The sequence below is a fragment of the Kryptolebias marmoratus genome, linkage group LG6, assembly GCF_001649575.2.
Source record: "Kryptolebias marmoratus isolate JLee-2015 linkage group LG6, ASM164957v2, whole genome shotgun sequence".
NCBI classification, from domain to species: domain Eukaryota; kingdom Metazoa; phylum Chordata; class Actinopteri; order Cyprinodontiformes; family Rivulidae; genus Kryptolebias; species Kryptolebias marmoratus.
Window position 1 is genome coordinate 10,970,727 of NC_051435.1, and position 72,089 is coordinate 11,042,815.

Below are 72,089 nucleotides of genomic sequence, written 5' to 3' on the forward strand. Positions count from 1 at the left end.
TCCAAGACTGTTTCAGAGGAGCCTGGCAGCTTTTATCATCACTATGGTTAAGAGTTGTCAACATGTGTCACGACTAAAATCAAACAATAAGTAATTAATGAAAGATGTCATAAACCTGTGACAATGTTGCATTTCAAAAATGTTGTATGGTAGATCTTTTATTTAGGATGCTTTAATATTTATGGTAAAAGCAGGTTATAGGCAAATCAGGAAGAAGAAAAATTTACAAATTATAGTGTTTATTAATAAAATGACATTTGTGATTTTTTTACAGCCCAAACTACATTTACTACACAAAGGTAATGAGAAATTAAAATTTTACACTAATTCTTTTATCAAAACATGAAAAGAATTAGCTGTATACTGCTTATACAACAGATGCTGGACATATTTTTTATTTAGATCTAACATCTTATTATTTAGTCTTTTTTCTCACATTTATTTATTTTTTGTCTGAAATGAATTGATCTTAGATATGGCAAAAAACACGTTATTTACTTATATTTTAAAGCTGTGATAGCATCTGTTGAGTAACATGAAATAACATTGAGTTCCAGGCTGTTTTCTGTCGCAGAAAATGCAAGAATTCACCCCCTGCCTTTTCAGTGTTTTCAGACAGAAGACTTTCTGTGCCATTGTACAGGACCGGCTGGCCTCGATAGGATGACCCAACATTTTGACAGGACAAAATATAAAGCTGCTCTTTATTCCGTGGATAACTCACCAGATGCAGGCATGGGAACTGCTTTAATCAATAGAAAATGTGGGTGTGCTGTATGATTTATTCCAGGCTTTGCTTTGTATACAAAGAAGCCTCGGTTATTGCCACAAGAGCGAGCTGTAACAAGACCCACTCAATTTTCCCTGAAAGCTTCTGTTGCGATGGTTGTTGCCGTGGAGTGTTTACAAGTGCTATCTGATCAGCCTCAGAGGCTTGCCAACGAGACAGATGATTAGGTACCTCAAACAAGCCTCATCACCAGCTAGAATTGATGACTCAATGCTGGATGACAGACAGCTCTCTGTGCATCAAGATAAGGCCCTGACAGTCCTACACCAATCAAAACTGGGCCATCGCCGAGCAGAAAGAAAGACATTTGTAATATCATTAAATCCAGATATGCCTCTCTTCACATCTGGCAGGCAGCCATGCGTGTGAAGGGGGATAGGGGGATGGNGGATGGTGGGGTGGGGGGGTGGTGGGTTAAGGGACAGAAAGAGAAGCAAAGCAAGAAAAAAAAAATAGAAAAAAACACTCGGGGCAATCATTCCTGGCAGTGTGCTGGCAGCTGCAGTGTTTTTTGTAATTTCAATATGTTTCTCTGCACCTCGAGCTTGGGCACAATAACAGCTTACAGATTGCTTATGTCATCAAATTTTTTTGACAAACTTCACAATTGCTTTTGACCTTCATCTTTAGCCATCTGGTTTCTCCTCGTCTTCCTTATCTCCCCCCCTAAGTCTCCCCACGGTATTTTCACCTGACAGTAATTGTGCGTGTCAAAAGGGGACACGTTCAAATAGATTTTAATTTCAAAAACAGCAATTAGCGATTGTTTATTCAAGAACGTTGAATGACTGATTTGTTTTTCTGTCCAGAGGAGCAGAAACAAACTGAACACTAACATATCTTCATTCTTCATATTAGCATACAGTCGCTCAATCCATACTGCGGTAAATAAAGAGTAACATTAGTATTGATGTAAAGTTGGTTAATTTAAGTTCCAAATCCAGTTTTTCCTTGTTTGATTTTGATCATTATTTAGAAATGAGTTAAAGTTAAAGTTAAATTGCTCTTTTTAAGTTCACTCATTATGAATCAGATCAACACATTAAAGGGAAAATAAACAACATGAAGTGTTTCAGCTGGTTAACATTTTCTGGCATTTAATGCATTTTGGCTCTGAGCCTGTAAATCTACAGAAGTGAAGTGAAAGAAGCAGCAGTCATTCAGAAGATTCTGCTTTATGTGCTGCCGAACATATAGGTCCAAAACGATGAAGTCAGGTGGAGTAAAGTCTGGTGACTGAAGGCAATTTTAGGATCCCGAGAAAGCATTGTTGTGCAGAAGGATTTGCGTTTTATTGGTTGCTCTAATGTCCAAGAAGAAAAAAACATTTTCAAGAGGCTCAACACATACAGCTGATCTTTAACGTTACCTTATCAAACAGGTATGTGATTAAGAAAGTAAATGGATAAATACATTAATAAAAAATGAAAGTGTGACAAGAATGGTTCTATTTAAAATGTAAACTATACTCCTTGAAGTAATAGTACACTACCCCTCTAGCTTCATAACAGTCTTGCCTGTTTTTGTTTTACATTTGGAGCAAATGCTTACTGTATTTTGTTAACTTATTGGTTGAAAAGGTGAAGATAAAAACAGCTCACCAACCCTGAGAAAGAGTCATTTTGAAGATTTAGAAATGACAATATGTTCTTTTGAATTTGATGGAAAAGATTCTTCGTGTCTGGAAAACCAAATGGCAATCGTTCAAAACAAATTATAGTTTAATTTGTTAATTTTGATAGAAAAGTTTCTCCCACAGCTTGAACTGGCCACTAGAACCCCAACTTCAGTGTTCAGACACGCCGTTTCTTTTGTTTGATTTTTCTTTGGTCTACAGGTTGGTGGTAGGGAACACTCAGTTTGAGAAACGTTTCTCAATGCAGCTGAAAGTAAAAGCACAGAAGTAACGAAAATCTGCCAGAAATTCAAAATAATGACCATAAAAGGCCCTGTAGAACAAAATTTAATTTGAAACTCAAATGGATAACTCACCAAACATCATTTCATATGTGCCAAACTTTATTACTTAGATTTTTATCAATTTTTATTTATTTTTATGAGTACCCGAACAAGATACGATCAGATACTATATAAAACTATATAAAATTAGAAAACATTTGCCTTTTCAGAGTTGCAGTTTTTTATACATTAATGACATTCATTCTGTGAGTCTAGACCCTCCACCCGCCACCTCCTGAACAGATCAGAAGCGTTAACAGAGACCTCTTGAATTGTAAACTGACAACGTGGCATTAAGAAGTATCTTGTTTCATGATCCGGTGATCAGAGTAAACAACACGTTTCATATAACACAGCCCGTCCACAGTTTGACATTTCTCTCTGATTTTCATATCTTTGCCTGAAAATGACAGTCTGAGTAACATGTGGAGGCTTTAAAAATGCCATGGCTGATATGAAATCAATTTGCATTTCCCTAGTGCCTGGATAACATGGCCCCGTCAGAGGAACGAGCAGATCTGCTGGAGATAATGACGTTTTAGAGGGCAACTTGCACAGTGGAGAGGATGAAATTGAAAGAGTGACGTTCTGTGTTTCCCATGATTGCCTTGACAGGGGAACGTGTGGCTATTGGACATGGACTTCTCTGTATTTGCTCCCCATTAGGCCCTCTTGTACCCAGTCAGGGGTTAAGACAGGCTAAAGAGATCCACCGCTTCGGCCAGGCAAAGATTCACTGAGTATGTTTCAATAAAATCAACTGAATCAAAATTTTGACTTCTGCAATTAAACCAGATGTGTATTTTTTCTCTCTAAAGAAAGTAAAAAAAAAAAAGGCTGTTTTCTTTAGCAACTTTCAAATTATTAATGATCAACAGGAATGAATTTGTTGAATTGTGGCACAAAAGATTCCTTCCCAGTACATATGCAGCCATTACTCTTAGGAAAGCAATGTAAATCTAAAACCTCTAAATGTTTGACTAAAAGGAAAACATATTTTGCAATAAAATAATAGTGATAAAAAAAACTCTAAAACTTAAAATCAGTCAAGACAAGAAATTCTCTGAGCACATTTACTCCCGAAAAAAAAAAAAAAAAAAAAATTAGCTTCTTTTTTTTAAAACAAGTGAAACAGACTGAGTTTAACTCCCTCAAACTGTGTCGAGAGGTGCCGTACCAAGGATGTAATGTGATAGGAAGTATTTTCTTGTACATGTCAAGCTACAAGCCTCTCCTTTGATTTGCCAGGATACCTTGTCATAATTTTATCATAAACATACAGTAAAGTAGGCCACCAGCAAAAGTCAAACAAGTAAAGTTAATGAAAATTTATTCCAACAATAACAAACATCAGTGTACAAATGAGAAAAAAAAAATTGCACAAGAGATAACACAGTCTAATACAAATAAAGCAAAAAAGAACAACAATCAAGCACGGTATACCTGAAACTGAAACCATGATGCTTAAACAGGAAGACGTTTTAACCAGATCCATAATTGGGTAAGAGTTTCAAAATAAAATAAGAAGTCAATAAGAAATCAAGGGGTTGAGGGTAAATAGATTTCAATCCAATATGTGGCTGGGAGAGATATGTTTGATCCAAATATAACACAACTACTCTTTTATTTTACTTATTGGACACTTGATTTTTGGTATCTGGTACTGTTTTTATTTCATTTTTCTTTGTTTTTTCAAGAAAAATATTACAGTAATGACGAGGGGGACAAATAAATAATTCGCAATGATAAAATTGACAGTTTATTTAGCCTTTAAAGTAAATGTGCTGAGGATATACAGACTAATTATTTTTGCAGTTCACATTTTGACTTGCAAATACACACACACACATATATATATATAAATATATATAAATGTTTTTTTTCCTTGCACCTCATTATTTTTTCTATCAAGATGGAATTGCTTCAGATGTCTGGGGATTAACAAGGTCATATCATAATATCTACGAATATACTGTATGGTGAGTTTGATGTTGCAGAGGGATCACAGAAGTACAAAATGTGCTGTTTTTCATGTTACCACAATAAATAAAAGCAGCTCACTATGTACACACAAGTGGTCCAGTGGGTCTGATGCCTGTCCTTTGGCAAGGTGTCATTTATTTCTGAAATGCACCGTTGTATGCAGGGATGTACCGGGTATATTAAAGAGCAGCCTCACAATGTTGGAATGAGGCAGGGTGATAATGAAACATTGTGGCTCTAATCAACCTTATAAAAGTCTGCAGGGGAGGAGAGATGGGTCTGTCACATCAATAACAGTTTTCAATTAATAAAAACATAATTTTGTCCCGTCTCCCAGGATTGGGATAACTTGAGGGCCTTCCCCCACTTAGTGTGAACAAACCTTTTGTGCTCTGCAGCCTGTGTGAGACAAACACACAGCCTCCCTGGGTTGTACTTACACAGACGGACACACAAGGCAAGAATTTATACTTGTCTGTATGGTTTGTTAGCACTCGAGAGATAAAACTTTACATGTTGCTCCCAATTAGCACAGCAGTGACCGTGCACTGTCTCCCGTGCTCAGCTTCCCTTCTGAAGAGGCTCTATTTATGTAAAGACTCACGAGGATGTGAGAATTGAGGCGAGGGAGAGGAGATATGGACTATGTGAGATTGAGTGTGTGCATGTGAGCGTGTGTGCGTTCAGAGGGAGAAACGGGTGAGCGGGAGAGGGGGAGTGAAAGAACGAGATAGAGAGAAAGGGAGAATTGAAATGGCTTAAGCGTTCATTTTGAGTGGAGAGACAGGTCCTATTAACGTTTAACAGCGTTTGTGCAACTTGGTGCTGAGGTTATGATGCAAATGAGGAGGAATTAAAACTGGCCAGAGGTTTGTCATTGATGGATTGCAGTCTGGCAGTGCTCACACTTCCTAGTGTCCATCAGAAGCGATTACTGTGTAATTAAACCTTATTTCTGGACTCTCTAGTGCATAATTACTTTGTGAATGTAACCATCATCTAAAAGCTACAAAAATGCTTTACCATTAGTCCAGCAGTCAGCTTCATGCGCTTGTGTCAGATATAGCCATCAGACAGAGCAAAAGAACTGTCAGTTTTAATAAGAGGCAAAAAATTAAATGAAACAGTATGCTTATTACAGAAAAATTAGGCTTTCAAGAGTCCTTTCTGTTATTTGCATAATTTACCCCACCAACCACACATACTGCAAGCTTTAAGCAATTTCCTTCACATTTAAATAGATTGCACATTTAAGGCTACTTAAAGAAAATTATCACTTTGCATATTTTAATTGTTATGAAGGAAGTGATTTGAGAGAGGTCTGTGGCTCATCCTCTTGAGCCATGCGGCCGCGGAGCTGTCTGATTCGGCTGCTCAGCGCTGCGGCTCCACAGATAACCTCCGAGTTCACACACATCCACTTCAGTTTCATCAGAATGCAAATGAAGCACCGAACACTGGGACAAGTGGATCTTTGATATTTACAAAACAGCCACTAATAACTTGAGTGTAATTTGTTTGACTCAACTTTTTTTCCCCCTCTTATCAGCCCTGATTTTATTGTTATTATGATGTTTTTCCCCCCTTGTAGCTCTGTTCCCAATTGTCTGGGAAAAAAAAAGAAAAGATGTCTCCTTCAAGAAATTCTGGCCTTAAGTGGCAGGATGGAAGAAACATGTTTTGTTGTGGCATAAGCTCAAGATGAAATGTTAAACACATGCATACATGTGACAAAATGCACATGTTCAGCAGTTATCAAAGAATAAAAATGCTCAAAACTATATAGAAAAGCTTGATAAATAAACAGGATAAATAGTGTTGACTGTAATGTGTTTAATTCATTGATTTAGGTAAAGATGGACAAAACTATAGCTAAAATATCTGGATTTTTGGGCTCTGCCATCCTGTATTTTTGGAGCCAGGGTTTGTTTCATTATGGATGTGGGCTGTAACATCATTAAAAAACTCCCACCTACACACACTCCCAACTTGTTACTAGGCTGTCACATTGTCAGTCACAGTACAAGCCATTTTTAAAGCCTCAAATAGCTAATCAAATGTCAAATTTAGAAAATGCATATTTAAACCGACAACAGAAAGATGGGATTTACGTGATTAAACAAAATTTAACACCTGAAAAAAATCATATGAAGTGTATTTTTATTTTTTAGTCAGGAAACCATCCCATTCAATTAAATGAAGGGGCGGGACTTAGAAATTGAACTGCCACTAGAGGGTGATTTTCCTTGGTGGCTTCAACTTGTGTTTTTGTGTCCTGTGTCTAGTAATAATATGTATTGAGGATTTGAGCAAAACCTACAAATTTTCTGTACTTGTTCAGAAAATGTCTCTCATTGACATCCTGGTTAAACTGGGCAGACACTTACCTTCATGCGCAAATTAAATTGATTGTGATGTTTTCTTCAAAGTTTGCAAATAAACCACATAAAGGAGACGTAAAGAAACACTAACAGTTTTTGTCCTTCTTTTTTTCAGACAAGTAAATACAATGCAGGTCTAATTTCATATTCATGTGTTATTTTACCCAAAACAACAGAGCAAAAGCATTATATTTTATTTTGAACATTTTTGGGGTAATATAGCTTACATTTAGTTGATTAGAATCATTCAAAATACACATTTAGCTGTTTGTATTGTAGCATTTACTCCATACGTATACATAATTCTCACTATATTTTATTCTGTAGTAACTCACTGGAACAGCGTGTGCAACAATATTAGAATCAATACTATTTTTTTACTTTAAGCCTTTTATACTATAAATAATAACAACTATGTTGAGTCACTGCTTTAAATTTTAATGTAAATATTTTCTACACAAAGATTTTTAGCATAAAACAATTTCATGACCTTTAAAAACATTATTTTCCAAATTTCCAAATGTTGTGTTGTTGATAAAAAAACAGTCATAATTTTTGGGATCATTAAATAATAAAAATATCCTAGCTTTTAACACAAACTCCACTCACAGATCATATCGAATTGCTCACAGGATAGTAAAGGGTAATAATTTCTCTCACAGTATGTTCTGTTTACTTTCATTTCTATCAATTAGGATGCAACTTCAAACAAGGATACCGCCAACAGCTTAATGACATAATAAAAGTTAATTTAATCGTTTACTTTCTAATTTAAAAATGGCTTTTTACAGTACTTTATTATTCGGGGCAGTGTAAAAAACATTTGATTGCAACTGCTGTTAATGTAATTACTTTTATTATATTTTCATTAAACACCAGTGAGAAACCTAAAAAAAAGGTAAAACATAAAAAAGCTTTAACCTAAATAAGATTATCTTTCACAACAAAATGCTTGAAAAAGCACAATGATTGATAAAGACACACACGCACACAAAGTAAGGCAAGATACAAAACACACAGAGTTCAAGAAAAAAAACAAGAGAAAACAACTTTATTCATTTTTCCAATAACCTTTATGTACCTTGAAATTAAAATACAATTAAATTGACTGTACTGTAAATATGGCGATACATACACACATATAAACAGATATGTGGTGCATTATGCTGTATATCAGTAGCAAATGTACAATATATACAGCTATGTGCAAGTTCATTTTCTTTACATGTGTAGGAAAAGTAAAAATTCCGGTAACCCCTCACACTTGCATGTAGAATTGCCAGTGCACGAACATACACATTAACATGGCACTACAACAGTTCACAGAAGATTAAAGCAATTTGTTCTTTTCTTTCTTTTAAGAGTCAGAGTTGCATTGTAAAACTCGCAGAAAATACAGTCCACAACAACTCGATGAGAAGGTATTACTCTAAATAAACTGGAAGTCAGTATGTGCAGGTTATCTTTGTCTCGAAGGTGCCTTTTTCTCTGCAACTTGTACTTGACAGTGTAAAGACAGTCTTTTTGAGGTAGACTGCTCAGATTCAAGAACAAGCTTTTCATTCTCTTGTTGTTTTTTTTGTTGTTTTAAAATGTTCCAACCCACAAAATGCATGACATTCAAAATGAAACAACAAACAAGTACAATATGTAGCAATGAGGTAGAAATGGTTTTAAAGGATGTCAGACTTTAAAACTCAAATGAAATAAACATTTTAGGCAGTTCTCAACAGAAAATGTAGAAATATTAAAAAAAAATAAAGAAAATGAAGTGATTGAGCCAGTATCACTTTGAGACTTAATGTGCTTTTCAAAGGTTCTGCTCAAGTGTCGTCTGTGACTGTAGGTCCTTTCATCATATCATCCTCAATACTGAATGTCTGTTTTTATTAATAACATCTACAACACGTGAAACAAATACTTTAGTCTGGATAAATCTGCAAATGTTAGGACAGTTAAATATCATGGTGGGTAAAGTTGTATAAATGCAATCTGTGCTTGAGTCTCGGAGAAAAATAAGTAAAACGAAATATTATAAATGTGAAAAGACCTTTTGTTGTTTTAAAGTTTACTACCAATGCCTGATATGAGCACATTCCTCTTTTTAACATACATCTCTGCTCAGCAGCTAACCTCCTGACCTCCTGAAAATGTGTGCTTGTCAATGTCAGATTCCTAAAATGACCTCGCAAAAATAAAAACAAGTTAATCGAATATATTCACCAGTTTCAAATCAGCATTAGGTTTGGTTTGCAGTTTGAAACATTTTCTGCTAAGATCTGTGCCATGCATACTTGTTTTTTTTTTAAATATGAAGAAATCTGCAGTTTAGCTTTAAAGTTGGTAAACTGTTCATTAATCCTGACAGGGTCAAATGAATAAAAAAACCCAATGGTTTCATGATAGTTACATCTATTGAAAAAAAATTTAACTGTTAAATTAACAATACCAACTGAAAGTGTAAAAAAAAAAATAAAATAAAAAACCTTCAAAGTTTACACCATGGAAGTAATAGCACTGAAATTCAAATTTCTTTAAAAGCGTGTTCATCATATTAAACTAAATATGTGTTTGTTCTTAAAGGGACAGCTTAGATTTATTCAGGTGGGACTCTGTGAAGTGGTTATGACTGATTAATATCTACCTGCTGTTAGCTTGTTGGACAACCTCAAGGTGGAAAAATAGATTTTAATTCACAAACTAATGGGTAATACTAAAAGGGCCAAGACCAACGTGGACTGCTGCTGTTTTAAAACTCCTGTCTGAAACATTTTAAAGCAGTTCATGTGGAAGCTGTTTTGTTTCTAAATGTTCCACTGCTGTCAATTTCAAATTACACAGAACTGTATGGTTATTTTCAAACACAAATAGAGGCCTGTAGGAAAAGCCATGTAATCTAAAATAGACATCAATGTTTGGGTTAATGAAATAGTTTTTGTAAGAACAGCTGTGATGGTTTTGAGATTACAGATGTTTTAAGCCTGCAGGAATCCAGTTTGGTCTTAATCAGCCTCAGACTAGCTGTTAGCTCATCAGTCCAGTCAGATTTAAACTCTATTTCCCCAAAATGATGTTGTTCAAAGAGTTATCTCCAACAGGTAAGATGTTAAAGTTCATAACTTTTCACAGAACTTAACATCAGAAGATCGGAAATGTCACTTTAGAAAGAAAAGAAAAATCTTAATAAATAACAAGTAATGGTGAATGACCCAAAAAAAACCCACAAACCGAATTATCTCAGATAGAGCAACCTGCTCCTAATTTAACACCGTTTTTGTGTATGTTTTGTCATGTTTGAAATGTTTAGGTCAATCAATTTTTAGTTTAAATATTTCTTTTGTTTTTATAATTCTGGCAACATTTATCTAACTGATAGACATTTCCCAGGTTTGAGCAATCTGTCTTTGTGCAACATAAAACAAAATATCTTTTGTATGTAAATCTGACACCATGCGATACCCGGATAATTCACTGTATGAGGGGAAAAAAAATAGTAAAAGATGTTAAATCTGTATTTGAAGAACTCACTTCCACTGATATGAAAACATAAATAGGCACTCATATTCAACACGACTGTTTCTTCACATACAACTAACAAATGGACATTCTACCAATTACTATAACTTGTGCAGTTTTAATGAAAATGCAGCAATAACCATATTAAAAATAAGGAAACTAAACCAGGTGGCACAGAGCAATATGCTTTTTACAAAATAAAAAACAAAACAAAAATGAAAATATGCTGAACAGTCAAAAAGTACTTTTACAAAAGGGCTCTCCTAAAAAGTTTGTTTGTGCCTCTGTAGGTTTTTCTGCTGCTACAGAGCTGTACTTCATTGGCATGTTTCAGTGCCAGAGAGCTTTGCTTTCTTCATGGCTCTCATGAAATAATACATTCAGTACTTTTAGTTGCCAATTAAACTCTCAGACTAGCTCTTCTGTTGGAGGAAATGTTGAAATTTATGAAAATTTACAAATTATTGGCAACAAAGAGGCTGTAAGATCACAGTAGCAGTTAAAAAAAACACAAACACTGGCATTTTGTACACAAACTGAGACTTTAGACTTCAAGATTACTTTTAAAAAGGAATGTCACTTGTTTTATGGATTTTATAAAGAGATCAAACCAATTCCTGTGTAAACTTTAAATTGAAATACTTTTAAGACGGAAAATGTGCTCATTGCATCACTTAGAAGCCTGTCCCACATCCATTTGGCATCACAGATTTAACGGTTTAACATAGCAACTAGATCCATGTATGAATGTTAGCTGATAAAGACCAAATTGTCTTAAGGCAAAGTCATAGAGTGTGGTTTTCAGTGGTATTCCCCTTTAAGTGCATTATATGATGAAAAAACAGGGTTATCGAAACGTAAAGCTAATAGATTTTGCACACAATAAAATAGTGTTTGATGTTTTCTTTTTCAGACAATCAGAGTGGGTGCTGACATTTTGCTGTCTTTGTGAATTTGTCTTTCACAGATAAACAAACTGAGGTAGAAAGAAACTTAGGCTGTATGTAATCCTTAGGTTTCATTAATGATAAAACAGCAGCAGGATGGAGCCGAATGGCTCGGGGCAGCCGTCTTCCTCAACCTCAAGATGTTTGTCTGCACCTTTCAAATTTCTCTCTCTACTGTACCCCCACAAACTGAATAGTTTTGTCTGAAAACAGGGAATTAAACAGCAGGATCATTGTATTTGATGTAAATGAAGGTTTTCCATTTTCTAGCCAGCAGCAAATGAAAAAAAAAGAAAAAATACTGAAAAAAAATCCTCAAGGCTGCAATTTAACCTACACAATGGTGCTTTTTTGTTCAAAGGCAAATCTCTGATCAAAATACAAGATTTTATTTCAAATAAATTTAAAAGTAGAGAATCCAAAACCCATTTATTTTAAGACTTGCAAATAAACCATAATTACCCTCATACATTCATGGTAGGAACCTTCTCATTTTGAGCTATTTGAGGTATTATAAAGCCTTTTGTGATTTTTGTGTGATGCAATTTCAAATGCAGTCCAAATGTTCCGTGCTTCAATACAGCTTGAGGTACTGTCATCGTCACATTCCTGAGATTTCAAATAGAAAATGAAAAAAAGGTAAAACTTTACACTCAGTTACTTATTTATGGGTAATTAGTGTGACAATGTTTTAACAGGAACAACATTATTATATACCGCTTCATTTGTTGCCTTTAAATTGACCAAATGTAAGTTTGATAGAAAACAATTTCATTTTAGGCAAAGAGAAGTGAGCGTGTCAGTTTGGTTGTAATTAAATAATTTACACACACCTGAAACCTGTGCAAGGTAATGAAGCTTCATGAAAACGATGCCAATTAACTTAATTCAGCTCAAATTAACCACAACGGTTCACAGAGAGCACAAAACAGACACAGCAGAAAAACACTGATCCAATAGAAAAAAAAGAAACATTTTTTTTGTCACATTTTAAAGCTTTTTTATATTAGCACATAATACCAATGGCGATTGTGAGGCAAAAAAGAAGAAGAAAACTCAAACAGCACCATCTCAGGCACTTGATAGCAACTAAATCTCCAAATCAGCAGAATATATATATTTGTATATATATTTATATACAAAAATGGGGGCATCCTTTGAAGTTATTTTCATGAAAATGGGGCTTCAGATAAATTAAATGTGTTAAATTGATTTTTAACATTGTGTGATGTCTTCTGTTTGAAGCCTATAAGGATATTCCCAATGCTCTACAGAGTAAGTTCAGTGTTTTTTGTTTGTTTGTTTGTTTAATAAAGACCAAACACTGATTTGTTTTTAACAAATGACTTTAGAGAAATTGTGTTTGATGGATCTATTTCATTGACTACAGCCAAACATTTTATTCCACTCAGTGTACACGTCAAGCTCTTTTTGTGATATGCTGGGCTGGAATTTGCAAAATACATTGTCAAAGTCTTGGTATGAGACTGGTCTCATCTGACTGGGGTGAATGCTAGAAAGGTCAGCTCCAGAAATGCCATGAAGAGGACCAACCAGAGCCTCTTGACACAGCTGGGCCACATCCAATCCAGAAAAGCCCTCTGTCCTCTGAACTAATAATGAAATCTCTTTGTCACTGAGACAATAGTTGTGCTGTGAGAGCAGCTGACTGATTATCTGATGGCGTGCAGTCCCATCAGGCAAGGGGATGAGCAATCGCTTAGTAAAATATCTTCGTAGAGTCTCAGGGATCTCTTCAGGCTTACTGGTGGAGCAGACCACAAGAACATGGTCCTCAGCAGAGGTCAGAATACTGTCGAGCTGTATGAGGAGCTCAGCCTTGAGGTGATTCACTGGGCTCTCCTCGGACAGCTGGGCGGACAGCAGCAGATCCACATCACTGATGAACACTACTGCTGGTTGGCGACAGCGAGCTACAAGAAAAGAAGCTTGGATGATCTTGTCACCTTCCCCAAGCCACTTAGTCACCAGTGCTGAACTGCTCAATCGCAAGAAGGCAGCCCCCAGCTGGTTGGCCATGCAGCGAGCCAGCAGTGATCTACCAGTTCCCTGAGGTCCGAATAAAAGGAGGCTCCGAGGTAATGTGGCAAGTCCACTAAACATATCTGGCCGTAAAATCGGCCACAGTATCTCCTCTTTGATTGCTGCTTTGGCCATATCCAGTCCTGCAATGTCACTCCAGTCCACTGGAGAGCCCTGCTGAAGGATCTCCGTATTTACCATTTCCACCAGGCTGGAATCACTGTTCTTTAACTGCTCCTCTGCAGCGTGGGTGGATGAGGTAGCCGTAGCTAAATCAGGGCCTGGCAGGGAGTGGGAGAGGTGCTGCCTGTGCTCATCAGTTTGCTCGCTCATAATGGGAGATCCAAATTTGCTATAGGACTCACCAGTTCTTAGTTCCCCTCCAGAACTTTTGGTTGATCCATAGGATGGAGGAGTTAGTGCTCTGCCAGAGTGTACATTGAATTTTCTTTGCTGGTCAGAGGACATTGACTGTTTGGTTGGCTTGAAGGCTAAAGATGATGGTTCTGCATTTCTTTCAAAGCCACTGCCCCTGTTTGAGTCTGAGACGCTACTGTCTGCCACTCTGTACATTGGGCTGTGTGAGGAGCGCTGTTGGTTGTAGTTGAAGTTACCATAGTTTGAGTCCACATCTCCGTGTCCACTCATGTAGAAAGCTTTTCGTTTTAATGAGTTGGATGTGCTGCCATTTAAAGGTGTGGGGGCAATTGGTGTATGATTATGGGACTGGTAGGTGTAGGGAGGTATTGGGGTAGGAGCTGCAATGCCAGACGGCAGATAAGCAGAAGGGGGCGGCGCTCCCCCAGGACTATAACCGGGACCCACAGTAGTCTGTGAGGCATACCCTGTAGGAGGATAACTGTAGTTGGGAAGGTTTGGAGAGCCACCATTGTAGCTTGGCACTAAAGCAGGGGGAGGTGGCGGTGGTTGTAAAAGCCCAGCACTCTGCAACGGTGAGGGGTGTGGGGAGGGGAGGGCTGGGGTACTCTGACTGTTGTAGCTAGAATGCAGGTAGGAACCATTGTAACTGGCAGTATATTCCTGAGAGGGGATGCCCGAGTGGAGAGTGGTAGCTGGGTGACTACCACAGTTACTGCTGGAGTAGCTGGGCTCAGACAAGCTGCTGGCCACCCCTGGGGAGCTTCCTATGCTAGCCGATGTGTCTGTAGGGGGGAGGGCAGCTGTCATTCCAGCTTTGCTCACAGATATAACATCTGGAGCACAGTTCATTGGGTAAATCCCCTCCTGCCAGGAGTCATTCTCTGACTTCCGTCCATTCATGAGTCCAGTGGTGCTATCAGAGTAGGAGCACAGCAGGGCTCTTTCATTTGGGCCTTCCAGGATCCCAGAGTACTTCTCTGCATATTTCTTGAGCAGATTGGAGGCAGTCAGTGCAGAGATGTCATCGTTTGCCCACGCATACTGGTATGTTCGCTGCAAGTGCCCCCGGTAGGCCTCCACTTTGTGTGCTGGCGAGCGGGTAGTGGATGAGATGTCAAAGTGTTGTTCTGCCCATTGTGTATGCTCAGGGGTCCACTGCATCTTTATACCTAGATATTATACAAACATGAGAAATATTTTAAAATTAGCATGCAACTATGGTTCATAATAATTTAAAAATAATCTGGTGTTAATACGTATTTCATGACAACCATTAAGTTGAAATAAAACAATAAGAGAAAAATGTACACAATAATTGTTTGTCTACTTGAATGAATGAACATTTAAAAAGAAAAACATACAGTTTGTTTTTTTTTCTCTTTTGATGAATAAACAATCCTAACGACATCTGCATGTGATGGTCAGTATGAGGATATGGGACCCAACACCTGGTTACCATGCTATAATCCACCCAATGCAGAGCAGAATGACACAGACATTGCAGGTCAGTCTATAATCCAACTCTCATCTGTGGCATTCTGAGACAGTTTCAAATCTGCTTGGAGGAGAGCAGCAAAGCAATCTTCCTTGGCAGCGCTCTGTTGCTTTCATCACACAAAGCCCTCGGCCCAGCATGAATTACATCCACATCGAGTCTGCCTACTGCTTCCTAGCCGACAGAGTGAAGAGGAAAAAAAAACATGCTTCACTTGTCTTTTTCTCCGCAGCCTTGCTCAGACTCTCTGTGAAGCCTTGAGGGTTTGAATGACAGAAATAATCAAGATAAATCCTAAAGTCAGTCTGCAAATAAAAGTTTTTTCTCATGATCTTTTACTCTGGGATTATTAGAGATTGTACTGTATCAAACCAGAATGAAGACTATTAAGGATTAGAGCTCAAAACAATCTGAGTCAGAGTCTTGCACATTGTTCATCAGCTTTAATCTGACTAAAATATACTCAAGTTTATGAGAAGACACATTTATCCATATGTTTGCTGCTTGAAAAATAGTATGTGTGTCTTTGTTTAGCTGAACCTACACTGCCATACTTTTTATTTCAGTAGGTTAAGTCGATATCACAGGATTTGGACAGCAAACAGCTACTGTCCAGAGGCAGATTACAAATACAGTGTTTGTCTGTGAATTCCCTTCTGACTCTCTCCCAGCCATTTGCCAACCCGCCACACTAGACACCAGCAGCTAATTAGCAGGATGATGCTGCACTAATTATGTTAATTTACAAGGTTTTAGTCAAAGAGATTTGTGCTATGCCTCACATGGTTGTCAACCATTCAAGTTAATGATTATAAAAAAAGGCTTGAGAAAATAAGCCTGAGGAGGAAAATAAGAAAGCTAATATATATATACATTATGTATACCAAAATTTTTGCAATATTTGTTATATTAATACTAGTCACTGATTGTGTTAATTACTGACTACATTTATATTCTGTTTTGTTTATTCTAAGGACCTTTAAATGCAAATTTAACTAAGGTGGTATTGTTGTTGTTTTTTTTAATTGCTAAATGGGAATAAAATCTTCACATTATTATAACTGGTTTAGGGAAATAGCGGTGAGGACTGTATTGTCAGCCAGGAATCCTAAATGGCACTGACACCACAGTTGAAAGCAGCCGAATAATGGATTTTGTAAAAAATCATTCAGCTGAGTTCCTTAACACTCGAAGCCCATTTTGTCAATAACAAAATTGCACACAGCTCACACTGAGTGAGATTCTTCTATTACTGCAAATCCTCTCTGAACAATTTGCCACTTTGGACAATCAAAGAGGAGCTACTTGCAAAGTGTACTTGAGCTCACTGAGCATCAGGTGTTTTATAAAGAAGGAAATTATCCAAGACATTTGAAATAAAGCACTTTGGTTAAAAAAAAACTTTTAGGATATATATATATATATATTACTCTGTGTAATTGTGTATAACTGAACGTTTGTCCAATAATTTCTGCTATGATAAATGTGAAATATGCTTTTAAAAATAGCACACAGCTTTACATAAATATACAATAACCTTATAGATAGACACAAATGTTTGTGTGCACACACATAAGGATTTAGTAAGATAATACTGCAGTAAATGTTGCCCTTTATAGTTATTTAAAAACAACATCCACGGGTTCCTTTGTTTTTCTTGGAACTAGCATAATTACAGAGCGGCCAACAAGTGGAATGTTCTCAGATCGCCTCGGGACATGAGCTCAAATTCCGCTGATCAGCCACTAACAAATAAGGCCTTTGTTGGTTTGTTTTGTGTTTGCCAATTCATAGGTTTAAATTATCCATCTAGAGTAAATTTTGAGATGCCAGTGCCGAGGAACAATCTGCTGCATGATGCGAGAACTAACTTTGAATCATATACTTATCAAAGACATAAGTTATCAAGGTGATGTTTTCTCAATTATTGTTGCTGTTAAAATAATTTTCTCACTCATCAATAAAGAGAAAAACAGGCGAAGTCGAAAGGCGATTGGCATGAGACAAGTCAGTGAAGTCATTTTGCACTGGGGTGTTTAATTCCTGCTTGAGTGATCATCATCGACGAAACAGGGATTCTGACCTTTTTGGTAACTATTAATTTGGTAGCTTGGGCCGTTTTTAAGCAAACAAGAGTGGGCCTCCACTCTGTCCATCCAATTTCCTAGTGCGTAAATTGGACCACCGCTTGACAATTCTCTATTCATTACAGTGCTGCCGAAAGGAAGCACAGAGGTGACAGAATGGTTTTCTTTTCCCTTTTCTGTGCATGAGGTATGTGTGTATGGGCGAGAGGGTGAGGAAGGGAGAGACAGAATGGAAGCAGAAATGCCTTCCAGGAGGTTCCCAAGCATAAAGAGCTGGACTTTCCTTCGTTCTCTTGCTTTGGGGGAGGGGAGAGTGAGGAAGAGGGGTGGGGGGGGAAGTAAAAGCTGTCGTAATTGAAACGCGGCCTAATCAGACTCATTACCATTTTCACCAATTTGCACCACCAAAGATGCTTATTAGGTAACTGTGTTTAATAAGCTGCTCTTTAGAAAACTCACTGTAATGAGCTCTTTAAAGTCAGACTTGAGCATGATTATACACACTGGAAGTGTTTTGCAAAGCTGAAGCAGACTGGTACATTTAACCACATACAATGTCATAATTAAGCTGCACAAACTGAGCACTTCACACCACCAACAGTGCCAGCTAAGGCAGCAGACATATTGAAAAGTATTTATGATTACTTATCTTTACAATCCGAGGATTTTCATCACCGCCTGTAAACATAATTATGAAAGCCCTGGGTTTTATTCTGCACAGACAGAGTTTTTACTTGAAAAGCATGTAAATACAGCTGACAGACAGTAATTATGTTTATAAATAAAAACAAGCTCATACTCGTATTTGAATTCACTGGGGATATTTTGAGTAAGGGTGAGGCGAAGCATTCTGCCACAATGTGAAATGGTAATCGGTACAGCTACAGACAGTCATTCATCTCACATATCAAGTTAAGACAATTTAAACTCAATTTAGAGCTCCGTGTGGCAGTAATTTCTATCTTTGGATGGCAGGGTGCCATTTAACCCCTCATTTACAAAAAATAAGCCTTCGTCAGTCACAGTCTTTTCCAGGGCTACTGTCCGTACATTTCATAGTGTGGCCACCCAAGGCAGCAAATTACTACGTGTCTCCACATCTTTAAAGTCCACTAATCCCTGTTAATGATATTCCAATCAAGGACGGAAAAGGATTGTTAAAGCACGCTCTTCTAGTATTTTAACCTGCCAGTTCACGAAACAGATCTCTGTGAAAAGGCCTTTGCTTTGCATTCGCAATATTACTTCTGATCCTTTTAAGAGCACAAGTCAAATCTACTAAACCAGAAGCTGTCTAAATTATATTTATTCAATATATTAATTTAAAACAACTATCTTTAAATGTCTGGATTATAGGCTATATCATTCATGGCATAGTGGTCCCAAAAGGTTTAAACAAAGGCAACTGGGCCTCTTCATTTTTGAAGACATCGACCAAACTAAACTGAAAAATATAGATTTTTAAGCTTTTAAATAGAAGTTTTATTATTCAAAAGCTTGAAACGCTACACTTTTTAGTATGAATTGAAAAAGCTCTTCAGATCAGAAACAAAACATCTTTAAATATTTAGAAGAAGTTCAGTTGTCTGGATTATTTGCACTAAACCTTTTGGTTAAAAAAAATAATAGTCATTAATTTTAATATGAAAATGGTGTACAACTCAAGAAAGGATAATTATATTATTTAAATATTTTAATTAAATAAACATTAGAATATTTTTCTGAGAAGTCATATATTATGTAGCACATCTAAAGACATTATTTTAACAACCATGAACCAACCATACTAACTGGGTATAAATGTAAAAACTAAAAAAAAAAGTAAAAAGAAAACAGAAAAGAAAAAAGCTTCTAAAATATAATTAAGCATACTATTTTTTGCATGTTAAAGAAGATAAGTGGTTAATAAAATGGCTAAGTTACAATTGTTTCAAATTTAATCACTAGTATACGATAAATATCATATTGATTTAAAAAAGAAACTCATTTACTTTTAAAATCAAATCATTTTAGACATTTTAATATTTTAGACAATATTGTGTTAAATAACTGTACATTTTATAAAAACATGCATATACTTTGATGTTTAAAATAGTGTCAAACCTAACTGTAACCACAGCAACAGCAGTGCATGATGTAATGTACACAACTTTTTTGTTATCTCAAATTGTGAGTTTTTCAAATAGCTGTAGGAAAGAATATCATCACTGAAAGATTTGGCGTTCTTTACTGATTTCTTTTTCTTTGTCTTTTTGTAATGTGTTTATTAGAGAAATCCCATGTATGCTTTTTTGTGGCATACACTCCAAGCACAGAGGACTCAAAGAGATGAATTAAGATGACTCATACGGTTCAAAAAGCCAAGTGTAACTGTGGAAACAGGCAAACAATTCATGTATAAATTAGGTATGTTGTAATCATTTTCTTTGACACTGTTTATAAAAAACGAATTCTCATATCTATGCACAGACTTCGATATGACATTTACAGGCAGGAAACTTGTTAATCCTTTAATGGTCTATAAATTAGACTTCTCGGCGTCCTTCTGTCATGGTTTAGATTTCCATATGCTCAGTTGGAAAGCCTACAGTAGTTACCTCCGTGTTGAACCTTGGCACTGCTGACTGCACCCAGTGTGGACAGCAAACAGACGTTTGATACTTAATCACAAAGTCAACAGTTTCTTTCACCTGCTATGGGGGGAGCTTCACTGACGGCATAATGCTCAGTGCGTTCATTCTCCCCCCTCAGATCCCAACTCATCAACCAGAAGAAGTTGTGCAGCTTTAATGTCTATATCTGGATTCACACGTCACCACTGTCAGACAATTTACACAAATAGCAGGTTTTATTTGAAGAAATAACTTGTTTAACTGTTAAAGTGGCTTTGAATGGAAATAGGTTGCATTTCTACCCTAAGTATTGGAGATCTTGTCTGTAATTCTTCCCCATAAATCACAAACTAAACAAAGAACTGGGGAAATATTTTAGCCCAAAGAAAACTGTTCTGCTTTTTGTCTTGTGGCACTAAATATTTCTGACTCATGTATTTCAACCACTCCTATGACTGCCTCTATGTCTTCATCACCACCACACTTAAAAATTTGCAGACTTTAATTTGAGCTTTTAAAATAGCTGTTAAACTTTGTAAAAAAAAAACAAAAAAAAACTTTTTCCACATTTGTTGTTTTGGGTGAAAACAAACACGCAACCAACAGAAATAAAATTCTATTTGTAAATTTTTTAAAAAGTTGTTAGATTGAAAAGCACAAATAAAAATACATGTTCTATACACAACCCTGTGGGAAGGTGCCATATTGAAAATTTGTGTGAATTCATCTGAAGCACATTTCTTTCTTTTTACTGTGATTTTAATGCTACTGCCTTGCTTTTCAGACAGACTTGTAGCTGCACAAAGAGGACTTTTTTATACATTTCTAAAATCTTTACAACCGCAGTGAAAAAATAACTGAGCGTCTTCTCGATAATCTTCTTAGTACCTTAAAAAAAAGTACCTGGGACTGAGGTATCTGTGTTTAAAATGCAGTCATAGAGGTAGATCAGATAGATTTGAGAGAATTCACATGGAGGGAGATTTTATTTGGAATCAAAAATTAGAATTTTCATTCTTTAATCATGGCTAGACTTTTTTTTTTGGAACACTGAAATAAAGGTTCATCATATTTGTTTTACTTACTTCAGTCATGACAAGATACATATAAGAGGTAAACTAATCTACTCTGAAACTATCTAATGATTCTATAGAAAATCTGCACAATTTGGATTTTCATTTTTTCAAACGACTGTAATTATAAGAGGAAGCCTAAAACTGTATTTCTAGACAGCATCCATATATCTTTTATCTTTTTAACCTTTGCACTTTAACCAATATTCCATCATCTTCACAACTTGTCTTGGTGATCTAAATATAAATATAAATACAAAAGATTTGATTTCTCAAGTGAGTGTCACAGACTTGACAAAATTAACTGACAATTGCAATGCTACATTATAACTTTGCTTTTTTTTTGTTGAGTATTAAAAAAAAACAATGTTGTGAATAATCACAACATTATTTATGACTTTTTCTTCCCAGTTCTACATTTTTACATCCAGCACAATGACTAATTTTAATCTCTATTTATAATTATTTTTGTTTTGTAGCTTTTATTTTGTTGTTCATAAATTTAAAAGTCAATAACTTTTAACAGCTACAGTGGTGATTTCATACATGCAAATTGTCAAATTCAAAATTCATTTGCAAAACACTTTTTTTTATATACTCTGGCTATTCACAAGTCCCATTGGCATTTGAACTAAGCTCACAATAAACTGTATTGGCTTGAGAGGGGCAACTATTTCTCACATTTTCCACTAATCCAGCAAATTGTGAGGTTGAACTGTCATTTTTTTTCCTCAGCAATGCTCATTAAACCATGACTCTTCAGGCCAAAAGGCCACTGAGGCAACATCTTCTATTACTGCCCTTAGTACAGTAAAATCCACACACATGCAAACTAACATCCCAGCAGACACCAGTCAAACTGGAATACTGGTTTAAGCTAAGATGATTGCAGGAGACAGCCTTCACGAGGTTCTGTAGTGCATAATACTGATGAATACTCAAATGGCTTGTTAGTTAAAGAAGACCATTGTTGAAATCAAGCACTGCATAAAACTTGTTTAACCTCTGAGCAGAAATACAGCACAAGCTATAATTTTGCAAGCCTCTATGAACTTAGCTACTTTACCTCTCAAGGGATCAGTTACACACTTCAAGAGAGAAGAGAGGCAGATTGTGACCCTTCTGCACGAGGGCCCATTGACCAAAAGCTACTCACTAACATCTTCATCCCCCCAAAGTCCAGCTACCCTGAAGAGGATGAGAACAAGCCAAATACCTTGATTTTTACTGGAAGGCTGTGATATTTCTTTCTTTTTTTTTTTTTTTTTTTTTTTTTACCACACGGCCAGTCATCAGATTTACACACCAACAGTCCCTCTGGAAATTAACAAATTATCTTGTTCACTGGTCCAGTTCACAACTGTGATTAATTCCAACCATTACATTTTACAACTATAATAACCTGGTTAAAAAAGGAAATAATGACAATATAAATAAATTTTATGATTTCATAGTATTGAGAAAAATGTGAATGTGTTTTTCTTTGTAAAAAATGTACTTTGAACTAAAACATAGACCTTTTCTGGTCTAATTGAGAAGGTTTGATAAATACACATACTAATATTTAAGACTGCACAATATTTAGAAAAATGCCACCAACACAGTAATAATTTGAAGAGTAGCAACAGTTTACAAGAATAAAGGTTAGCCTAACATATTTCCAAAAGCCATAAGTCTGAAAGCTAAAAACCTTTTTGGAAACTAAGCTGAACCCTTAACAACCCTTAAGCGCCCACACCCAGTTGGTGCGTGAGATTCTGTGATTACAGAAAAATCAAGAAGAAATGAACACAATATGGTGTTTAGTTATTGCAAGTTAAATTGTTATTGCCATATCCAAATTGATAAGGTACAGTGCTCTCCTAATTTTGGGCAGCAGTGATAAAAACTAAAATTTACCACAATGAAAGAAACAGCATTATCAAATTCACCAAACTGAGACACTAATCTGTAAAACTGAGAAATGGAAACCAGTTTTAATTGATGGTCCAATTGTTAAATCATGAAAAAGTAAAAAATAAAAGTTACTCATTTTGTAAGTTTAGAGTGCAGAGGTAAATCAGGAACAAAGAAAAAAAACACTAGGTCAAAGATCTTATTTTCTCTTTTGCAGTTTCTCACACAGCTTAAGAACACACAGAGTTAACTATCATTTGATGCTACAAAATCATCAGAGTTTCCAAATACTTGGTCTCATTTTTAAAGTTGAAATAGTGAGGTTTTCCAGCACTGTCTGGTCAGTCAGCTTTCCAACAACTCTTATGCCTGACTGCATTTTTAGATATAAAGTTTAAAAGAAGGAAAAATCAATATCATACCACAGCAAAAGCTCTGTCAAATTATTTAGTTTTCTTGGATGCATTCTTTCAAGAAAGTATTTTTGGAATTAAAAACAGCTTTAAGTCCAAAATTCCTTATTTCAATGTGATTGGATGACTTCCACTTGTCGTATCCATGTCTTGCTATAACACAATATAAATCTGTCTATTTTTTAAAAATTAATAAACCAAACAAATCTAATAAGATAACACACCTGATCTGAGGTTTAATATAACAATTAATAGAGAAGAACATTTTTGATGACAAAATAATATTTAACTTTCCTTTTTGTCAGAACTTCTTTAAATAAAAGCTTTAATTTATTTTTCTGAAAGCCAAGGCCTGTCTTGTTTGAATTTGCCTAAACTCATTCCAAAGCATTATGCCAAAATGAATGTAAGTGCACTTGAGGATTTCAATAGTTGATTTATTTTTTCTGTGCACAAAAACATCAAGGCTATTTGTACTTCTATTTGCTGTTTCCCACACATTAAACTGATTAAAAGTTTAAATTGATCTCTAATTGAAAATACCCGAGTGAGCAGCAATAGGATGCCTGCCTGTAACCAGCGTCTGAAGCATTCTGAAGCATTCTGTAGTATCGACTGCAAGTCTCAAAGAAGGTCACTTCTCCAACACAGGCCAGACAAAAGGTGAAATGAGACAACTGAAGCAATCTTAGGTCAATATGAAATAGAAATCTCTCAGCTATACTGTAATAAAGTTACTGAAGTGAAGTAGTGAAGCCATAAAGGGGAACTTTTACAAGGAAAGAGCTGTAGAGGAGATTGGTTCGCCCACTGGCAAACAATGTCTTGAAAGAGCTAAGCTGGCATTGCGAGCACAGCACTGCAGAACAAAGTTACAGCTTTCACTGTTAAAGGGATGTCTGGACATCTATGTTTTATGCAAGAAATCATTGCCTTTTAAAAGTGCATGAACAATAACGGATTTTCTTAAAATTTCCTTTTTTTTTGCTCATATTTTGTTTATATGCTTTACAATATAACATAAAACAATGAGTTTTGAATAGCTTATGGTCAAATTCACTATTCATGTTTTCATGAAAATGTGTACACACATCATGATCATTTAACAATTTATGTTTGAATTTTAAAGTTTATCTTTTATGTATTTTATGTTTTTTGTCTGTTTATGACACAAAATAAATACTATATTATTATTTTATAAAAAAATATATGCATGTAATAATATTCCTGATTAATTTATTCCATTTATTACGTTACAATACAATATACACTTTGTTGGCAAAAGTATTTGCTTGTCTCCCTTCGCATGCATATCAACTTGAGTGACTTCCCATTCTTAATCCACAGGGTTTAATATGATGTCGGCCCACCCCTTGCAGCTGTAACAGCCTCAACTTTTCTGGGAAGGCTTTCCACAGGTTTAGGAGTGTTTATGGGAATTTTTGTCCATTCTTCCAAAAGCACATTTGTGAGGTCAGACTCTGATGTTGGACGAGAAAGCATGGCTTACACTCTCTGCTCTAATTCATCCTAAAGGTGTTCTATCAGGTTGAAGTCAGGACTCTGTGCAGGCCAGTCAAGATTTTCCACACCAAACTCGCTCATCCATGTCTTTATGGACCTTGCTTTGTGCACTGGTGCTCAGTCATGTTGGAACAGGAAGGGGCCATCCACAAAGTGTTCCCACAAAGTTTGGAGCATGACATTGTCCAAAATGTCTTGGTATGCTGAAGCACAAAAAGTTCCTTTCACTGAAACTAAGCGGCCAAGGCCAACTCCTGAAAAACAGCCCACATCATAATCCCTCTCCACTGCTCTAGAGACCAGTGGAGTTGCATGCTCAACACCACTGCATCTGACGCTTTGCATTGCGCTTAGCGATGTAAGGCTTGGATGCAGCTGCTCAGCCATGGAAACCCATTCCATGAAGCTCTCTTGAACTAATCTGAAGGCCACATGAACCTGTGGCCATGGAAGTGATTGGAACACCTGAACTCAGTAAAAGAACAAATATAAGCTGAAACAAAATGTTATTTCATAGAAGTTAGAGCTAAAATAAGCCAAGTGTGAAGAATGTAGTGTAAAAGATTTCTGAATTTTATTCATATAACACATCATGGCTTGTATCCTGGCAGAGTCCCCTTCAGTCAGTCTTAAAATGTTTTATGTAAGATAAAGATATTCAAGTCATAAATATTTTGTATTATTGATCTGTGATCATTCTAACATGTGGGCCCAAACCATGCCAGCAAAATTACCCCATTGCACACCAGAGCTACTGGAATCTGTAGTGTAGGTAGGAATCAAAGGTTAAGGCTAAATAAGCACAGACTGCTCGGCAGGTGACTGGAATTGGCCAATTTTCAGCTTGACTGGCTGCTGGTAGCTAAAAATCCTTCTTTTTTTTATCCCAGTTCACAAATGTGCCACAACTAAATGGCTAATTTGAGCAAGAAATAGGACACCTTTGGTGTGGAACTTTTTACTGAGTGAGAAGTACTTCAAATTAGTTATTTATAACATCTGTAAGTAAATCTGGGCGATATACTGAGTATATTCAGTCTATTGCGCATTGTTTCTCATGTGATTATGGAAATTACTACATCACAAATGAACATAAAATTTAACAATGGGTTTTTAGCCAGCTAATTCATAAGGAGTTTAACTTTTCCCACATGCTTCAAATGTATTACAGCCCACTCCTATACAAAGAACTCCCGCAGACCCCCTGGAACAACGTTTGTTTGCGAGCACTGTATTTGTGTCTCAGAAGTGGGGGAAACAGTTTTAAATTGTTCAGAAAAGGAAAATTATTTAACAAATGACTTGTTCTTGATAAGAGGGTGGTTTGAATTTCATAACAAAGACTTTGAACGACTGCAGTGTAATTACTGAGCCTGGCTGGTTCTCAGGAAGAGATAGTGTTCCTGATTTGGGAAGGTTATGGAAGCCAGCTTCTCAGCATCACCTTTTTGCCTAATAATGTCACAAAAGGAAGAGAGCGCTGACAGAGTCCAAAGAAAACTCAAGTGGCGGTAGGTGCTGCACAGCTCTTATTCTCAAAGGCATTTTAACCATGGTAATGCATAACTGGCAAAATAATTGTGAGAGTTGGCCTTCCAGATCATAAAGAAGAAAATATTTTTGTATAAAAGGGTCAGAAGATGAGCTTCTTGTTAATTACTGCCATTATCAAATGGTAAGTTGTTTTCTGCGTTAACTGCTTTATTATTTTTTCCTGCACTGCTGTCTCATAGTCTGTCAAAGTTTATTGGAACAGTGGTCATTCTGCTTTAAAATCAGTCATTTTATCAAACTCTTGGTCACAATTTGCATTGTATCAATTTTAAACCTAGGTAGCCTATATTGATCATTTGTTTCTATGTGGCATTTATTTATTTACCTGCTGTTCCAATCTCTGGTTATCAAGCACTGGTTCTGATGTGTTGAGTGTTTGACTCATTTGTCTATTTTCAACCAGTGTCAACTAATGTCATTTAGTTGCTGGTTTTGTGTGCTTGATTGTTAAATTTTACTCTGGTCAACATATAGCATCTGAGTGTGATGGTGTGAATTTTGGTCAGAAGAATCCCCATGTTCTTCCACACATGAATTACATTAGTTATTTTAGTAATTACTCTGGCAAGCTCTGGCTTTCTGTTCCAAAGTTGGCACTTTGTTTTGTTTTTTGTTTTTTTTTCTGGAGCTAGACTGATGAGAACTCATTTCTGCTGTTGGATTATGTGAGAGGGCAGTTCGAAGGTTTGTTGTTATTTTAATCCCAGTGAGAAAATGAGGTTCTGTGGACCTAGGTCTGTGAGTCACAATTCATGTTAGCCTTAACATTAAATTAAACCTGAATACAAATCATTAAATAAGAAAATAAACATGTTGGAATATGTATATTACGATAAAGCTCCAAAATATTGCAACAATAATTTTTGATTGTACGCCCAACCTACAGCTGTAAAATGTTTCAAAATAAAGTCAGAAAAGAGCACAAGAGGTTTAAGAAGCTACTAAAAGTAAATATGATTTTTTTCATGGAGGTATTTCTGCTGCTCACTTTACTGCATAATAAAAAGTGATATTTTTGTTTATTTATTTATTTATTCTTTAAATAATAGACACCCCTTAATTACAACTTAATTTGTGAGAGTCTTAATCTAACAGATCTGAGAGTAGACTTGAATTTATTTCCGCCAAATAGTTTGGACACTGCTGCTTTTTATTTTAAATTAATGGCTTGTGGATAAACTGTTTGTGTTATATAATGTAAGTTAATGTTTTAAGCTGGGTAAAAGAAACGATTGCAATATTAAGGAGGTATAATAAAAGTAATAAAGGACATATACTCTAATTCCTTCTTAGTTGAAATGTATTTGTACAAATGCAACTGACTGGTAATCTAGAGTATTGCATCTTTAATATTCCAGTGACAGATAAACTCTGGAACTTGATATCATTTTAGGGGAAATGCAGTTTATTAATAAGTAATTTATTGTTTCCATTACAATGAAATATTATCTTTAACAAAAAATGAAAAAAAGTTTTGTATGCTTTCAGTAATAGAAATAAAAAAAATTTGAATCCACTAAAACTGGATTCGGCAGGTCAGAGCTTTACTAAAACAGGAAATTGGAATCAGTCTAAAAAAATGTAATCAGTGCATCTACACTTGAGACTTTTCCTTTATTTTGTCATTTGTGTTTTTAAGGCCATTCAGTTAGATGAAACTACATGCCCAAACAATTGCTAAGTGACACAAAAAGAGAACCCCTATTATGTCTTTGCAATGTTAGTTGTTTATGGGTTTTTTTGCATTATGAAACATGAGAATGATAAAGGTTAACTGAAAACAAATAACTAGTATTTTTAAAGTGACGGCTAAACCTCTGTTTCTTACAGCCTATGTATAGTTATGTATTTTGTACTATCATCCTCTGATAAAACTACTCAAAATAGCTTATTGGCTATTAAGAATAAGGCAAATTACCAGAGTGGTAAATCTTTAGCTACAGATTACCAGCATGTTGTTGTGCTCCAGTACAGCAATAAAACTTAAAATGCTATTGCTTCTTTGAACACTGTGTTGTGTTCTTGCAAATTTAGATCAAAACAACTGAAAATAAAACATAACAGTGGGAAATATTTCTGGCTGCTGGTAATAAAGACTTCTTTTTTGTATGAACAGTTTTAAGTAATATAAAAGGCATTCAGCCACATACTGAAGCACAACAGTTCTGTAATTGTGGCAGAAGTGAATGACAGACATGGGTATCTGACTAAAAGTGTAAACTACAGAGTGGCAGGCAAATAAGAGATCAGTGCCTTCAGAGAGTTTAGTGCTGTGACACAAATGAGGGATTTGCAAATAAAATGATTCTGGAACATTTCTTAATAGAATATGAAATGAAGGAAAGAAAAAAGGTCAATTTGTGTCACAAAGCAATTGTGAAAAATAAATGAGATAATTAATAAAAATCAAGAGGAAGACGTTTCAAATATTTTTCTACTTTTCTTTGTCCCACAGCCTCCTTTGGGGTTTTATACATCCGCTCCTTGGATAACTTTGGAAGAGTTGCATAAATAGATTATCAGTAACAGAATTTCCAGACGGCGAGTGTTTCCTTCTTTTCATTATGTGCATTTCTTTCTGTGGTTTAAAGCAGCGATTGTTCCACAATGTGCTGCATTTGCATGTTCGGAATTCAACCAATTAAAAGCTAATTAATTAGACACAATTCTATTAAGAAACAAATCCCAGTCATCAATATACACAACCAAGGGTCACCCATTGCTCAAATGTGAATTGGCTCTTTGCACCACACAGACTAGAGAATAGCACAATAGCACTATTGGAACTCACAATAAACAGTTTGCCATGGATATATTTGTTGGAGCATGAACTCATCAGTGCTGATTGATTTTACCTCCCTGGATGGAAAGCTGAGCCGCTGCTTGGACATACAGATCTCTATCAAATGGTCACTTCTAGAAAAGAAATCCTAATTCTCTGGGACTATTGTTGATCTTGCTGTTATTGTAATCACACTGATCTCCAAAAGCTTCACGTCGCTCAAGAAAGAACAGGTAAAAAAATAAGTTCACACTCACACTAAAGGGAAAAAAAATCAATCCATGTTTATGTCTTCAAAGTGCATCAAAGGAGAGCATAAGCATATAAAATAATTTACAAAACTAGTTGTGTTTTCTTCTGAAAATTATAATTTGATGTAGCTCTTTGGTGACTTTTTTTTTTTAAAGAAAAATTAACTTAAGGCAATAGTTCCGATCTGAAGTGAAAGTTTTGTGGAATGATCATTAACAGCTAGGGGAGGTCAGGTGACATCCCACTGCAGCATAACTAAAAGCTGCATATGTAGCTTTAAACTTTTACATTACTGTTAAATTTATTTGCAAAACATTTTGGCAGTAGCCCGTTGTAGCAGCTTTTGTGTAGTGTGGAGAACTTCCATCAGGAATAAAATTGTTTCTGCCAGAATATTCATGTAAGATTAACTAAATACCAGTCTTGAGTTTTATATAAAAAGTGCTTGCATGAATCATTTTATAATTTTTGAGACTGAAGTTGTTTTAAGATGGCAACAATCCACACAGAGTAGCCAATGGTTCATCATCCCAGTCACAATTAAACTCTATTTCATAAAACTGAAGCCGTTTAAAAAGCTATCTGCTGCAGGTAAGATATTGATTGTTAATTCTTTCCACAGAACCTCACTTTCCACATTACTTTAAAAAGTAATACAAGTAACTTTGTGTTTATTATTTTTAATCTTTTTTTTTGTCTTCTAAATGACCAAGTACCTACATATGCTGCTGTGTGAATTCCAGCTATAAAACAAGCTTCATCATATTTGAATCTAAGGCTTGGGTGAAATTACTGTTTAATTCTGACCTCTTCATGTCTTGTGTTTAATTTCCATGAGGCAGCTTTTCTTCTAATACACTGAAAGCTTGTATAAGAGGCAAGAATGGCCTCCTGGCAGAATAATACAATAAATAAATAATAATAAAAAAAAAACATTTACTAGCCTGTTTATTTGTTAGGTTTTTGTTACAAGCTAGGTGCTTACTGTTAAACAAATCTGCTCCTGGGTAGTGTGAGTTCCCCTGATAAATTGAGAACAGCTAACAGAAAGGGTTCTGGTCCACTTTGTACAAGGCAATTCATACAGCCTTGTTCATTTGGGTATGCATGAAATAACAATATCCTACTGGGAGCACTCTGAGTTTCAAACACTTGGGGTCAACTATACAAGCAGATTCCACATGCGTAGCCTGTGGCCACTGAGGTCTGGAATCTACCTCCCTCCTGGCTGGGTGACGTTGCATGTTCTATTTCCAGACCGAGGGTTGAAGTGAGGCTGCAGGGAGTGTAACACTGACCCACATGACCTGTGGCCTAGAAAAGCTGCCTGAAGCTCCGCACACTCAAAAAAAAATCTCCTCACTCCTTCGCTACAGATATTCAAAGGCAAGCGAAACCTTTGCACGTAGCATATGTCTTTTTATGCCAAATGATTTGCATCCTTTGTATTCACATTTTTGACTTGTCGCCGTCTTCTGCACTGTTGTTGGAGCCTGATGCGAACTCTCCGAAGTCTCAAGTGAGAAGTCGGAAAGAAAGCCGAAAAGGAAAAACTGTTTTACTTTCAGGCTCAGTGTCTACAGGCCACATGTCTCCAGTCATCTGTCACTAGTTTACATACATACTATGACACTTCCTCTCTCAGTGGGAACCCGTTGTCACCACTTGGCCGCCAGCAGAGGCTGACTGGGTGCTGGATGGGTCTCCCCCAGGTACCTCTGGGGAGCCACATTAGACCTAACTGACAGACTGACAGGAGCGTGCGCACACACACAAACACACACACACACACACACACAACCCTTTTCCAAGCAGTGCTCACTCCTCCAACAGTACTCCAGCTCACATACTCCCAAGGCACGGCACACTTTGCATAAAGCAGTGACTTTGCTTTACATCAATTTTTTTCCAGACACAAAATTATTTTTCACCCCTCTAGCCTCTTCGAGCTACACGGAAGTTTTGAAATGAATAATGGAAACAACAGAGCTGAGGACTCATGGGATCCATTTAAAGATGTGGGAGAGGCGATGCAGTCAGAGTTTGGGCTAAAGAAACACCACGCTTCAAGTAAATGAATCTGCTATTGTTCTGGACTGTATAGAAATGTTGCTATAAACCAGGCCTAACAGCACCAAGAATGATATGGTATCAACACATTTTGTTTTAAATAAGGAGAAGTTTTTGAAATTCTCCTTAAATAAGGAGAAGTGCAGCAATAAGCTGTTACTGTGTAAGCTGTTAATAAGTAGTTACTGTTCATGGCAGAGTGAAAAAGAAATCCTCTGAGCTAACAGAGTAACAAGAAGCTAACAGCATGAAATAGCTCTTTACTCTGCAGATTTAATTTAATATCACACACTGGAATCCAATGGAACAAGTTCAGTTTAAAGAGCGCAACAAGCTGAACAAAGCAACAAGAAAAAAACTGCTTCATTTTCTCCGTAAAAGTGGGAGTTTAAATTATATTTAGCTCTTCCAAACGTCGGTTTGGTATTTCCACCATGGCTTCCCAGATTCTTACAATGGGCGGTCCGTTGTAACAGCTATTTTAGACAATGCAAAGTCAACACGACTCCCTGAGGTGATTTCCTGATAATGAACACAAAAGAAGTGTCAGCCCTCATAAAGCCCAGTGATGACTCTGAACTATTGAGTGCTCTTTTTTTCACCTCACCCCCCTGATTTAAATTAATCAAATACCAAGTGGACTTCAAGAGGGACTGTCAAACAGGTCACACACCCCAAAATTGAACTTCCAGGGAATATTCAATTACACGTTGAAAACAAAACTCAGTTTTATGAAATCTAACACATGTACTAATCTAATGAAAACCAAACTACAAACACTCCTTTTGTTCTTCCCCTAGTTGTCCACTCGTGATAACTTGTGCACAGACTGGTGCGGTCATGTCACCATGCCACTGAGCCTGACACCTTAAACCTCCACGACAGCACACACTCTCACACACACCCCTCGATACCCTTCTTTCTTTCCCTCCAGGCATCCTCGTCTCCCTCGTCTGTACACCACCAGGCAAACTCCAACCCGCCCTCTCTTTCTCGTCTCCGGCGCTCGAGGCTCCCTCTGCTAACGGCTGGCACCGGGCCAACCTGTCAGCCACCCGACGCCACGGAGGATGAATGAATCACAGAGAACTTTGAGAAAAGGCACTGATGGCTCACATCTCATCTGATCATCGCTTGAGCTAATTGTCTCAAATTGATATTTAAGACAATTAGCAAAGGGGTGTGATAAACGGGAAGGAAGGAAAAAAGGGAGTCAAAAGATGAGCTTTTATATTCAAAGCAAATACACGAACGCCCGTGAATACAAATGTCAAAGTTAATTTGAGCATGTATTTCAATACATGAATTATAAGGCTATTATCTCATCATTACTGGAGCTGGAAAGTAAAATGGTTGTTCCGCACAGGTTTTATGTGCGAAAAATGTCTCCGGAATGACAGATGTATTTGCTGTCTAAATTTCAAACGAGTCAAAGATTTGTTTCAAATTTAGACAGATAAAAAGCAGGTGCATTTATAATTAAGGATGTTTTTTTTCGCAAAGACAATTTTGAGGATTTGCACAAAAGAATGAACATGTTTCCAGTTCTCTAAATGAAGTATTAGTTCAAAATATTTCTAGCCGCCTGCAATTTTCAGCTTATCTGCAAAAGAGGACACAATTACCAGATTAATCAGACACGGGTTTGTGTGAGAACATAAGAGGGATTTCAATACAATAAAAATACAGATTTTTTTCCTGTAATCCAGTGAAAGGCTTGCTGTTCACAAAAAAAGCACCTTGGAAGAAGGACAGGCTCAAACCCCCCTTCTTCACCAAGGTTATTCAATAATAAGCAACAGGCACACAATGACAGCTCAAAGTGCCAGCTATTTTCATAAAAAAGTCACGAAACTGGAGATTTTGTTAATCATCCTCTTTGAGTGTTGGGTCCTCATAGCCTGAGAGTGACAGTACATTATCTGGTTAAAGAAATGAATTACAGATAGGCAAGCTGATTCAGTTGAGGGGACATTATGTTGTTATGTCTTTCAGATGAATAACGTGCTCATGCTGTCACCTACAGCTCCTCTTTTCAGGCCGTGCACATGCAGTTTGCTACAAACAACACGCTGCGAGAAATTTAAAAAACTGTTTAAAGCAATTTAAAAACAGCTACATTTTCCAAACAGAAAATGTAGAAGATTTTCATTTTCATTTCTGCAGATATGCAGCCGAATTGCAAGTTTATGTCTTTGCTAAACTCGAGATTTCTAAATGTCTAATTTCACTTTGGTCACTTGAAGAAGAAAAAAAAACCCAGAACTTTGCATGTCTAATTAAAATGTAAACAGTGTAATGAGGACATCAGTGATTTAGGCAACCGTCTCTTTGGCTGCCACAGGGGGTATGATAATTACAGAGGCAAATCTATGAATGCACATGAATCTCCTACAAGTCCAGATTAAAAGCCTTAGTGCTAAACCTAGTTTAAGTACACCTGGGGATTGTCTATTCTAGCCAATCCCCAACAGGCTCCGAGCTGCCTCGTCTTCTTATGAGTGCAGAGACACCTCATGTGAAGGAGATGAAACAAAGCCCCCCTGTTTCAACGGGTTGAAAATGAGAAGAACGAGGAGTTTGAGGCAACAAATGCTGCACTTTGGGGTAAATAATATGCCTGCAAATGGCCTGAATAAAAGCAGCCCTGCGACACACTTTGTTAAAGTGTTGCTGTTATAATCAGTGAAGCCTATAAGCGCTATAAGCAAATTAGGTTTTTATGATATGGACATTATAGGACCTGTGTGAAGAAATAGATTATTTTTAAAAACAAGAAAGTTTTAGAAGTGACTCTTTTAACTAGATCGGGGTGGGTGAAACAAATGCATCCTTTTAATTTACAGTGTATTTAAAGCACAAAATTGTTGTATAAAACCAAATATAATCTAAATATATATTTGAGCCAGGCTGCAGAAAATTATTTGTGAGTATTTGTTTTTTTCATTTGAAGAAAAAATAAATTACTTAATGGGTCGGTAGCTGGGATGGTAAATAAATACAAGCCGCCGAAGGTAGACACATGCGTTTTAGAAAATGTCTATGCCATATGCTGTCACTCAGAGAGAGAGAGAAAAAAAGAAAACCTAGTCTGAGCAGACAGTCACTGTGTCTAAATGAGATGGTAGGAGGAGGAGGAGGAGGAGGAGAGGGTGGGGGGGAAAGAAAGGGAGGATGTCAAGGATTCATGGTCCTTCATCTTCGCAGTAGAGCAAACACGTCCCTCAGTATAGCAACAGACAGCTGCCTCCACCTTCTAATGCAGTCCAACTTAAATCACTGCGAGAATTGTCAGTGCAGAGAGAAACGCACAAAGATAACATAGCAAGCTGCCATGAGGGAAACGACAGAGATGTGGAAACAAGGAAGGGAGAGACGAACTGAGACAAAGAGAGGAGAGGGAGGGGGAACACGTTAAAAGACCAGAGTTTTTTTTTTGTTCATTTTGCTCAGAACTGACTCCTGTGGGGACCCCTTTTTACTTTGTCTATAAAAGAGACAGCAAAGACGCTGCTTAACATATTTACTTAAAGATTAAATTCCTGCTCTGATCTGGCTTAATAGAGTCAAGAAGTTGAATGGGGATTTACTGTCAAGTATATAAATATTTTACATCAATTTACAGACTTCCCAGAATCAGAGCCCAGTAATCTGAATGATGGCTTTAATTGTCATCATTAGTGTATATGTGGTGTATACAACCCCCCTTAAAGTAATGCTTTAAATTGTGCTGTCAGTTTTACTGATCACTGGTGCTGCTACACACTCTGGATTATAGACAGAACACTTAGAGAAGCTAAATTGCCAAGCAAGGGCACATCAAGCTATTAAGTCACAGCTTTATCTAAGATGCACATCCTTGAAGATTTCTGCTTTCTGTGAGCTTCGGCACATCTGTGAATAAGTGACCTAACAATAAATATTCCTAACAGCTGAATCTGCACAGACTACATTAATGAAAACCTATGATGTACGCAGCAAGTATCAGTGTGTAAGAGGAGGAAACAATATCTTCTTGCAGTTTCTCTGGTTGTATAACAAGGCAAGGAGGAAAAAATATGTGTTTTGACTCTTTTAGAACTGACTCCCTTTGTCAACACAACTAAATATAACACAGATATGTTTATCTACTTTTCTTTTAGCACACTCGGCTCCCTTTTCATTTTTTTTTCTACTATCACACTTTGCAACATATTTGGCACACAGTGAAACGTGTGATGAAAACAAGAGGGTCTGCTATCAAATTTTGTTCACAGATTTATGTCAAGCTTGGATTGTTATCATAGACGCCGTGCAATCAGAAACACACATCGCTGCCAGCTTCTTTCCATGCACATCTGAGGTGTTTGAGGTTAAGTAAGGATCTGCAAGAATCGCCTAACACGCTGCAGGAGCTCACACATGCTACCCTTTCAGAGCTTGAACTCTGAAATGTATCCTCGCGCAGTTCTTAATAATTATTTGCGGTCAAAGATTCAGGAAAACGATTTGATAAATACAAGAAGTTTTCTTTTACGATGCAGAGATATGTAATATGATAAACCCACTCCTACTCAGAGTAAATAAATAACTTCCTTTGGGATTAGGTGAGTACACGATGTGGAAATAAATGCATTATTATACTTTACAAGTCTGGAGTTTATTTAAGCTACTCAGAATATAAAGTAACACATCTGAAGAGACTAAGCGCTGCATTTAAAAGAGAAAATTAAGCTACTTTTTATTGCTCCTGACGAATTGTTTTTTTTTGCACGTTTAGTGTCTGAGAAATTTAAATCCTAACTTATCCATTCGCATGCATGGGAGGCTACAAATATGAAAAATATTCAAATCTGAGTGACAAATTTAATGCCCACTTAACAAAAACCCACATTACAACCAAACACTTAAACATAATGAGTGTTGTGGTAATGTACTTTATCTTTTCCTTTTTTTTTTTAGCTAACTGAGTGACGGATGCTGGAATGCTGTTATTTTTTGAAGAGGAGTGAAAACATACTTCAGCTCGCTGATGATGATGTTAATTTCCTCTCAAAGCAAAACATGCAAATGAACTGTGTGAACACAATTAAGTAAAATTGTTCTACGGAGGTGGAGGAGGGTTCACTCAGGACAAAGTGGTTTGTAGGAGAGAGCCATCATGCAACCTGTTACGTCTCCCGACTTTGTGTCCATTTACTCGCTTGTCACAAATAATTGCCGCTGGAAGAAGAAAAAGAACTATTTCTGGCATTCAGTCTGAACTGATGTGTGAGGAGATCTTAATTAGTTCCAATAGTGTGGGAGGAACAACAAAACAAATACATCCTATACTGCATATGATGTTTGACAGGCTACCTGTAAGACACTTTTCATAGTAACAATCACACATTACAGCATTTTTTATATAACCAGCATTCAGCACACTATTACTTTTTATATTGATTTTCACATAATAAACTGTATTTGTGAGATAATTCCTGATAATTGTGGAGCTGTAAGAGTAGGATTATATTTTTTATTAAGAACATTTAAAAAAAATAAAAGCAGACTCCTCATAAAAGCAGTGTTTGGTGGGTTTAAAATGTAATATCTGATGAATGCAAGCCAAATGATTCATCAAAACTTTGTATCTTTTAGCCATTCGGGCAATTGAGTCATATTGTTGGAATTAGGCATGCAAAAACAGTGCAATGAGAAAGAAAAAGAGACGCAGCACAGAAAGAATGTCAGAAAGCAACACAAAAACGATGGCAAATTCTTTCACCTCCACAGGATTCTTTGAACTTAATTGTGTGAAATTAATCACATAATCTGCCCTAATATCTCTGAGCTATGCTCACTGAAATAAAGAACTTTGGAACATGATTCATGCACACACACACACACACACACACAGAGAGAGACAGAGAGAGCAGGGGAAAAATGCTGCAATGACAGCCTTTAACAAAATATGACAAATTGGAAAGAACAGAAATACACAAATAGAACAACAGTGAATATATAATTACAAATGGAACATAGGCCTACCATAAATACTGGTGCTAGTGATCATGTCTTCAAGCCTAAAAACAAAAAGGAGAGGGGAAAACAGCAGAATCGGAATTTTCACGAGGAGGAATTCCAAAGGTTGCTTCTCATTACAGCCACTTTTTTCCTGCAGCTATCGGGTTTCACAACTTTGAAAAAAAAAAAAAAAAAAGACGCGAGCGAAAGAAAGCACACACGTCCCCTTGTTCTGTCCTCAGGTACAATCATTCAGGCCATTCAATTAAGCAGAATATAAACCACAGGTTTTAAAAATATCTACATTAGGTTTAAAAACTGGGATAAGGAAGAAGACCCTGGACGGAGACGCGAAAGCCTCTGCAGGCTGTCACTTCTTTGCGCGAGTTGAAAGTGGAGAATAGGAAGCATGTGAGAGGCTGGAGATGACATAAAACACACATTCTTCATGCCGCCCATTAGAGGAAAAGGCTAAAGCAGCGTGAAGCCCCCTCCCTTAACGTTTAAAATAGATTACTTGCCAGCAGTTGTCCCACTAAGAGCGCAATGACAACCCATCTATCTATTACCCTCCCGCCTGCTGTTACCGCGGCAAGTTTTATTCGGGCTGACATGCAAAAAAAAAAAAAAAAAAAAAAAAAAAAAACTTCTTCATGCAACAAAGTTATTCAGTAAGGAGACGGAATCCAGCCGCGGAGAGCGGAGCCTCCATAGCAAAGTCCGTCCAACTCGGGCGCCCGTTTTTTGTTATCATAAATAAAGCGACAAGTCATTCTGCGCGGAAAAAAAAATAACAACAACAAACTGGCCACAGACAGGCTGGGCTGCAGCCCCCCGTGATGCGCGACACCGACCGTCTCTCGGAGCTGCTCAGTTTCTCTTTCTAATTGTTCGCATCAGTGATAGACAGAGAGAGGGGGGCAAATAAAACAGGGGGGGGGGGTGGACTTTACCTGTGTAGGTGACAGGGCAGCGTCAGGGTTTACGGTACCATCGATCCTGCTGAGTGCGGAGATGAATGGCTCGCTGCGGTCAAGCGTGGCTGCTCACCATTTGAAACCATTCCAAGTTAGTGAGGGGAAGACTGACCACAGCCTCTGCCATGTTGGAATTCCAAACCCTGGACAGCTGCTCCACTGTCTGAAGGCAGCACGCGGCACACTGCGCATGTTCCCTCTGCTGAGAGCCAAATTCAAAGCAAATCAGCCCTAATGAGCTGCGGTTAGAGAGAATAATGTGTCAAGGATTGAGCTTACACGAAACTTGACATATCACCTGTCTGTGCGGATCAACTTTTCTTTTTTGAAGAAAGCAATATTTCTTCATCTTCACCAAAGTCGCCTCCTGTGATGTATCTGCGTTACGAACCTGCCTCCATAACTGCAGCCTGCTCCGCTCATGTGATGACCTAATTTAATCGCAATTAACACTGCGTTTATGTGGGGTAACCACAAAAGAATTCACAACAGAGGTACTCAGAGAAATGTGTTCGATGCTCGGAGATAAAGGGATGATTCAGGTCTTTTGAAGCGGGGTACTGTGGGAAAAATATGGACAATTATCATCTTACCTGTTGTAGATAGCTCTTTGAATGAACTCTGAGTCTTAAAACAACTTAAAAAATCTCATAGTGGTTAAAGTTCCTCGTTGCAAAGTGATGAAGCTCAGATAAAGATATCATAAAGTAAGAATAACAATCTCCACAATACTTTTCCCATGTGGATGGTTAATGTGTCTTTAAGTTAAAAATTTCTGAGGACAATTTGTCACCAAATGTGACCCAACAAAAACTACAGCCTGATGTAGGTCAGTCATGTGACTCAAACTTCCATGTGGTTTTTTGACAGTTAAGTACTTTGTTTACAATGAGTGTAGACCCGCATTTCAGAATTACAATTACATTCAATATATCTTGAAAACCACCAGTATAAACTCTTTCAAACTGAACCATTTGATATAGTTCAGAAAACCTTTTTATGTATGATTTCATAGATTGTAATAAGTACCTTTATTCCAAATGCTATTTCTAAGCCTTTCCATCACCATCAACTTTGCATTTCCTGCAGAAATACTGTGATATTCCTATCAGAAGTGCTAAAGATAGCTGCTAATTGTTTATATAATGACATTTGCAGGAACAACTATGAAGTTTTGGATGTGGCTTTGGCCTAACACAAATGTAATGTACTTTGGTCTTGTTGAGTTTGTCAGAATTAAACACTTTACTCTTATTCTAGTCTGCAAACAGCATTCATAAAGAGTTACCAAAATGTTCACTTGTGTTCTCAAGTTTTTCGCGTGAGTAGCGGAGGTTTGCAGTCTTGTCTTTTGAATTTTGACACATCAGCCTGTATGTGACAGGGATCTGAACTCAAGGCAAGCTTTTTTTTCTCTCTCTCTCTCTCTTTCTCTTGTTCAAACAATTATATATAAAGAATAATTTAACACAAGGAAATTCTCACACCATTGGCATACATTTTCACCAAGAAATGCTCAATAACAGTTTGCAAAGTTTTTTTTTATTATTCTTATTTTGGCTTGTGCAACTTAAGACAATTATAATTAGTGTAAAAAATGCAGTGTTGTGTCAGTGTTGATACATTGGAGTGAAGATAACTCTGACAATGCTGCTGTAGTCCAACCAATGATGTGTTTTTGCTACACATCATTAAGAAAAACATTGATGTCTGTTTTCTGTATAGTAAAAAAAAAAACAACACAAAAACTTGTCTGATTTATTTTAATCTTCTGATTAGCCAGAAAAAAATTAAACTGTTGTATTTTTTGAAGTTTTAAAAGGTAAAATGTGGCTTTATTTACTGATAAAAAAGTAATCTGTTCAAAATGTGGTGTACTGGTTTGCAGAGACAAAATGTGCTTTTATTCTTAGTGAACATACATTTGTTGGAACTACAAGGTCTTGATTTCAACTTTGTTAAAGTTCTACACACACAACAGTTTTCAACACAATGAAACATTTCTCATATAAGGATGCAGCACCTTGGGCTTGTTCTGAGTTGTTGGCCCTTTTACTTCTACTTTAGACTATATACTATACAAAATGCATTCAAAAAACGGCACAATTCCTATTCATGAAGCTTTCTCCTCTACTAAATTAAAACACATTTTTGACAAATGATGCGAAGTAGGAGCTTTCTTTTATTAAAAATAAATAAATAAAATGATGGTTAATGTTTGGTTGACCTGAAAAGTTCTAGTAAAAGTATTAACACAGCGCGTTTTTATTGCAGCAGAATTTCTGTTTCTTGTAAAAGTAGAAAACCTGAATATCTGCTCTTGATAGCCACCATTGTGCATAAGCTCTGTTGCTATTCAAGTATCAAGAAAAGCATTTCAGTGAACACAAAATCAGAACATGACCCTGAGTGCAGAATAAGTCCTTAGCGTTTATGAAGATTTTCCTTGGAAAAGACAAAATTTAAATAACATTTTTTTTTCATCTTTGTTAGACAAGATTCAGCAGGAAAGGTGACAAACAGTGCCAGACAAGACTATTACAAAGAAACATTCAAATATTGAGTTTGCATGGAGACTCTGATGAGACAGGCACTCAAATGAAGTGCTGAAGACAAAGGGTGACAAAAGATGCCTCTGCTGGGTATAGAAGAGGAAAGTAATGTCTCTGAACATTGAATCATGTACATGTATTAATCTCTTTTAAAAGGCTGAACATCTAAATAAGTATAATATGGAATCTTTTTTAGGACATGAGACTGTTTTTTTTTTACTTTACAGGACTATGAAATCCACAAGTCCAGCCAAGAAAGCACATGTTTATACTTTGCAGAATTCCCTATAAAACTGCATTTTACTGAATGACTTACACAGTTTGGTTTGTGGATTAAACAAGCAAGCCAATGAAATCACGAACAAGCTCTTGTCTCTGACTAATATATATTTTGAACAACACTTGCAACTTATTTTTGTTAATATTTTGCAAATCATTTATCAGCTAATGGCTGTTGTATGTTCTCTTTGAAAAAAAGAGCTCATTTTTTTTCCCACTGGGGAGTACAGAAAGACCCTGGTTAGACACATGACATGAGGTTTGACACCAAAAGTTGCATTATGCCTTCTCATCTCCATACACAAGGCCCTGGGAATGATGCATTGATTCAGCCTTCAGCGCTCCCTTGACTGCACCATGTTAATTCTAACTGCCTGAACTCTTTGGAGACTTGGCATTGCAACCAATCTGCTCCTGAAAAATGATACATATCTGAGCTCTTTAACGGCTGTTCTGTAGAAAGGTTATGCATGTCTTACCTGTGGTAGGTAGGTCTTTGAAGTGCCCCAGTTTGGAGAAATTAAGTCTAGTTTTGACTGGATTGATGAGCTAACGGCTAGTCCAGGAGAGGCCAAGACCAAAGTGGATTGTTGCACATAACCGAATTTAAGATAATTTAAGATAATAAGTTTTGGATTATATATTTTTTCACTGTACAAAAAAAGTCTAATTTTTTTGTTGTTGTTGTTGCTGTTGTTTTTTGCAGCTGTAGCACTTACAGTGTAGCACGGGGGGACACTTCTGGCAGGAATACTATAAGATTTCTACTGAATTTCCCACATCATTCGAAACTGACAACAATGTAAAGACTTATAAAATAGTGTTCACATAAACCAAAGTGAAAAAAAAATTAGATCAGAGTGGTCTTAAGATGGCAGCACTTCACTTTGGTGAAGTGAGCTAATTTGAGTTTATGGCTCAAATTAGCCATAAGCTCATCAATCCATTCAGAATTAAATCTTAAAAAAAAAAAAACATAGGTTATTATAAGAGCTATATACAACAGGTAAGAAATTACCTGCTCATAAGCTTTCCACAGACACAAACTTTACAAGATCTGAAATATCCCTTTAATCTCATACACTTCAGTAGCATTCACCAATATTATTTAATCACTATTAGCAAACAATAAAGAGAAATATGCCATTATGACAGAAACAGTTAGTGAACATGAAGATGGCAGTATTCATCCAATTTTTATTTTACTGTAATAATAACCCGTTAATACTCCAGTGACTCAACCAGTAATGAGTGTCCAAGCTTGTAGAGGAACAGCCTGTGAATTTTTTTGTGCTGTGAAGGTCATGGTGAAAACAACAGCAGTGCGTTTCCAGGTGTAGCCAACGTTCATTGTCTCCTTCCTCACGTGGGCATGTTCAGTGTGTGCCTTTGTCCTTGTGTCAGCAGGCAGGACATTCTAAATTATTTTGCTCAGCTGCCTCCCTGAACTCTTGCTACAGCACGTCAATACACACATCATGCGGACACCCGCACACACACGGAGCCATACACAGCACAGTTCATGTCCATCATGCACTTGATTCCTTGACACATACTAAAGCCTGGAAAAAATACCACTATTTTTTTGTTTGTCTGTTTGTTTTTCTGACAATTTCAGCTCAGAAATTTGAAAAACGGATTATTTTTTAATAAGACTGAGACTGAACAGAAAGAGTCAGCATATTTACTGTACATTATACTGTATTTTTTTTCTTATAACAACAGTTGACTGAAAACAATTGGTAATATCCTCTTTCCTGTTGCACATCCAGTGAAACTGTTCATTTCCCCAGGAATGAGGGTCTACATGGCATGTGACTGCCTTTTTTTTAACCTTCAGCCTACAGACTCTTATGTCATGTGTGATCACTTCAGCAATGTTGCTGGGCATTTCTTTTCTCTGCTACGAAACACTGACTGCAGAGAAACCAGCAGCAGGCACTGGAGCGTGCATCTTCATGTAACCGTTTTTATTCTCCTGATCAGTGGTTTGTAGAGATATTGACTGATCTTCACAGTAATCACAGCAGCAACACTCACATCTTGTTCATAACAAATAAAAGCATGTTGAGTTCTTACCCTGGCCCTGAAGCCTATAACACATTCTCATCTCGAGTCTGTGTTTATATTCTCTATCATTACACAAGTTAATCAAATTCGATTTGGGACTTTTCATGGAGTGATCCTGTAAACAATATGATTTACTCTGTACAATCAGAGCCAATGATTTCTCATCAGGAATAGAGATCTTTCTGCTCATTTTGCACTTGCTGTAGTCAAGGCGATGCTTGAAAACATTTTGCTTTAAGAGTGCCATATAATGTGATGTAAAAGATGTCAAAAAAATGATAAATTACAGACTTTATTTCAGGGATTTTTCTAAAATGTGTATGTGAGTCCCTGCTTAGACTCTGGCTAAAACCCTAATGGGGAGAATCTTGAAGTGAATAGAGCCCACAAGAGGATAAGCTACTAAATCTTGCAATAAAAGCAATGTGATTTACAGTAAATTCCACAAGGCTGACAATGCCACAGCTGAGGGCATAAACAGTCCTTTCAGCGCTGCGCCTCAGTTCTCTCTGCTGTGAACTACAATCACGCAGGCATGCTGCTCAGCAGCAGTGACTTTGATAAATCACCAGGAAGTCCCACTGTTGGCTTAAAACTAGAACTTGTTCAGTTGCAATTCTGCATTTGTCCCTCTTTAATGTGTATGGAAGTGGCTTTAGCAGTAATCTGTCAGTGATTGATTAGGTGTGGCCAAATCCCCTTTCCGTTCTCCTCCACCGGCTCACTGTTCAGCTGCAGCTGTGTATTTGCAGAAAGATGACTCTGTTGTGGAGGGGGCTGCCTTATTTACCTGCAACATAAACATAGTTACTTCCACATGGGTGACTATAGGCTGAGGATGACTACCAGTAAAACCAGAAACAAGGAGTGACATGTTTTGTTGTTGCTGAATTCATGCACCAGTGGATAAAGAAATAGGCTTATAGACCTATGACAGAGCTGCTTTGGGAATAAATCTTGTTTAAAGCTGCCACCCATGTTTGGAGCAGCAGAAAATGATCCACTGATTTCTGAATGCAACACAACCACCTTTTAGACTGCGATGAACATTAAAAAAAACCCAACATAACAAATATATATGTAACCATTAGAACATATTTATTTTCTATGTGACTCAAGAGGTTGAAAAAGCAATTTAGAAAGGGTGTTGGATATTGATCACACTTACCAGCAATCCATTTTAATTAAATATTAAGAGAGTGTGCTGTATTGATAACAGCTGAACAGCAACTGCTTTTCTTTAGCCGTCATTTAAAGTGTACAAACTGAAAAAGAAGACAAGCTTTAATAACACTCATGTAATTATTTTTGAAGTGCAAAAGCAAAGCTGTGTTTTATCTGATGCATTTTCCATTTATTCAATACCTTAGTTATTTTTAAAAGAAGGTCTGAGTATGAACATCCGTGCATGAATTTTAATGGAGATACTTAAATGGTAATTATTCCACTCAGGCTCAAACGCAGGTAACAAATGGAATTCAATCAGTGTCCGTGCATAATGATGGTCATTAGGAGAAAGAAAATAATAATGACATCCTTTCTGCATTAAACCTGCAGACACTTTACACAATGATCCTGCAGCCATTATTGATCTCCATGGAGATAAGCAATTGTCACTTTTCAACATTGTGCCTGAATGTTAAATACAGCTCATTTTGTTTTTCTGCAAACTATTTCAGCCAACACCAAATTTTCATTTAATTTACTTCACCGCTTGAAATCCTTGTCTTGTATGACATGATTGTAATTTGGGTTCATTGTCACAGCTGCCTCTCCCACTATTTTTCCCCACCGAGTTTTCAGAAAAATGTACGTCACTCCTGAATGCGACCGTAAGGATACTTTGAGAGTGTCTGATATGCGAAGATGCACATAACACAGATACTAAAGATGATCATTTCTAGCTCCTGATTGTTTCATTATGTTTCAGTAAGTTAAAGCAAAATGTTCAAAAGTTAAAGCTACAGTTACTGGTTCACTATCTGAAAAATCAAACTTTAATGTGAGCATTAAAGTTATATTGTTTCAGATATTTTCCACACAATAAAATACAATTAATTTTCATCTTTGAATAACTTCTTAGTTGGAGATTGTAACAGTTGCATACACATATTGTACAGTAGGCAGCATGTATTGAGTTGGATCCAAGACAGCCACTTGGTTGAATAATTAAATAAGATCTCCAATCAAATGATCCATGATTTGCATGCCTTCTGTTGCCAACAAGCTCCATCTGTTTGGTTTTGAGAGCTCTGACACAGTGGCTCGTGTGAGTGAAACAGCAATAATGTAATTGTGGATGTGACAGATACACCAGATGATGCAGGGACTGTTTGAAAGTCTGGTCCAAGGCATACTGTACAGCATGGTGTCATATGGTCTGAAAGAAAGCATGACAAAAACAGTTTCATAAAGACCCTTTAGTGTGTCCTGTTCCTGATTAACTTTAAAGAGCTAAAGCCAATGAGTGCCCCATTCTTTAAAGTACACAGTCCTAATACTGGTACTGAGGCCAAAGCCTGTAGTCTAAGCATGGATTAAAAAAACTGCTGTGTCTTAATTGAATAGTAGACTCCAGAGCTTGGAGAGTGAAGGACAATAGCAGCAGGCCCAGTTTGGCTGGATGCCAGTAGACAAAACAGAGCTGGACTTAGCTCTCTGTAACAGGTAGAGTCCAAACTGAAGTCCACATCAGGAGAGACAGCTTCTGCTGCCTGGATGGATCTGTCATACCTGTGTGTGTCCTCAAATGGAGTTCAGATATCCTCCACTATTAATGCATTTCTATACCTGGTTAGGCTCTTAGTCTGTCACAACATGTTTGTCCTTTTTCCTCTTTGTGTTCAGAGGACAATGCAGTGTCTTAGATTTCATTAAGACAATCTGTTAGTAGGAAGTTATAAAAAAAGTCATCTAGTATTTACTAAATTTCCCCTCTCCACACACACACGTATATAACATTTGCAAAGAAATAGTTCAGATACTTTGAACTGGGGTTCTGTGGAATGGTTCTGAACAAATATTATTATCCTGTTGATAGGTCTTTAATAACCTCAGTTTAGAGAAATAGAATTTAATTCTGACCCTATCAACAAGCTAAAGGCTAGTTTGGTTGTGGTCAATATCAAAGTGATTGCTGCTGACTTTAAACAGCTCAAATCTCAAGACTATCACAAAGTTTTCACATTTGCATTAATATTCCACTAGAACATCATGATACTCATGGTTTTCCAGCACTAGAAAAGCTACAGCTGGCTGCTGCTGCTGCTGCTATTTGCCTTTCCAAACAACCACAAACCCCCACTTTAAAAAGGTCTGAATTACAGCTATAACACTTTCTCATGTTGCAGATGAGCTATAATAAAAGGTGCACTTACATCATATTTATATTTTCATTAGGCTGATTAGTTACCATTTAAATACAATTCAAAACTTGGTCAAAGATGAAGACATTAAAAGCCAGAAAGACACAATTTCCTCAAGTTGTGTGCTTTTTATACTAAAGCACATCTGCTTTTTTAAACTGCTGATTCCAGGGTCATTTAATTAATGTTTTTCCCTTTTTATCAGCTTCAGTGGATCCACAGCAACTGAGTGCCTCTTTGTCCATCACACTTAGGTGCTTTTGTGCCCAAGTAAAAGCCCTTCAAGATCGCACAATGATTTTTTTTTCCTTTTATTCTAGCTGATGGATGTGAATTTAAATAATTTGATACTTAAAATAAAATTATGTTCTTTTACCACTTTTAAGAAATTAGGTATTTTTAATATTTAAGAACATATTTTGTGTCAAGTATGAAAACATTCAATTAGTATACGCAGAAACACAAAGGTGTGCCACTTGTTCTGAGATATAAATTTAAGATATAGTAAAAATGGGAAATTTGAAGGTAATATACTGTTTCTTCTCTATGTGTATTATTAGGTTAACAATTGAAATAATATTTGCTTTATGCTGAAATTAACCTAGTTTTAAAATACTATTTAGACATTTTCCACCTGTTCATTTAACTTTATCATTCCTTCTTTTTGGAATGTTTCCTTTTGTTGTACAAAATAATAAGAAACTAATATTTGTTTAGGTTTAAGATGTCTGCTATGATCCAATGTACAAACTTAAATGTAATTTTATTGTAATGTGAAAATATAGTTATGAGTGGCCAGTATTGTACCTGCAGTAGATAGAAACCAGAGCAATTTTGAGGGGGGAGCTCAACTCTATGATGACACTTGAGCTACCAGCTGCTCAGAAAAGAGTCTCTTAAGGAGCATTTTTTTTTTTGCTTTCTAGAACAATTCAAGCCTGAACAAAGTAAATGTACTATAATAAACTTTTACATAGTTACATAGACATCCTTGGTTATTTAGAGTGAAAACTAGCCATTTTGTACTATGGTCCATGGTTCATTGCAACATGTTCATTGTGAAAGTCTGTTGTAAAATAAACTGACTTATCCTTAGAGAGTGCAAAAGTTAGGATGGCTCTATGAGAAATTATTGGCAATGCTTCAAACTAAAATTGCTTGTACTGCTGTCTACTGCAGAAAAGACACATACTACTCAAAGCTATTCCATAAAAACCACTTAAAAAACTGAACTATCACTTTAAGAGCTAAGTGGGGTAAAACTAGACACTATGTGCTTTGTCTGAATATCAGTAATATTTTCAGGCGAATCCACAATTTTAGACATAAAGAAAACATAATCAATTCAAACAAAATTGAAAATTAACAGCAGTTTAACAAATTTTCACCCTTGCCATGTATGGTAAAAAAAATAGTGCTGAAGAAATTCACATGAATCCATATAAACATGCTAATCAGGTGACATTTAACAGTATAAAAGCTGTTAAGACTAATACATTCACATATGTGCCCAACCCTTCTTCACAAAAGTCTAATACAGCAAAGACAAATGTGCGAAAAGCAGAGGCTCGCGAAACAAGCTGCCTGGAGTTTGATTCATTTTGCAAGGCAATGCTTTTCCAAACAGCTCCAAGACTTCCTGATCAGCTGTAAGCCCAGGCTTTCACACATAAGTCACCGAGAGCGATGGAGTCCCCTCTGTTTACTCACTCCAACCCAAATGATCTTTCACAAGTAGACCACTTCAGTTGTGAAATGGAATTTGCCAGGGTGTTCGGTCCCAAGTCTATTTCTCTGTACGCTTTACCAATTCCCAAACAGGGTTCAGTCACTCACAGATAATGTCTGTGTGGATTGAGCCTGGCTCCTCTGCTGTTTTAATGGCCCACGGGAAAAAGTATTTGATGGAAGTAAAGAACGATTCTTAAGCACATATACAGCACAGAATTTCATTTTGTTTAGTAACGTACATGTTTAACAGGAATTGGGTGATGTTTATAATAGTGTGTGTTTAATTTAACATAATAACAGCTTTGAAAAAATCATTTGCTGCCAGAAATAATAAAGGCAAAAGCAGTATAAAAGGGAATAAGAGGATGATAGTCACAATATAGCCAGAGGTTTTAATGTTTAATAGGATTTAATATAGGATGTATTTTCTTCACAAAAGGACTAGTTTGTTTTGGCAGATATGTGCTCACATATTAAAGTCTGAAGAGCATAAGTGATGACTTTATTTTTGCAGTGGTTGACAGTATTACTGCTGTGGTATGTAGTTATGATAAATGGTTGTTTAGGAGGGCTGCATTTACTTTGTAGAGTCATTATGAGAATATTATGTATGAGAAAACAGTCATTAATATTCATTATAATTACAAACTACTGAGCTGAATGCTGATAGAGTGTGCTCAGTTGCCAACATGGGCCTGCCTTTCCTAATGCATTTATCACCACATTTGTAGAGCAATCAATGTAGGTGTTTAGGACGATCTGTAACTCAATCAGACTTTTAGTCAGAAAACCCATAAAACCCTCGAGGGAAGCATAAATTAATGTACAGTAGTTGCAACAGTGTGTTATTTTTTTTTTGTCATAATACAAAATCTAAAATTTACTTCATGTGAAAACCTTAAACGGTTCAGATCTTTTGAAGTGGATTTCTGTGAAAAGGTTCTGAACAATTAAAAGCCTACCTGTTGTACATCGCTGTTTAACAATCTTAGTTCGGAGAAATACTGTTTAATTCTGAACTAATTGAAGAGGTAACAACTAATCTGAACAGAGTCATGGCAAAAGTAGACTGATGTTGTCTTCAAACAACTCCAATCTCATTGTATAAACTTCCATTGTCTCCAGTTTTGCATTACAAGGTTGTTCCTGCACATATATTATGACATTCCTGTTGAAAGTGTACCCAGGTTACAGAAAAACTGCTATTTGCACTTGCAAAAACACAAATAACCCTATGTAAATAACTGTCTAATGCAAAATTGACAGCATTGTGAAAGTTTCTAAAAGAGTGTTTGCATGAAACACTAAAAAGGAGGTGTTATAAGACAGCAGCATTCTGCTTTAGTCTTGGCTTTGCTTGAACTAGCCACTAGCTTGCCAGTCTGGTGAGAATTAAACTCTATTTGTCCAAATTGAAGAGCTATACACAACAGATAAAATAATAATTGTTCATAACCTTTCTACAAAAATCCCATTTCAGAAGGTTTGAACACTTCTTTTAACAAGCTGTATATTAGATTCAGTTTCCTCATACTCCTCTACAAATGCAATGTTTCTATTCCAGTTGAGTAGAGCTTGAATTTTGTTTGTATCTGGTAATTGGAGCAATGTTGAAGTGAGAAGCACTGATACATTTCCTAGTCTACACGTGAATGAGGCCAGCAGTGGAAGGAAAAGGTCAGGCCCTGGACTTGCCTTTCTCCCCCAGGGCTCTGAGCTGTAGGGGCCGGAGAACACCACAAACAATTAAACATGTTGCTTCTCAGGGCAGAGCAGCCGGACTCCTGTTGGATAGAGAAGTTAGGTTTTTGTTTTTTTTTTCACCTCTGTGGGTTGTTGTTGGTCACTCTTCAGAGCAATAATCTGCAGGTCTGAGCAATCAATACAGCCACGACAGCTTCAGCTTCCATTAGCGCAGGCGTCTCCTGAGTGCCTGTGCATGAGGAGAGGAGCACAGAACGAGCATCAACAAACACATCAAGGCACACACACACAGACACACACACACACACACACACAGATACACATACAAACATATATTCAAGCTCATGTTCAGAATCACCCAGTCACACATGTACATGCATCGACACACAGATGCTAACACAGTGGATACAAACATGGCACAATCACAGAACATAAAACACAAATGTGTTGTCACAGTGTAACAGTTTTACATTATTTATTGGCTTGTTTCACGTCAATATCTTATTATTTACACAATACTATGTTACAGAAAATGCACGTTTATTAATTATAAAGCATTTGCATCATCTATCCTAGTTCAAAATATGTTGATAAAATGCAAGAACTGTAGTCCTATGCAGCAAAGTATCAGGTCATAGCAAATAAAACATGATTAATGTAGTCTTCAACAAGTTTTTTAAACCCTACGACAAAATATTTTGGTTTTACGATGTGACACTGCTGTAGTTCAGGTTTAGTAAAGTTTAACAACATAACGGCATGCCCTGACTTTCTCCTTCACTCTCTGTCATAATTCCTGCCCACTAGAGGCTTCGCCATTGATCATAAAATATGTTGTCTTGGGCCACAGACTGAAATTACTGATGCTATCACTTTCTTTGGTGGGCAGTCATATTTTCATGGAAATGTGGGGCCTCACAACACTTGGTTCCAATCTGAAAAAGTCCAATAAGGAATGGGTTTGCTTTGCTTGCTATATCTAACCAAAACCACCATCTTTTCTATAGCGGGCTACAACACCTCGCCAAGTTTTAACGCTTTGTCTCTGCCTCGACAACATTCATCATTCATAAGAGTTTTTATGACCTAAACGAGTAGCTCTTTATTTATTTTACAGACTATGACAACAAATCATGATGTTTGTCTTTTACCTGTTCTAAAAAAAACATTTTAATTCATAACTTAACAAGGTGTCTTTTGTGCCTAAACCTAACCAACAAGAAACAGAAAGCAAATATAAACAATGATCAAAAAGTGCCAAAAAGCTGTTAAGAATTATTCTCTTTGAATAATTTTTCCACATAAAGTTGAACAAACATATAGTCAATAAAGTAGAACAAATGTCACATAATGTTCAGTGTAAATTTATTACATATACCAGTTCAACTGATTTTCTATAGACCTGCAGAGTAGTAGTTGTAAGTATTTACAAGAAGTCAAAAGCCTGATGACCGAATCATTCTCAACAATATTGTGCAACACCTTAGCTGAGAGCAACAGAGTAGTCATCAGTTGGTCCTGAATTGCAGATAATGATACAGTCATGTAAGCCTCTGAGGCAGCGCTGTGGGTGCTTACGCAGGTCCATCTGTGAGCGCTTGCTTGCTTTGTAGGAAGCACAGTAATAGACTCAACAAGTGGAACACAATTGGCATATCTTTCAACAAGCTACAGACATGAGGAAGGCAATGTAACAGAAGTGTTGCAACTATTCAAAAAAAAGATACACTTTGGTAATGGCTTCCAAGAGGAAAATCACAGCAGAAGGAAGGATTTTGTTCAAATAATCCTCAGTGCAGCTGTTGAATATTTGCCTTACAGTAACTGGTTTAATACGTTCAAGAAAGTTCTTTCTAAGAATAAGATCTTGCAAAATGCTGGTAGATGGTCTTAAGTAAAAGAAATCAATAAAACATTGGAAAAAAAAATCACTCTTCCCTTTGTGGCGTTATCTACATTTTGGGGACTGCAAATTCATGCTGACAAGAAACAAAAGAGATTTTAGGTAATGCCATTGTATGGGACCAAAACAATGTGAAAAACCAACTGATATTTGTTTAAAAGAGAAATTTTAAAACTTTAAATTGATAAAATCTCTACTTCATAGTAAGGTCCAAAATAGTCTCACAGGAAGATGATTCATGATTTGGATCTGCACCATAAAACTACACAATATTTCAAAAATGCAGAGAATATACACTGTGGGTCTTGAGAGGATTATTACCATCTAAACCACTTTACACATATATTTTGCACAACAAATACATAACAGCGCCTTCTAGAGCAACTCCTTTTTTTTTTTAGAAAATATGCATGTTTGTCTTTTCTTGATCCAGGAAACTGATCTGAAGAAATCCTAATTTATTTTTTTAAATCTCTCTATATACAGTAATCATCCACGTTTTGCATTTGTGAATTATTTTTGATGTGACTGTGAGTTAGAGAAACGTGAGAGGAGCTGTAGCTGCAGACGCTGGTGTCCACAGGTTGAATTTCTCTTAATTGTTCTGTGACCTTTTTTATACCCTCAGCAATTAGCTGATGAGTTTGTCTGTACTCGTCAGTATCACTAGATTGTAATCAACCCAAACAGAAAGAGCCTGGCATTCGAGGACTCTTACCTTACTTCATTTTATTAATTACAAAACAATAATCAAATGATTTTTGATGAATGGGAGGCACCTAACAAATATTAACCTACTTGAAGTCCACTAGATGGATGAGTAGAATCTTCTCAACATCTCTGGATCTAAGGTTGTCACGCTGTCATTTTTTCTAATGAAAGTGTGTCCTACAACACTTCAGCTGATACTGAAACCCAGTGGTTTTCAGCATTACCAATAAGCAAAATTAGCTTTCAATGAATTCAAAAAGTAATTAATTTTGTAAAGAAATAAAATTATTGTTTTCAGCTACTATGAGTTTGAAATGTCTCATCAGGAGCTGCGATCCAAGACCCTTTCACTCATTAGATGTATTCACGGTCCAGATTAAAAGGTCACGAAAGTGACATTCAGACACAGCACAGACAACAAAATAAATGATAATAAATTTGCACTAAAATGTAAACAATCTTTGTCAGGATTTGGGTTTTCCTTGAGTTTCTTTTTGTATTTAGGGTTATTGTTTTTTGTGTGTTTCTGGTTATCCTGTGTTCAGTTTGAGTTTATTGTTGCTCATCCTTAGTTTTGTCTTTGTATAGTTTTTGCTCCTTGTGCTCCCGTCATCATTCACTTGTCCTCAGCCAATCTCTTGTTTACCTGCCACGCCCATCTTCACCTGTTCCAAGTTAGTAATCACTCACCTGTGGCCACTTCTCCTAATTACCTGCAGTCTTTAAAACCTGGTCACTGTTGTCACTCCGTTTTGTTGTCTGGGTTTCCTCATGTCTCGCCCTTGTGTCTTTGTCATCCTGTATTTTGTAAGTTTGTTATTTAGTTTTTTTTTATTTTTTATTTTTTGGGGTTGCTGCCACGTAAGCCTTTTGTGTTTATTTTCTTATTTTAAAATAAATTAGTTTTCTTGGAACTCATGATGAGTCTGCGTATTGGGTTCGCCTCAGTAACCACACCCGACAATCCTAACTTTCTCTTAGACAACTTTTTAGACTAGAAAATTACTCCTTTGAGAAAATGTCAGACACAAGCTAAACATATTGTTGTCTGAGTAAGAGATTTAGTGTTTGAAAAAAAAAAGCAAATGTAATAATAACACCATCAAGATGTATTTTTAGGGACTTTTGGACAGTCTTAAATTTTGTTATCTATTTTAATTTTGCTGTAGGTGCACCATGAGCACAATGTTGGACACACTGTTTTTTTTTTCTATACTAGACAGAAAAAATATGCTGCAATAACACACAATTTTGACTGAGCTACTGTGATTTGGGCAGAACAATGGTTAGCACTGTTGCCTTTTGGCAAGAAGGTCTTGGGTTGGGCCTGGGGCTTTTTGTGTGGAGTTTGTATGTCCTCTTTGTGTTGCGTGGGTTTTGTCCATGTACTCTGGTTTCCTCCCGCAGTCCAAAAACATGCATGTTTAAAGTGCCTTCAGGCCCAGGCCCCCTTGATCTCTATGGGATTTGCCTGGTTAAATAATAAAATAATAGTTAGTTCAATCCTGTGTCTTTACAGCATATGTAAAACCACCTAATAAATTCCTTTAAAATGTGACATTACCACATGTCCATAATACACCAAAAGGTGGTTCCAAGTTTTTTAAGGCTGGAAATTCATACAGAAACCTTTGGTGACTAGATGTACAAAGATGCTTATTACAGTGACATACAGAGATCAAGCACACTCACTGTTCTCCCACCACCTGAGTTGTGATATTCCTTTAAAGCTGCAATTATCAGAAGATTAACAGGTTCATGCTGCTACAAAAGGATGCTGTGAGAATGAATTTTGGTTCCAACAGCATTTGGCAGTTTGCCAGAGCTGAAGGTGACAGAAATCTTGCCGATCTTGCAGGATGTTGAAGGGGGATGGACAGAGCTGGCTGGGTGGAGTCTCTGAAACTGAAAGTCATTGCTGCTTGGGCTTCCACCCTGCCCTCACTGCCCCAGTCCACCAGATCAGCTTTACTCAGCAGATTCCTCTCCGGTGGGAAACAGGGGAAAGGCAGCAAGCAGCTGAAAGCTGTCTAACAAAACACATGGCTAAAGCCTCTACTGTCCTAATGCTAATTATTGATCAGACGATTAAGGCAGATGAAGAGATTTTTAGTTTTTTTCTTCTTTCTTTTTTGAAGGTGTGACATGTGATTGTGCATCTTCAAGTTCTCTGGAGAGACTCACAGGAAGATCAATACTTTCAATCAAGCCCGAGAGCTCTTCTGTCAGTCATGCTGAGTAAGGTGATTACAATTGAGTCTTAAGACAATGAAGAACTTCAGAGAGCTTCCTTGGATACACTCTCCTACAGAGATTCTAATGAACTCGGACCTGTTAAATATGCCTTTTAAACCACTCTAGCTAAGATCCTGAGAGACTGTTTCAGCTGCAAGTTTGCCAAAATCACAATCTATGAGTTTAAACAGTGTCCACACACAAAACAGCAGTGACAAAATAACCAATTAAATTACACAAGAAGTCCCAAACCATAATCTTGCCACTTGAGCTCCTAGAAACCAGATGAATATTTTGTTTTGTTTATTCTTACCAAAACTTTTCTGCAGTTCCAGTTTTTCATCACATTTTCAATCAACAAAAGGTAAGTTTTCAGCTTTATTTTTTTTCTTACATGCAGTTATTAACACAACCCTGAAATTTTTTTCTCTTGTATTCAGTTTCACTGATGTCTTTAAAAAAGGATTTTATTTTATTTATTTTTTTTGTAGTTTACTTTAATGAAGTGTGTATCAAGCCTTTTGGGGACAATTTCAAATTTACAGCCACAGTGTTTGTCAGGTTTCTTTTTGGGGGTTTTCCCAATAAAAAAAAAACATACAAAAAAATTTAAAAGTTAAAAAAACTAGCATTTGTGCATATGAACACTATTTTTGGGGGGGTTATGCTACACAACTTAACTATCAAAGTAAAATATTTTATCAGGCAATGTTGTTGTATATGTACAACATGCTTTTTAAAGTGGAAGTCAGCAAGTATCTAAATTTTTTTCATCTTTATTACAAAGTTTTAAATCAATGCATGATGTTTTCCTTATCTGTGCATTCGTTATACCTAACCTTCATCATTTCTTTGAAAGGTGAGATAGCAACAAAAGGCACCAGCAAACAGCAAGTTAAACCCCAAAACTGCATTTTAAAGTAACATAATTTTAAAGCATCTTTGCTTTTGACAAGACTCAAATTGATTTTTCTGGTTAATAGGCGTGTGCTTAGCTGCAACAAACATCTCTTATCCTAAAATCCAAACAGTGTTGTGGGAGTTTCCTGTTTTGCGTTTTGTAATTATTTTGCAGACCAATACAGACACAAAATAGTTAAAATAGAGATTGAACAAAAAGCAGAATAAACAAAGAACCTCATGACGAAACATACTTGTGCAGGATTCTTCATCATAAGCCTTACACCTCACCTGCACCACCATGCAGAGTAAATACACCTTGCAGTGGGGAAACAAAGATTCAGGTAGTTCTGTGCTGGGGACTTTTCTGGTTTTAACAGGCAGCATGTAGCAGCGTTCATCCCTCCGTGGCTGACACCAGCCTTTCAGGGAGCAGGTGACTTGTTAGTACTCTAAGCAACAACGGGAACAGATGTGTCCCTGACAGTGGATGGATGGTCAGGGTCCATCTGGTCAGTGCAGCCCTGGACAGGAATGATGAATACAGCTTCATCAGTGAATAGCTGTCATCAATCGCATGGCGTGGCGATGGCCGGTGACAGCCACGGGGCCCCAGGTGTGGTGAGCAGAAAGCTGGCTGGCTTTGGAATGCAGGTCAATCAGACAAGTCTGAGCCAGTGGTATGTATCGCAAAGTAAAGTGCATACATTACAAAGCAGATGAGGTGCATTGCTTAGTCGGGGTGAAAGGAATCTGCTGGTTCTCTGATACGTCAGCAGACTGGGTCACAGATTTATTTCAGCACCGGGCTGTTACGAAGCCATTCTGCTTTGGATGAGTAGCAGGTGTCTAGACAAGTCAGGGCTCTACATTGTCTTCCCCAGTGGTCCCAGATGAAATGTGTTGCATCCTTGTCTCCTTTAGTGCGTAGACACTGAGACGAACAAAAACACTGACCTTGCTCTGGATGATTCTGAATATCTAATGGCTCCTGGTCCCCTTGAACTGTCACAACTTTAAAGTGACCACTTCTAATGGTTTCATACTGTGGGTAGATCATTAGACAAGATGTAAGACTACAATGTATTGGAAATAATACATCTACATCATTTTAATGATTATAATTAATTTATGCTGTAAATAAGACAAATGAAGATCCTTTCTAAGCAGCCAAACATGGCAGACAGTTTGTACTTTTGTTCCATGATGTTAAAAAAGATCACTTCTTGTTAGGTAAATAATGCAGATAAATGTCTGTCTGTCTGTCTGTCTATTACAAGGAGCACTGCAGTACAAAATGACAAGTATACAGTGTATATTCTGCAAAAACAATGAACAAAAAAATGAAAAGGAGCATAAAAGAAATACAAGTCCATCAGAGAACTGAACATAAGATGTGTTCTCAGACAAATCCCTCTGCACCAGCCTGATTTTTTTTCAAGATACAGATTAATAGTCATCTTCACACAGCTGTCACTGATGTCATCCAGATCTCAGTGGATAAAAATAGTTTAGCCATGTGGCAGACTATAAAGAAAGAGGCCTAAACAAAAGTGCAAATATAAATGACCTGTTAGAGAGCTGTAATATCAAATACATGTTTATTGGCACATTTTGTATTTTCTTTCGCTGAACATGAGTCTCAGCCACTTCTAATATTATCTAATCTGCTCATCGTAAAACATTTTGTTTTTTCTATAACATGGAATGCTGATCATGGCTGTTCCACATTCAGAAGAATAATTACCTAATAAAGCAAGTTTATTCTCCTTATTTTATTGCAATAAAAAGTTCAAATTAAATATGTCCAGTAAAAGATAAACTTTAAAAACACCACACAAAAAATACATACTGTTTGTGGATGTTCTTAGGTTATCTCTACATGTTGATGTTTTAAATCAAATATTACTACTACTACTACTACTAATAATAATAATAATATTAATAATAATAACATACATGGTATTACATCATGTAAAACATCTCAATGTGTATATTTCCTTGTGAAATTAAGTATAAAAATTTGTGCACAGTCATGTATTTCAGATGCATAATTTGTTTGCAAGACAGGCTGTCAGTTTGTTTTATGTTTTTTTTTCCACTTAGTTCAGGCATTTACTCTGTAAGAAGAGAATGGTGGCATAAGCCTGCTGTGAGCTGGTTTTGTACATTTTAGCAGCCCTGTTGTTTCCTCAGCAGGGCATCCCCTGGGAAAATCAATGGGAGGAGAAGGCCATGGGGGAGGGTCCAGCAGAAAACATACGTGCAGGAATTACATTTCTAAAACACATTCAGGAGTCGGTTGTCTGATGTTGCTTACATGTGACTGAGCTTCCGCCCCTAAACAAGGTAGTCTGATATTCCTACTGGTGTATGTAGTTAATGTGTTCAATCTCTTCCTCCCCTCTGACAAATGCTGCAGATGACCATCTTAATAAGAATCCCTTTCATGTTTGGAGCTACGATTTGCTTTGTGAGACTCCTTCAAAGTGACATTAATCCACTTTTTCTCCAACAAAGTGACAAGAGGATGGAATGGAGGTGTCACAGTTGCAGACAGTGGCGGTTTGGCTTTGATGGTCTCACTAAAGCATTGCAGCTGCCTGCATCAGTCAGAGCGCTGTAAATTGGAAATCCAGAGGAGATCATCTGTAAAGAACACGTCTTCCAGTGTTGCAGGATGCAGCACAGTGAGAAAACCAGGGGAGATGAGAAAAAGCCAGAAAGCCAACAACTCAGTATGAAACTGATAAAAGCTTTCCAGTCATTCTAACAGAATCCAGCAAGAATGCTACATTTAATTTTCTCAGGAGGCAGAACAATGCTGCACAGTGCAGGTAATGCATTGTTTACTATGGGTATTTTGCAGTTTGTAAAAAATGTTGGGTCCACCTATTGCTAGTCTGTAAATTTCTTATCTTTTTCCCTCTAAAATAAGCTTAGAAACTGACTACATGCAAAGACTGGCTGCAGTCTACATTGAAGCAGTTCTTTTCCTCAGAATGAGCATATTGGCATCTTAGCAGGAGGACACGTTATGAGGTCATTCAATTACTGACCAATATCTAGGGATTTCTGAGGCTTTAACATTTTCTCATATGGTTTACAGCTTGTTAGATTGATAAAAGGATCAAATGCATTGCTTATTCATAGTGTTTTACTGAGGAGTGTAAAAAGCATAAAAGTCACAAAGCTGCAGCACTTTGGGTGTCAAATAACCCAAACTAAGCAAAAAACCTTTAAAAGGACAAAAATCTTTCAGTTTGATTTGAGTCAGGTACTAAATAAGGTTTAATTAAGGCACTGACACTGTTTGAAAATAGATTTTATAAACTTTAATAACTTATTTACAATTTATGAGTTATATGTAGTAATTTTAAAGACTTTAATAGGATGTAAACAAACAATTATTAGTTTATGTCTAATACAGTAAGTCTTTTGATTTAATTTTTCTTATCTTGTGTTTAGTTTATTTCTTTTATTGTTTTTAATCAATCAAAACTTTACATTAGCACGTACCACAGCCTCAGCATAAGTCAGGAAGGAGAATTATTTGGGTTTTTCTTCCACCTTCCATATGAAGAAGACTGTAAGGTTTAAAGCTTGATACCTTAAGGGGAATGCTCTTTTAATGTCCGTTTAAGCAAAATTAAAAATATAAGCATTAAGACATGAAGTTGTGAATGCACCACTTAGTGTTTAACAGGAACTAAAGTTAAGGGCATTTCTCCAGTTCGATGTGGAACACCAGCAGCAGTGACAGCTTTCCTCTGTGATCTAGTCCGAGGATCTTTGCTGCCGGGTGGAATCAGTTGAGTCATTTGGATGCCTTGTTTATCTAATGGTTTAGTGATGGCAGAAGCCTTCAGCCTGCATTAAAGAAGACAGCCTACGAGAGAAAGTGGCCTGAGAGAGAGAACTACAGTCCAAACTAACAATGGCAGCTGTAGTTTTTTTTTCTTTTTTTCCTTATATTTATAGCGCCCAGCAGGTGTCAGCCACAGCAGTCTCTCTGGCCCCTTTGACACCCCATGGCTGCTGCGCTCCACTGTATGAAAGAAAAGCGAGGGGGAGGGAGGGCAGCTGCCGCCTGGGATTAGGTACCTGAATCCAATCTTGAGGAGCAGTGGGCTCCAGTGGCGTTAAAGTGTTTTCTGGAGAATTTCTCATGTTCCCCACTAGCTGATTATTTCCAGATTTTAGTTCTGCCTCAGTGGAGATGAGCTCCACACAGTTTTGCCGGTTGTGGTTAAGATGTAGCTTGACACTCACAGGCCACACTCGGATGAGTTGTGTAATCCCATTTAGGGAAGCACATCTCAAAGGCAAATCAAAAGTCTTTCTATATACATTTGTACATGTCATGAATGGGGTGGAAGGAGGCTAACCCTGAGCGCAGACTCATGTTGTTAAAAAAAAAACTAAATTTATTTAGAAATAAAAGGCAAACCCAAAACAAAGGCTGACGTGGCAGCAAAATCTAAACTAAATTCAAAAACATTAACTAAACAAAACATGAACAGACCTGTGACAAGAGAAACCACTGGGAGACGAGAAGGCACGAGCAAACGGAAGGATGGCACATCAAGTAGGCAAAGAATGACAATGAACCAGCAGAGAAGTAGAGAATGTGACCGGGTATTAAAGGCAGAGGGTGATTAGTGGAAGTGGGCACAGGTGAGATGATTATGGAGCTAGAGGCAGGTGTAGATGGGTGAGAAAAGGGAAGAGAGAGAGTGACTGAGGAGAAGTGAATGGTGGCTGAGGCACAGGGAAGAGACAACTACATAACAAACAATAAACTCGAACTGAAATATGAAGACAAAACATAATACAAAAACTCAGATCCTAACAGTACACATCGGAATCCATAACATTTGAACATTACATTTAGGAACCACCACAGACAAATTAGGTTTTTTTATTGGGGTTTTTTTGCTTTATATTTTGCTTCTTCCGAAGACAAAAGCATTCCTTTTCACCTCTCTTTGCCTTCGTCTTTCAGTGTCAGCACTGCTCTGTCTACTCTTGCTCATTAACCTTGCTTGTTCTTCCACTTCATAGGTCTGCTAATATGACCCCCCCCACACACACACACACACACACACACACTCCACCCTTTGAATAACCAAATGGAGTTTTTGGCATGTAAGAGAACAGTGAAATCGCCTGTAGCAGAAACACAAAAAAAGAGGAATAAGCAGGCTTCAGATCAACAGAACAGCCTTGCCCAGAACCATTTTCGAAAATGTGTGTATATTTGTTGATTGATTTTTTATCTTTTGAATCTTTTTACTGCCCAAGCTATGAGGTAGCATTGGAATTGTAGGTTTTAAGTTGTATTTGTTTTATTAGTACTGTAAAGTATGTAGCATATATACATAATAGACTTTTATGGCTCTCAATCATCAAAATACATGTTTTGCATTGAAAGAGCTTGGATTTTTTTAAACATTGTTTTGTGGAGTTGAGTGTTATAGGTAATCCATATCTTACATGCAGTAGAAATCACTTGGGCCCACACAGAAAGTGCTTTTACAAAATTATCCTTTTGTTGTTGTTGTAAATATGGCACCATTTCCTAAAATGGCGCCATATTTACAACATGTTTCACATCAACACCAACAATGACACATCAGCACTGTTGTAACTATGCCAGGCCTGTGTGTGGCACTGTAACCCTACCACAGACATACACTAAAAACAGGATACAAAGCTTGGAGCAAAAAGCTTGATGTGAAATGTAAACACAACAAAAGAAGATGATGCCCTTAAGTCGTAGGTTAGATTTGAGGTGGAGCTATGACATCATTGTTGCATTTAAGTGACATTTCAAGAGTTTCAACTCTGAAACCTCCCAAGTAAATCCTAATATAATGAATTTTAAAACCCCATAAAATATTTAAGAATTAAGTTGTTTTAAAACAGCAGAAATTTGCTTTGGAACTGCCACTGTTCAAAATAACCATTAACTCTAGTTCCTATGAGACCATCTTCCCATTATTCTAAACTTATAATTGCTGTGAGAGATTTCTACTGCAGGTAGTAAATTAATTACTTCATTACAAGTCCACAGAACACATGTTTAAAGAAAGACCCAAACTATTGATTTAACTTTTCTACATTTAAAACTTGTATACATTTAATAAGAATGTTTCTAAACATTCTGTCTTAGTCACACTAAGACAGAATGTGTCCATAACAAATTGAATATCTATTATGTTATAAGTATAATTTATTGAATGATAATGTAAAAAAACTAAATACAAATAATTCCAATATGTCTCACACTGTTTCCAACTTTAAACAATTTCACTTTCTTATCAATATTTTGTAGTTGCACCTTTACTATTTGTATTTCCACTCAGCAGAAAGTTCTCCAGAAAAATATATATATTTGTGCAAACATTTTGTTGGTACTTGTTAAAAATAGGTGTTTTTCATTGATACAGAGGAAGTCAGGATTTAAAAGGCCAGGACCTTTAGACAATCTTTCATTCTTGCCTTGTTAAACTATTAGGTCCATGACAACAAACAACTAAAGCTCCTTGATTTCACAATTCAGTGCAAGATGACTGCATATTCAACACAGTAAAGTCTCCTATTTCTCCCTAATAATGACAAAAGAGGCAGGACAGGCAACAAAATCTAGGAAAAAATTCTAAAAAGTCCTCATTACAAGGTCTAATAATTAAAATATTGAATAATTAGTCTTACACTGATGTTCAGTCACACTATATCAGACCATGAGTCCTTAATTACTGTGCCATTATGCCACAGGCTGACCTACTCATTTTTTTGTTATGTGTAATGAAAAAGAGCATTTCTTTAACTGCCTTTTAAATTTTTGACCTGTAAAATTTTAATGGGGAGTACAGTGAGTGTTGGATTTGGATTGGCAGTAAAGTCATGGGCGACTAATGTCTGTAAGTCTGGTTATGTGGCTTTACACAACAGGAAGTGAAACGCTCTTCAGGAGGGATTGGTCAGGAAACTCTGTATACGCCACTCTCTGCCAACACACAGTGAGCTGATAAACAAAATTAGTTTTTCACAAGTGGTAAAAGGGCCTGTGCATTCTTCCCCAAAATGTTTTTTTAAAAACACATAAATACAATTCTTAAGTTGTTTTTGGTGCAGCACTATTTGTTGCTACTGGGTGGTTAGTTAATATCCAAGATACTTTAAATAAGGTGCAAACTATCGACAAAGTTTTAGCTGACCAGTAGCAAAGTGCAATGCTGGATACAACTGTGCACAAGATAGGCTTGCTTCATATCTGTTTTTAAACTTTAACGGCACTCATTAAATTAAATATATGTAACAAAGATTTCTGTGAATTAATATTGTTTTATAGTGCAGTTACAGTAATTTACACATTTGGGTGTAACGATATAATCAAACAGATTTTGTAGCTTCTCAGTGGCATCCAGAGTTATACTGTTGTCTTACATTAAATCTTAGGTTTGGCCCTTGAGTGGAGATTTCATGTCTTTACTAAACCTGTTAGCTATTTTTTGGGGCTCGCTGTTCTTTTTTTTTTTTTTTTCCAAAATTATGCACTGTAGGTGTGAGTGTGCATGGTTGTTTTTGATGGTTCATTTTGTCACTCAGAATTTGCAATAGTTCTTTGAAATGTGCAGACAAGAAAACCCCAGAAAAACATTACATTTACTTAAAAATGAAAAATTTGAATTTAGTTAAACTGAAGCACGAAGACTTCCTATTATCATAGCCGGAAGTAAATGGTCTTTATAGATTTGAACTAAAGAGAGCATGCTAAGTGCTTGAAAAAGATTTGGTGTTTTTCAATTTAGGTTTCATTATTTTAGAGCACCAGAGCTAAATTTTGTCAGCTGCACAGGAGCTTTCCTTTGACAGAAGAAAAATGAGATTACAGCCCTGAATGTCTGAAAACCACACAGACGATAAATAATAATTTTTTAAAAACCTGATCTAAATCTACCTATCTTTATTTTAAAAGTGTACTCCAGTCAACGCGAGAGAGCTTCTATAGTCGGTACAAAGCGAGCTGAGGTGGGTACAGTGTGGGGAGAAATGGGCAATGAATTAGTGTGCATGGCCTAGAACACAGTTTTTGCAAGCTGTGCACACAGAAATAGGCCATGAGTTTCAAAAACGCAACCACACAGCTTGCTGGTCACTTGGTTGCAAATACTCAGTTCAGTGAGACTGCAACTGAAAATTTGTGTATTTTCTTGTAATTGTGAGTCACCATCTAATCTCTAACAGACGCAGCCCAGTGAGATACTACCCTAAGCTTCAGTAAATTACCGGCCCCTGATTATTAACAAGTCCGACTGTTTGCAATTCTAATTTGCACTGCTTCCTGCAAAACTCTGTGGTCATTATTGAAATCAGTTGATTGTGACTGTGTTTGTAGCTCAGTGCAGTAATCTTTCATTTCAAAGCCTTTATAATAGCTTAAATTGTCTGATGTGCCAGTATCATTGTGTATACCTAATAATACTGTGAAAAACCTCTATTAAAGCCACTGAGCAAACGTAACATTTAGAAAACTGCAAAGAATTATCAGTTGAGTAAGATACATCCTTAGACTATTAAACATGTATAGGCTTTGTATTCACCTCAACACGACCTAAAAACATTGTGCTCATGTCATTAGTTAGTTTTATGCATTGTGCATAGCTAGAAACTTTTCATAATCTTTCATTTCTGATAATCTATTACATAAAAAAACTACCAATAGCCCCTGATTTAAAAAGCTTCACATTAAGATGTTTGTATGTTCTATTACAACACAAATCAGCTGCAATCTTTACATAAAATAATAAAAAAGCGATCATATGAATTACGTTTTATTTACTGTAACATGTTGGAACCCCTTTTTTTGTTGTTTTTTTGCTTGAATAATTAAAATGAAACACCAAAAAATGTATAATTACATCACAAACCACTAAAAAATAAAAAAACAACAAAACAGCAATTCAACTGAAAAAGGGTTGAAAGAACGCAGTTGATGTCTTTCATATTTTAATGAGGTATGAACAGCGGTACACCTCCATGATTTTGCTGCATCAGAACCTGTACTCACCCCACCTTTGTCTGCACCCTGTATTTGCATTTCAAAGGGAGCCCCTGGGATGCTGTTTTGCATATTTATATCTGATTAACAACTTTTAAATGAACATGTCAAAATCTGAAAATTGTTCTTCACTGACATAGAAAGGGCCACGCTGAAACTGTCTGTTCCATTCGGTGTAATGTAATGACACAAAACACTGAACACACATGGTGATTAGAATGACATGTACTGGCTAGCAGCCAGCATTGCTATGAAATAAAACCAGCAAATCTTGTTAAGTGAAATGCATTTTTAGATGGGTGAAATATCTGCTTTGGTAAGTACACACTAATGAGTAGATTTTGTGGAGAGTTGGAGAATGCTTACATGTAAGCAAATAAACAAATTACCACTTTTTCTGAACTCCGCTTATAACAGCGAAACAACAAAGCATCATATTTAATAAAGACAGTAATTGGTCCAAAAGCAACCCTTTACATATTTAGGTATATGTTTTATTTCATGGTACATTCCTCTAAAACTCATTCAAATTTCATGACTATCCCTTAGTGGTCCCAATATTATGTATTTTTAACACATCTGCCCATAATGTTGAATTGAAAGAGGGGTGAAAAAATGGTCACGCTACCACATCATTAAAAATATTCCAAACTCTAACAGTGTGAGGAAAAGAAAACACAAAGTTCACAGTGTTAAGGTAAAGCTTGGTCATCGTTAGGAAAAACAGTGGCTGTTAATTTCTAATAGAGACTTTGTTCATCTGAATTTTGTAACAGTGTATAAAATATGAACTAACTATGTGATTATTAATTGGGCCCATTGTAATTTGAGGAGTCTGGGCTGCATATTGTTGGCAGCTCTCCACGGGGTCTGTCTGTGCAGGAACGTGTCGAGGGGGCACCAGCCAGAATGCCTCAGCCATTTAGAGAGCAGCTTGCCTCTCGCGCATCGGCATACAAATGAGTGGGGTTAAAAAGGCACGGCTCCTCTCAGAGACAGCCCTCCTTCTCCAGCTCAGCTCCAAAGGGTCTCCATGGACTAATTTCCAAAACCACCTCTTAATGTGGGCTTGTGTCAATCACCTGAACAGACAGCTTCATCCCCTGATATGAGAGTAGGCACAGAGTAGAGCCAAGCAGACCAAAGGAAATACAGTGGTCCTTTACAGTCTACAGTCAGAAAATTCTAAAGAAAACTTGTTAATGACAAATTGACTTTTTGTGTAGATGTATGTGACGCAAAGTTGCTTTTCAATAGCAAAAATTGTCAAATGCTTTCTATATTTTGGTAGCATGACAGCATGTTGCTAACATTTGAGTGTAGCAGACTGTGTTTGTTAAAGTGCTAGTCTGCCAAAATAATATTTAGTCAAGTTCTTTCAAGTTTTTCCTTCTATTTTTGTACAAAAAATGTCAGTATGCTTACCCGACTGACCAGTTAAAGAAAAGTTTGGGTCTATTTTAGTTCAAAAGTTTGAGAACATTGTCTGTTCGAAACAGGTACAAAGTCAGTTAAAAACGTTTGCAGTTGTCTCAAAATGCTGGGTTTCCTGGATTTAGCTGAAGTTGGTTTGTTTTTATTTGAAGATCTTAAGGACTGAAGTTGTTCCAGGTGCTACTTCTGCCCTCGAGATGTATTTTACCCATGTGTGTTTTAGGGAATATTTTTAGGCTTTCTGAAAAAGGTTGTTCCTCACTCTAAATTTGATTTTGTACAGTTACAATCCAAAATGACGTACTGCACAAAACAAGATGAGAGAACTTTCTGAGGTTCCAGTAGATTGATTCTCCAACCGAGTCATTTCTCTAGTTAGTTACTTTTTAATGAAGGTAAAGTTATAAAGACAAGTGAAGGGAAGCAAACCTCTCTGCAGGGTATTGAAAGAGGATGATCACTTCCTGAAAGCATCAAGACCTGCAGGAAAATCAGTGCAGCCTAGGAGACCCTAAAGCTGATTTAAAGGACAGATGTCCCAGCTTGTGCCCTGGGCTTTTAACAGGACACGGGCCAGCTTGTACAATAACAATCCAAGGCTTCAAAGGAAGACACGAGTCAAATGAAAAGATTCCTAGTTTAAATGGGAACACCGTGTCCCTTATAGAATCAAGTGTTCAGAACAAGAGAAGTCCAAATAAGTCTGCCATACATCTCTTTGCTAGGTTTAAGAAAGACTGTTAAAGTAAAATAGTGAGGCATAAATCAAGCAATTCTTTTCAGAGGTTTGTTCAGGCAGGAAGGAAGTCGTTTCTGTAGTTATTTTCTTTTATTCTATATCGTAATCAAAACAAAGACACATTGAAACTTCCATCTTCTATCAAGGCTGACAAAAAGAAGATAATTATTTTACTGTATCAGAAAAGTATCAGATGGAAAGAGATTAGCAGTTTCCTGGATCGCCACCAGCATCTTGAAGAGATAACAGAGATTCTGGGCTTTTCTGCACTTTCTCATCTTAACTTCAAATGTATTGTTTGCATATATGAGATCTTATCTACCATAATGTGATTTATTTACACACTTTTATTTTACTTTACACATTCTTTTAAAAATAACACAACTGGAAAGCTGAGTTTTTGTCAACACAGGCTACGGAGCAAAAATTACCCGCGTTGTTTCAAATCTCTAAAAGATGTCAAATTAATGAAGGAAGAATAAGGGCTTTTTGTCAGTGTAAAAATGTTAATGTTAATATTCAGTCACCTCTGTGGTTTTTATTTTATATCAAAGATATTTCACCTTCTGAATCCTGATGCTGTGTATTTCCATTTCTTTTACATCAGGGGACCATTAGAGCTGAAAGAGGGACACTTGGGATGCTTTATGTGAGAAAGGCATGAGCCACCATTATTTTACCTTTAATGCTATTTGTCAGGTTTTATTTCATTTGTCACATTATTTGCTGTAGATTCTGAATATAATAAACTTTAAAATGAAACTGCTTTAGGCTGTCAGCTGGAAAAATAAAGTATCTACCTAATTAAGTGTTTGAGAGACTAATAAAGAAACATTTGATTAAATGGTCAGACAGAAAGGATTTAGACGAATGATCAGGTAATCATTATAATATTCTACTTTTATTTTGTAAAAACAAATAAAAATACAAATTTTAGCATTGTAGTTTCAGCCATCACAAAGCAGCTGTTTCTGAAGAGTCTGTTGCTGTTGAGTCAATATTGCTTATCTTAGTCTGTACATCAGAACTAAAACTGTTGCCTCTGTTTTGCACAACTCATCCTGATGTAAACTTTCAGTCTTTGGCTAAAACCTCAGATTTTCTTCACCAGGAGGCAAATGAGGATTCCACGTTCAAACCTCATCGAGATTTGAACTTTTCTGCATGTTTTCCTTTGCCTATCAGAATTACAGAGTGCTTTCCCCCCCTATTTCTCTTACAGTTTGAAGATATGCAAGTAAACTGTTTAATTGTCAACATACAATAGTTTTGGGCGTGTGTGTGTGTGTGTGTGGTTCTTCCTCCGTGTTGCCCCTGTAATGAACTGGCAGTCTGTCCAGCATGCACCCCTCTTCTCGCCTGTCAGTCAGATCAGATAAGCTCCAGTTCCTCGTGACCCTGGACTGGATAAAGTGGGTATGGAGAATGGCTGGATGTAAGTGACACGTATTAGAAGAATCAAGAAGAGATGTGGTGACTTTTCTATTTATGGGGAAGAAGAATGGGTCAGAGAGAGAGATGTCAAATTGATCAGATAGAAAAGCATATCTTGTGACCCTGTGGCAGGATTGTAGCCTTGGTGCTTGTAAAGATGTGAAATACGCCCCAATACAAAGTGCCTCTGCATTGCTAAAATGCCAAATCCATGACTGGTTTATAAGATGTGCCATTTGGCGTGCCTCAGCTCTCGTAAGGCCTGCATGCATTGCAGCTTTCAGTTCGTTACGTCGCTTGTAAATATTGGTAAGAATAATTTGTGAAGAATGGTGAAACAAGCTAGAAACACGCATCCATCTTACCTTGTCTGCAACGTGGATCAGAACTCTTTGTTTGGTTTATTTGAAAAATCAGCTGGGAACAAGACACACAGCGAGTCTTTTGAGAAATTAAGTTCTGTGACAAATTGGGATCTGAATTCATGCAGAACTCTAACTTTTGTAAAAGCTTGTAGAAAAGCAGGGTATTTTAGCTTCTCAATAGCTTATGATAAATTTAAAACATTTGCAAAAAGTGGGAATGGAAATATGCAATATATACTGATACGTACTGAGACTAAAGGGCAACATTGTTAGGAAATCACTGGATTCTTCATATATTGTGTTCTAGCTGTTTTTATCTTTCAAATTCAACAAAGACTCACTAAACCATAAAAAATAATTGAAATTTGCAATTGCCAGAAATCTGCAACAGTCATCTCATTGGACTGCATGTTTTGGCTGCGGGGAAATAATTCTCTTGGTGCAGAAATGATGGTATCTGTGCCTCAAATGGTGCTAGCAGCGTGCTTTACAAAACTCTGCTCTCTAAATAGGATCTGTTTTGAGGTGCATTTACCCTCACAGTGCTTAAAGTGAAAAGGAAACTCATATCCTCCTTTGTCGTACCTATGCATTTACCAGAATTAACCTGTTTTAAGTAAACACAGAATACATTTGGTTACTCACTGTAGCTCATCAGTATCATATTTAAAAAAATAATGTGAGGGTTCGCTTCAGGTTTTTCAGCTATTTTTCTACAGTCTCAAACACGTGTGTCGGGTTAATTGTTAATGCTAAACTGCCTGGAATATAGGTGTGTGCACGCTTAACTGATGTTCGTGTGTCTTTGTGTTTGCTGTGAGTGGCAAACAACTCCTCTTCACAAACTTGAACACAATGAAGAGGTTACAGAGACTAAATAAGTAATACATTAAAGAATAAAAACAATAATATATATATAGTATACTGTTGCAATACATATTATGAGGGAAACATATATTTTTTAAAAATGGTAAAAACATGAAAAATTGATTATGCATGTAGTGTTTTAGCAGTGGGCAGGAATGACCTCCTCTACGGCACCAGCTGAGGAGTAGAAGAAGAGCGGATGCATCTTCTTTGCCCGTGTCATCTGGAGTATTCTCCTGTAGACATACAGCAACACAGTAAAGCACAGAAGTGCACATTTTTGCGTTTAACCTGTCAGTTTTCCATTCTAAACAATTTCTTTTTTATTTATTTTTTTTACAGCGATTTTAAATTGATAACCTGAGTATAAAGAACTGGTTTAAACTTCCTCCTCCATGTTCTCCGTCTGACTCTTGCTCTACATTGTCAACATCACCTCTTAAACTCATGAGGAATTTGGGGTCGTTATAAATTTGGCTTTGTAAAGCTTTAGGAGCTGCTGCTGCATGTAAACATCTTTCCCATTGGTGTAGTTACTCAGCATCAGAATTGTTAAAAAAATACCGGAACGCCAGCAGAAATCACTTAAGTCCTCTTTCCACAATGCTACCTGGAACTTTTATCCCTGGAACTTAATTACCATGAACTACTGATCTCCCTGGGCTATTTGGTTGTTTGCGTTTCCACTTTGGTTTACGGCACCGAATGTTTATGTAAATTAGCCCACTGATGTGAAATAAACGACAGGCTGAAGGTGGCGTTTCCCGCCAACCGTAGGACTGTGTTCGACCGCTTTGTCTGCAACACCTTTATTGCAACATAAAACTCAGCTTTTGTCCCACCGCGCACATGAAGCGCTCTCTTGTGTCACAAGTTCCACCCCAAAAAAAATCCAGGGTAATCTCAAAAGTACTGCCTCCACTACCGGGGCTGTTTTCTGGGGTAAAATTTCACTCCGGTAATCTGCTTTTGTCCTCCGAGTAAACAGAGCAGTGGTGTTACTTTGAGAACCAAAAACAATAACACACCTTCATCATTTACACAGTGAAGCACAGAAGAAAGTGTCGACAAAGATTACACCCAGTAAATTCTCGCTGTTAGGTTTCAGTCGTCTGAGAAATACGACAGCAATTACTCCACCACCATGTGAAGCCGAGCTGACCACCTCTGCTAACCATTACACATAAATATGCTCTGATCCTTGTGTTCAACAGCCTGTTGTGGACAGAGATGCTTTCCCTCCTTTCTAGTGTGCAGGCATGTCTGAGGTCATGGCCATTTTGTCCATATCCCATTTCTTGGTGTATCTTTAGCAAGCCAAGCAAAGCGTGTGCTGCAGCTCAGACTGAAGTCTTTCACTGTTGTTGGTAGATGTGGGTCAAAGAGGAATCTTTTGAAAACAGGGAGATAGGAAAACTGCTCAGCAGTAAATGAAAGGGGTTTACAAAGCTGGAGCTATTCTCTTAAATGTTTGACCAGAGCGAGCCGATAGTCAGTGGAAATACTCTAAGTGCAAATATTGCTACACCTGCTCCATCACTTTTTGTACCTTTCTACACACAGAAGCAACTGGAAGGCAGTTCTGGACTGAGATTCAATTAACTTGTGTTATAATAAGGGGCAAAGACTGGGAGTTAGCAGCACAAAACTAAGGTCCAGAGGCATGATAGACGTTACCCTGCATTCAGCTTCAGCCTGAAAGGAAGCGTTCAGTAAACAAATAGCAAGCTCTTAAAACACTTTCTGTGTATTCAATTGTCAAAAAGAAAATCTGTTTTTTTTTTTTTGGGTTCTTTAAAATGATGTTTGATTAGAAGATACTACTGCTGTCTACAAGATCAATGCTGGACCGTTTTATGTATTGTGGCTTGTTGATGAATTGAATAAGTCTGTGAGCTGCGCTGTAAATCTCTGAGTTGAAGGACGAGCTGTATCTCACGCTGGCCTCTATCTGAGGGAAGAGAAAGCCTTGCGGCGATGATGGAGAAGCAGAGGGGGCAGTGGAGGGACAGC

General features: G+C 36.9%; 1 protein-coding gene and 1 long non-coding RNA gene across 3 annotated transcripts; both read right to left on the reverse strand.

Annotated features, from left to right (window-relative positions):
- Window positions 1-8,135: 8,135 nt before the first annotated feature.
- Window positions 8,136-38,913, reverse strand: fign (fidgetin). 2 transcript variants are annotated; one of them, XM_017424564.3, is made up of 3 exons: window positions 38,697-38,913; window positions 37,768-37,802; window positions 8,136-15,169 (listed from the first exon to the last, which is right to left on the reverse strand). In XM_017424564.3, the coding sequence occupies exons 2-3, from the start codon at window positions 37,790-37,792 to the stop codon at window positions 12,954-12,956; spliced, it is 2,241 nt and encodes a 746-aa protein (XP_017280053.1). In that variant the 5' UTR covers window positions 37,793-37,802; window positions 38,697-38,913; the 3' UTR covers window positions 8,136-12,953. The 2 variants fall into 2 exon arrangements, with proteins under 2 accessions (XP_017280053.1, XP_037832232.1); XM_037976304.1 differs by lacking the exon at window positions 37,768-37,802.
- Window positions 38,914-43,689: 4,776 nt separating this feature from the next.
- On the reverse strand, window positions 43,690-54,086 carry LOC112450781. The gene is made up of 3 exons (XR_003039466.2): window positions 53,749-54,086; window positions 50,542-50,650; window positions 43,690-44,411 (listed from the first exon to the last, which is right to left on the reverse strand). It is a non-coding gene; the product is annotated as an uncharacterized LOC112450781 (long non-coding RNA).
- Window positions 54,087-72,089: the final 18,003 nt, after the last annotated feature.

Excerpts from the sequence above, each read along its gene's own strand:
- fign (XM_017424564.3), bottom strand. The coding sequence starts at position 37,792 with ATGATCACTAGCACCAGTATTTATG. Across the intron at positions 15,170-37,767 it reads CACTAGCACCAGTATTTATG|GTATAAAGATGCAGTGGACC; the intron begins GTAGGCCTATGT and ends TATAATATCTAG.